This window comes from Gobius niger, assembly GCF_951799975.1.
Source record: "Gobius niger genome assembly, chromosome: 10".
NCBI classification, from domain to species: Eukaryota; Metazoa; Chordata; class Actinopteri; order Gobiiformes; family Gobiidae; genus Gobius; species Gobius niger.
In genome coordinates, this window is record NC_136861.1 from 34,289,092 (window position 1) to 34,361,180 (window position 72,089).

General features: G+C 42.6%; 1 protein-coding gene across 1 annotated transcript; it reads right to left on the bottom strand.

Moving 5' to 3' along the window:
• Nucleotides 1-3,497: 3,497 nt before the first annotated feature.
• LOC306969138 (uncharacterized protein) lies at nt 3,498-37,670 on the bottom strand (the record flags this gene model as incomplete). Its single annotated transcript, XM_079564738.1, has 13 exons — nt 37,585-37,670; nt 34,229-34,540; nt 32,746-33,051; nt 32,620-32,655; nt 27,875-28,177; nt 27,597-27,805; nt 25,998-26,143; nt 25,680-25,922; nt 25,447-25,597; nt 23,535-23,616; nt 6,196-6,366; nt 5,862-5,970; nt 3,498-3,597 (listed from the first exon to the last, which is right to left on the bottom strand). The coding sequence occupies exons 1-13, from the start codon at nt 37,640-37,642 to the stop codon at nt 3,498-3,500; spliced, it is 2,226 nt and encodes a 741-aa protein (XP_079420864.1). The 5' UTR covers nt 37,643-37,670.
• Nucleotides 37,671-72,089: the final 34,419 nt, after the last annotated feature.

Below are 72,089 nucleotides of genomic sequence, written 5' to 3' on the forward strand. Positions count from 1 at the left end.
TGTGCCAAGCTCTTAATTCCTTCCACCTCAAATATACAACATTGGCAATTGTGTTAACATAGTGTAAATGAAAGTCGTGCTGCTTACATTATATTACAACGACAAGAGACAATGTGCAACTTACCTTTAGATCTGACCACTTTTTCTTCACCTCAGACGGCATGTGTTGTGTGGCACTCACTGTATTCACACATGTGGCCACCTGCTCCCACTCCATGTTTTTGGGTTGCGTCAGGACAGGGGAGTGGGTGGGATCATCTTTGGGTTGAGCTCAATAACGAGGAAACTGGTGTGCTGCGGAGGTTTGTATAAATCTGGGTTTTTTGGGCGCACAGACTTTTGCGTTGCGCTCCTATGCACTTTCAAAGTCAGAGTCTCACGCACAGTTTGATAAATAAGGACCCAGGGGTCTCATTTATAAAACTGTCCATGAGCCTCTGCCTATAAGAGTCTGTATGAGCAAAACCCAAACTTCACGTACGGAGAAAAATAATGGGATTTATGAAACCCTCCGTACGCGCACCTGCAGACAATTTCCACTTGACCAATGTACCAATGTGCAGAGGGCACACTGACAGAAGTCCATGGAGAAGCAAGCGAGGAAGAAACCAAACTTCACCTCAGTGGAGATGGACACTCATCGGGGAGGTGGAGGCCCAAAAAAACATCTTGTTTGGGAGCCACAGCATGGGAGTGACCAACAAATGGAACCAGGCCGCGTGGCAGCTTGTTGCCAATAATGTAAACGCTGTAAGCGCCACAGGGCACACGGTGGCTGAGCTGAAAGAGAAGTGGACTGACACAAAGGTTAATATACATAGCCTAACTAGGCTCCTTTAACTAGGCCCATATTTTCTTAAATTAGATCGGAAAATGGTGGGTTTTAGTCAAGGGCGTCATGCGTCGTGCGGACCCCCAGTCCCCCCAACGTAACATTTATGATAAATGTTTTTTTCATTGACTAAACTCACTAAATATGCCAGACTACGGGACTATTTTGTGTGGGTTATTAGCCGGTCACTGAAGGCTGGTCTCAGAGCGAGTCATTCTCCGCAGCTATTACGAGGATCTCAGTCAGGCTCAACGACACAACATCAGCACAGAATCACAACACAACAGGACTAACCCGGAAACACTTTTCCCTGGAAGTAAACACCGATATGCGGTACTCGTGGGCAGGAGTTATTTCACTTTTACGCTGTTTAACCTGAAGCTAGCTAGCTCAACCAGCTCAACTGTTTATGGAAACAGCTGCGGTGGAGTCGCTCACACCTGGGCCCCCCCAACTCAAACTTCTATGTTTGACTTTACTAATCCAGACAAATTTAGAAGTGCTTCTGCCAAGTGGTCTGAGGTGTGCCGGTCAGTGAATTCAAAACAATCCTCTATAAAGTGGCAAGTAGCAGACATGAAAGATCTGGTGGTCCTTGATGTGCAACAGTCTGTAGTTATGGTCTGTAGGCAAACATAGAGGCTTTTTTTTTAACCCTTTTTTGCAATGTTTTTTTTTCTCTTTCATACAGTTCTGTTTAATTTCTCAGAAATAGTCTTCCTAGCTGTAAGAACATTTGATTCAGTGAGTGAGAATAACTTTGTCCTCCACAATTGCAAATGGATGGAAATCTTGTGCAATCATTTTAGCGGATTCTTCATCAATCTTGCTTTGTTTATATGGGGTCATTGGAGTCATAAATGGTGTTCTTTGTCTAGTACCTGATGCTGAATGGGTTGATACACTTGTAGCAGCAGCAGAAGGAACATGTTGAGTAGGAGGAGGCGGGACACTTGAAGAAACAGGCACACCAGACTCCCTCATTTCTTCCCATTGAACAGTCGGATGCCCGGCCCCGGCACCAGCCTATAGGAGCCCGAGGAGCAGCAGCACTGCCACTCCTATCCCCACCCACTTTTACAATAGAAGCATGTCCAGTTTGTCTAATCTCGTCCAGTGAGACTGGAATTGTGATGCTTTGAACAACAGAAAAAAAAAACTCAAAGAAAAACCTCAAAAACCTTGACTTTGTCACTTCTGCCGGAATACTTTAGCTTGAGTTTTCGGGCTGCTCCGAAGCACTTTCAGCAATATTAGGGTAACGCTACTAAAGACAGTTTACTAAATGCTACTACAGTAAGATCTTTTTGTGGGAACAAATTATCCCTCAAACCCTCCGTCACAATTAATTTTTCATAACTCACCTGTTAGTATTTAAAAATGGTGGCCTTTTCCTTTAAATACAGAGATCATGTAAAGGGAAATCATCATGAAATGAAGTGCCTGGGGGATGACCGGGAAAGTGGTCACATGTGAAATCAAAAGCTATTTCAATTTTTAAAAAAATGTGACAGTCCAAGTTATATTTTAACATAGGAGCCCTTCTTTGATAGCAGATTCAAACTTCTTAAATCCATTAAACTTGTGAGTTTTTGGACAGTTTCTGCTTGGATTTCTTTGCAGGATGTCAGAATAGCCTCCCAGAGCTGCTGTTTGGATGAAAACTGCCTCCCACCCCCTCATAGATGTTATGTTTGTTGATGCTCCAAAGGTTCTCAATAGAGTTGAGGTCAGGGGAGGAGGGGGTCCACATCATGAGTTTCTCTCCTTTTATGCCCATAGCAGCCAGTGATGCAGAGGTTTTCTTTACAGCAGGACATGGTGCGTTGTCATGTATGAAGAGGATTTTGTTCGGGAAAGCACGGCTCTTCTTTTTGCACCATAGAAGAAGGAGGCCATTTTCACACCTTCAGGGAGCCTAAAGGGGCCGACCAGCTCTCGCACCATGATTCTGGCCCAAAACATGACTCTGCCCCCTTCTTACTGACGTCACAGCCTTGTTGGGACATTGTGGCCATTCACCAACCATCCACTACTCCATCCATCTGACCATCCAGGGTCACATGGCCTCATCACTGAACAAGACTAGTCAGCTTCAATGAACAGTTTAGGGGAGGCCCGGATAGAAGGTTTATGCACAACTGCAGCCTCTGGAGGGTCCTACACCTTGATGTTCGGGAGACTCCAGTGGCACCAGCAGCTTCAAATACCTGTCAGCTGCTTTGCAGCAGCTGTTCTATTCATCTGATGAATTTGTGTGGCTGAAACCGTCCTTATTGAGCCTGCACTAGCCCGCGTGTGCTCTGAATCAGCCACAAATCTCTTAATAAAATGATTACGCTTCATCTTTCATGAACTATTGAAGGTTTTCATACCAAAACGAAGGTATTCAACTATTTCACACTTTTCATCAGCAGAAAGATCCTTTTTCAGTGATTCAAAGAGCCCTGAGACACAATACCATCCATGACTTTAATTGAAAACACTTTTTTGTTTTTATTTTTTTAGCTTTTTGACACTGAAATACAATTTGCATAATAATGTGGAACGCGGTGTAAAGTTATATCTGCAGCTGGCAAACTAGTTCACCATGTCAATCACAGCACTGCAGCCTGTAAAGCACTAGAGGTCCGACAAGAACAGATGCAGCTCCCCAAACACAAGCTCATCCAGTCCTGCAAAATTCGGTGTTGGACATGTTTGAGAGGCTTCTCCAACAGCGATGGGCAGTGACAGCCATCTTGTCCAACTGCACCGACACAAAGCTGCAGGATGCCAGAATTCTCAAGATCAAGCACGAATACTGGGCAATAATGGCCGATCTTAAACCTGTCCTGGAAACCCTCAAATGCGCAACCACTATCGAGTTTTCTGAGAAGACCGTATCAATCTCCCACAGCTACCCCGTCACCTTACCGTTGACAGGCCTTGGGTAACAGAGTTCAAGGCCACTGTTCGACAATCACTGAGTGAACGCATGGAGGTAGGTTATAATTTTGTCTTTAAGAGTAATCGTTTTTTTAATAATTTATTCATCGTACACTACACATAGTCAGGCTATATAGGCCTATTGGGCGTTATTTGGCTACAATTCGAAACATCTAGTGTTTATGAATGAATGAATATGAATTAATTCCAAGTGGATTCATCTGTATTCTTTCACATGGTTGTCTGTTATCTGTTTTTACGATCATAGATGCACAGTATATTTGTCTAGACTTTGTTTTCTTGCCTGTACAATCGCCAAAATTCAAACTCAGCATTCTGTTGTCAATGGTAAATATGGATGCAGTACACTCTTTGGCCACTAGAATCAAATTTGGGGCGCTGTTTCACTCCTTTTGCAAAGTTAAGGAAACACCTGTGGTGTCTTGGTGTTTATCACAGAGCGTTGTAGCATCAACTTTCCCAGTTTTCCGACCTTTATTGCAAAGGTTGTTGACATGTACACGTTAAAAATGTACTTATAAAATAATTTATGCTGAACTGACATTTTCCAATTGATCTAATATAAAAAAAAATTGAGTTAACAAACAAATGATTTAAAGTCACTGTAGGTACTGTAGATACAGGTGGGTCATACTTTGCATAACACTGACTTTCAGACTGTAAATAACCGCACACACATACCACCTCGCTAACCACGCCCCCGTCATTCTGCGTCTGCCTCAACACGTTTCTTCATTTCTTCAGCCCCGCCCCCCGGTCAATGGCCGGTCATTGTGTATTTCCCATGTCTTGATGTTCTCTGCAGCTTTTGATACTGTAGATCATAGATTGTTGCTACAAAAACTCACTGACTTTGGTATATCTGGGACAGTCCTGAAGTGGTTGACGTCCTATTTGGCCAATAGAACATTCTCCGTATGCATAAATAACATTATGTCTGATGCCACTCCTTTGCTGCATGGTGTTCCTCAGGGATACGTCTTGGGGCCAATTTTCTTTTTGTTGTACATTAGCCCTCTTGGAAAAATCATCAGCCGTTAAAAATGTGTCTCATCATCTCTATGCTGATGATATTCAACTGTACTTTTCCTTTAAGGAGTCAGAGATGCACAGACTGTCAGAGTTAATGGATTGTCTTTCAAGTGTAAAGTCGTGGCTTTGTGAAAACTGCCTTCAGCTGAATTCTAAAAAGACTGAGACCTTGATAATTGCTCCAGAGCAGAAAATCCCCTCGATTGTAAACCACCTTGGTTCTCTGGGCTCCTCGGTTCAGTCGAGCATCAGAAATCTTGGCGTTTGGTTTGACCAGTCTTTGTCTCTTGAAGCCACTCGAGACACCTGGTGAAAAACTGTTTTTTCCATTTGAGAAACATCGCCAAGTTGAGGCCAATTTTATCCAAATCTGATCTAGAATTGGTGATTCATGCTTTTATCTCATCTCGTTAGATTATTGTAACTCCCTTTCTACTTGTTTTAACAAACCAAATGGTTCAAAATGCTGCAGCGCGGCTTTTAACAGGATCTAGCAGACGGTCACACATTACTCCCATTTGATCCCCGTCAAATTTCGAATTGAATTTAAAATTTCAGTTTTGACTTTCAGAGCGCTGCATGGTCAGGCTCCCAGACATGTATCTGACCTGCTGTGCCCTTACTCCTCGGGTCGCACTCTTAGGTCCTCGAGCCAGAACCTCCTCACTGTCCCAAGAACCCACTTTAAAACCAGAGGTGATCTGTCCTTTGAAGCCGTTGCTCCTAAATTGTGGAATGACCTTCCTTTGTCGCTGCGTACAGCTGACTCTGTTGATTCCTTCAAAAAGCAGCTGAAGAGGCTGCTTTTCAGACGAGCTTTCAGTTGACAAGACTGTGATTGTTCCTATGTAAATGATGTTATGTTTTCTGTGATCCTTTGTGAAACACTTTGTGATTTTATCTGTGAGAGGTGCTATATAAATAAAGTTTTTTCTTCTTATGTATGTGCTTTGCCTCAACTTAACCTGATAGTAATTTCGCATTATCTTCTTTTGTAAGGCGCATTGAGTTGCCTTGTGTATGAAATGTGCGGTATAAATAAAGTTACCTTGCCTGACCCGCTGCCATTTCCCGCTGCCACACCCCTCTCCGGCTGTTCCTCCCCGTCCACACTTCCACTTTTTGTCCTCTTGTTTGGCGCACCAAGAGCAGGTGTGCTGAATGTGCATCAGTGGGGTTTGAACAGTCACGTAACAGAGTTTATGGAGGAAACAGGGTTCCATCTGTAACGCCCAGAGTTCTGTCTGACAACCAGTAGGTGGACAAAATTCACAGAGCCAGGTATTGGTTTTTAAAAGATAGTTTTATTATTCCCAAAAGTTAAAATGTTTAAAAGGTCAGATAAAAAAGGGGAATTAGTCCAAAAGTGCAGTGTGCGTAACAGGCAGGGAAGGGGAAAGCTAATGGAGGAGTTGGGTCGGTTTTGGTGGTCCGACTGGCAAGACCGGGCAGCTGGGATGCGAAGCGTTGCTGGGCTGCAGTGAGTCGGACCTTTGGCTTGGACCCACTTGGCTTCTCCAGAGGGCCACGCCCGTAGCTTCCCTTCCGCACACCTGCACAGGTGTAACCAGAGGCACAGAGAGCGTTAGTCACATATACACTCATTTTACGGTAAGTATTCGTCAAGTGGTTAAGGTATGTTGTTTCGAAAGGTAGGGCTGCTGTGAGTTACCTGCACAGGTGTAACCAGAGACACAGAGTGGTGTGTGCCTGCTGCTTAAATAGGGTGTTCCCTGAGCTGATTCCCAACAGCTGTGCTGCCACACCAAGACACGCCCACAGCACACACAAACACAAAGAGGAGGTGGGGAGATACAGCTCTACCAGGTTACACATCCATCCATCCATTTTCTTCCACTTTATCCGGGGCCGGGTCGCGGGGGCAGCAGTCTTAGCAGAGATGCCCAAACTTCCCGATCCACACACACCTCCTCCAGCTGTTCTGGGGGGACCCCGAGGTGACACCAGGCCAGCTCGGAGACATAGTCCCACCAGCGTGTCCTGGGTCTTTCACGAGGCCTTGTCCCACTAGGACATGCCTGGAACACCTCCCGCGGGAGGCGGCCAGGAGGCATCCGGAACAGATGCCCGAGCCACCTCAGCTGCTCCTTTCGACGTGAAGGAGCAGCAAACAGGGTTGTGCTATAAAAAGCAGGCAAACAGACTAAACCCCAAGTTCCACAATTGATGTCGTGTCACATGACCTAGGCGTGTTGCCATGGAGAAACTACTCGCAGCTGTCCACACAATCGATATTAGTGTTTTATAGAAATCTGGGCAGTCACGGTTGCAGCCAAACAGTAATAATATAGAGAATGATCACTGATGACTCGTTTTGTGTACCAAGTTTAATTCATTTTTGTTTCCACATTTCAGAATGAAAGTCATGTATACTTTGTTTTATCAATTTTCAAATTAAAATTCAAAACGACAAAACAAAAAACAAAGCAAGTTTTATCTCGTGTAATTAAACTTACTAAATGATTAAAAATTGAATGTATTCTGATGTTTCCTATATGATGCTTAAATCCAATGATAATAATAACAATAATAATTTAAAAAATCACTCTTTCTTTTGCATGTTTGAGTAGAGTGTTTGTTTGTTGACATGACCACCCCCAGTCACCTGACTATTTGCCAATCCCTTTTGCACGAAACTGGAGACACCTGCTCTATGCCGTGCACTGGAAGAAGAAAAGGGGGGAAAAGAGAAGGAGAAGGCGCTTGGACCGAGCTCAAGTCGGTACTTGGTACACGGACCAGGATGAGCTATCAACAGAAAAAGCTGAGGAAGTAGGATTTGAGGACGTGACAATAAATAGGAAACGAGAAAGCAAAAGCTACGCAGAAGGGGAAGCGTCAAGCAAAAATGACAAACTTTCCAGAAGAGGCGAGATAAATTATTTGCATAACTTACCAGGAGGAGAGGATCTTCAAATACGGGAAACGCAAGACTATCAATAGCCACAGAAATGTCCAGAAGGAGCCCAATCACATTCTGATTTCAAAACTGATGGAACAGACGTCAAGAATGAGGCGCCAGTCAAAGACATGATGGAAAGAGGCCACACTCTGATGTGATGTCACTGATAAATGATTGCAGAATTACCAGCTGGAATGTTGAAGGGGACTTTCTTGGAGCCATTGACCAATATAGTCAACAACTGATGAAAGTTTTCAAAACCAAGCAAGGAACCCCTTTCACTCTCATTCATACACCAGTGTACGCAGACACTGGAGGTAAGGTGGTTGAAGTGTCTTGCCCAAGGACACAACGACAGTGGGCACCTTCAGAAGTCGGAAACCCCCACCTTTCGATCATGAGACGACCTGCTCTACCAGCGACGCCCCATCTAATACATGATAGACTCATTACATGCAAAGTGACATATGTAAAGCCTTTGTCATCATTCTGATTATTATGGCTCAGTTTGTAAAAAACCCAAATTAAACATCTCAGAAAATGTTAATATTTTGAAAATGGACAGTAAGTCATAATCATCAAAATGAAAACAAAGGCTTGACATATCTCACTTTGCATGTAATGAGTCTGTATCATGTATTAGTTTCACATTTTAAGTTGAATTACAGAAATCAATTAACTTTTGAACGATATTCTGATTTTCAGAGTTTCACCTGTGCGTGTGTGTATGTATATAAATATATATGAAAGGTATCTTCATCCATCTCCATCTCTCACTAGGTCTTTCTCCTTTAGCTTTCTCCATCTGTCCCTCACTACAGGCATCACTGTCCCTTTGTGTCTGTTAAGAAAAAAATACACCTCTAAGTCTTAATGACTTTTTTAAGCCAATATGTACTTTTTACTGTTATATATATATATATACTTGTAAAGTTTCTGACAATATTTAGAATGAAGAGAAGAGCGTGTGGCCCTGACAGCACTGTGAGGTCATTACAAGATGAAAGGTGCATCCTCGTCCAGTCTCTTTCAGCCTCTCACATAAACACACACTTTGAACAGTGTCGGACAAATAAGACTATGGCAAAAAATGAACTATGGTGGGCCACCATGAACTACTGTCATGGTTCTGTCTATTTGTGTTCTGTCCCCTGTTTTGGTTTGGTTCTGTGTCTAGTCTTTTATTTTGTTATGTCTGTTCTGTCCTTGTGGTTTTGCTTTGCTTCCCTTGTGTTGATTACCTGCCCCGCCCTAGTTTCACCTGTTCCCTGTTCCTTCTGTATTTAGACCCCTGTGTTTTCCCTTGTCCTTGTCGGTTCATTTGTATTCTCATGGTGCGTTGTGTGTGTGTGTCCTGTTCCGTGTTCCTGCTAAGTGAGTTTTGCATTTTTTGTCTGTTCTTGGCCTTTGCCATTAAATTTCCTTTGAACCTGTTTTGGCTGTTTTTGCTTTTGGGTCGAATCCCCACCACACTCGTGACAACTACTGCGTTGGTGAGATACACTTATCTTTCCACCAAACAAGTTTATATTATATATAAATATACAAATATATATACACATTTATAACCATTTATAACAATATTTCCCTCAATGACTTTCCAAGGGCGTTTTACACTTGGTCTATTCCAAATCAATGCAAACACCTTCAGGTGCATTCAGTCCGTTATCTGGACTAGTATAACAAAGTCTACCATCAAAACTGTTGACACTAAAGAACTATTCATTAGCACAGCTGTGGGCTGTTTGTGGTCTGAGCCACTGCATTCAAGTTTCAGTGTTTAGGCTTAACTGTCAGTGGTCCAGATTTGTCTGTTCTGAAATATGTAAACGATTTTAGAAATTGTAAGGGTTTTAAGTGACTATAGGACAAAGAAACATGTTTTGTTTTTTTTAGATGGTACCCAGAGTCATAAGCAATTTGACTTCACTTTAATTTTTTTGTTGGATCTTTATTGAGGTACTGTTAAGGTTTTATATAGTTATATTAATCACGCGGTAATTGGCGAGGTTTCATTTATGATTTAGAGTAAACGTTACTTTGTAAAGGGTAACGTTTTATTACCATACTAAATCAACTTTTTAGAGCTTTTAACCATGTTGTCATGCTATTTCCTTATCAAAAACACCCCCAGAGTGGTTATTGGCTTCATTCACTCATGTCTCCTCCTGAATCCACCCTCTCCTGGTAAACCACTGACTTGTGCCCATGTAAGAAAAAAAGGAAGTGCCGGACATGTCCGCGCTCCCCCTGTAGAGAAAACAAACACACCCCCTGAACGTCTGAACAAACTCATTTTTGCGCCGAAGTTGTGAAGAACAGGCTTCTTTCTAACCTACTCTGGACACCGCCTTTGTGGAAATATACGTCTTCTTGTTATTGCATTTTGAAAATAATATAACATGTTCTTTAGCTTGAAGTGAAATAATAGTTGTCTTTTACTGATGCTGCAAAGCATCTGCTTTGTTGTAGAGTTAATAAACCAGCCTCTGTGGAATAAGCGGACTGTTCTGTGACTCCGGCGACTGTCATCATCGTCATCTTGTGCTAATAAAGGCTCTAAGAACAACCTAACATCCACACCTTTCCTTTTTTCTTACCTAACGATAATGTGTTGGCGAAAACGCACTTTTGTCTTAAAAAGGTGCAGAACTTTATTCAACCTTCCAAAAGAAGAGTCCATTCGCCAGAAGTTGGACTTTCTCTCCGGGATTCAGTGACTATCAAATATCATGGTTTTTTTGGTTCACATTTTACCTTGTATTTAAAACATATTATGTTTAAAATACAAGGTAAATCATACAATGAATTAAATCATGATTATCATTTAAATATTTTAACAACGTATTCTGAACCAAAACATATGTTTAACCTACCTATGAATTATGAATTCATATTAAATCAAAGAATACTTTTAATCAACTGTTTAAACTTATAATATTTAGTGAAACTAAGAGACTAAACATACAAACCATGCAAAATAAAGCAGAGTAATATCCTTAAACAAAGAGTTGAAACATCAAACAAACATTCAATCTAATATCAATGATGCAGATGAAACATTAAGGCGATATTGTCCATGTTTGTCCATAGTATTTATTTATCATACCAGTGGTGTCTGTGGTCGAAGTGCTGAGCTGAAGGTCTTTGTTTGGAAAGAACAGTGCACAGGTGAGATCACAAGAATGAGCAGGAGAAGCAGCAGGACTTGTTTTGGTCGTGTGGGCAGTGGTAAACTTCAGGCTTTGGAGAACTCTTTTGCAATCTGAGATCCTGCCTATGGACCTTACTGATCTTGGCCAGCTGCAGTGTTCCTTCCAGGAGTCTATATTATGACCTTTGAACTCAGATGTTTTGGCCTGGGAAGTTTGCTAGCTCATCCATTTGGCTATCTTTTAAATTAAAACTTCTGACATGGTGACGGCATGCTTTTAGTTGAGGATAAAGTGGTCAGATTTTTGGCTCCACAACTTCTAGCTATTTGCCAAATAAACGTCACAGCCTCTGTAATAACTGCTAAGAGCTTGAGGTCTTGTAAACATATATGGATTTCCCTCTAACACGTCACATTTATGCTGAACTTTGAAAGTAGATCCATCTACCTGAGCAGTAAAGGAATCTTCCTTCCACGTTTTCTGCGAATCTCCACTTGTTAGAAGTATTCCAGGTTTCTCAGACTCAGAAAAAGCCAGCTTGACATCTTCATTAGAGGACGCTCTTCAGACTTCTCCTCTGCAGAAGAGGAGGAGTCTCTTTTTGTCAACCGCAGATTAAAAAGGATGACTTCACAAGTCATTTTTGCCAAGTCAGCCCAGGAGTTTTTCTTGGCTGATCTTCAAGTTTTCTCTGCAGCTCAGGTCTTTGGAATTCCAGATGCTGGTCCATGATGCGGATGTCGTCAGCTACAGGAAGTACAGTAGTAGCGGAGCATTCCATTTACTTTCTTGCAAGTTACGGAGGGCTTGGGATGACAGACATTCACTCCACTTACTATCACATAATTTCTTGAAAGCAAAGACATTGTTTTGGAGCCTTCATTGTCAGCCAGCATGGTGTTGCATTACATTATACTCTTATGTTTCTTTTTTTTTTCGGTTATGACCTGATTTAAGATCTAATGTTGGTGTCTTTAAGGTGCTCGTCTCTCCGTTTTTCTAGCTGAATTTCAACAGCTTTGTTTACATGCGGAAAATTGGCTGGCACAACGAAATCCATTAAAGTCTTTGAGTTGCCATCTTTTCGGCCTTGAGTCTCACACATCTTTTGTCTAATGTTAGTAGATTTTAATTGTTTACACTGATTTCTGTAGATGCATTGGAATCAGCAAAAAGGCCATTTTTCATCCGTAGTCCCTGGACAGAGAGTCTCCCTAAGACAATATAAACAGTCATGATCGGTGCAGTAAAATACAAGGTAGGACAAAGACACTACACAATACAGATAAATGTACTTCTTCAGATGTTTTTTAAACAGTATGTATGTGGACAGCTCTCTGATGTTTGCCGGGATGGACGTCCAGCCTTTGGCCGCTGTCACAGAAAAGGCGTTCTGACTAAAGGCGCTTGTCCTAAATGGGACTATAGAGTCTCCTCGAGCTGCTCTGGTCACCCGCTGTGAAGATGTGGGGTTTCTGATGCTGACAAACTGAGTAGAGGAGATGATTGGTTGTGGATAATTTTATTTATGAGGCAAAGGTTTGAATACTTAAAGGAATAGGCCACCGTTTTTACATACTGAGATATGTATATGTATATTACCTAACCGTAGCCGAGGTAATATATCCCCGTCTGGTCTTTGTCCGTGCGCTCTGTCACGCAAACGGAGCACATACGCAGCCTCTCCCACATGTCATATAGCTCCAAAAAAGCTCACGATAGAAGCTACCAAGCTCTTCCACGTGTTCCCTATTTAAATAAAGTCACGTGAAGTGTTTTCATGCGAAGTATATTTACACAGAAATGTAGCATGTCGATTTTATAAGCAGATAAAAAGGGGAACTATATTGTGAGGCGTAATGAGATACGAGGAGCAAAACGTCCGCGCAGTAACTCCTAAAGACTTCCCCCGCTCACTTCCGTCAATAACCTTTAGGAGTTACTGCGCGGACGTTTTGCTCCTCGTATCATTACGCCTCACAATATAGTCCCCCTTTTTATCTGCTTATAAAATCGACACGTTACATTTTTGTGTAAATATACTTCGCATGAAAACACTTCACGTAACTTTATTTAAATAGGGAACACGTGGAAGAGCTTGGTAGCTTCTATCGTGAGCTTTTTTGGAGCTATATGACATGTGGGAGAGGCTGCGTATGTGCTCCGTTTGCCTGGCAGAGCGCACGGACAAAGACCAGACGGGGATATATTAACTCGACTAAAGTGAGGTAAGAACAAATCTCAGTATGTAAAAACAGTGGCCTATTCCTTTAATGAGATTTTCCCAGCTTAAAAGTTTATGCTTTTGTAGGATGTTGCAGTGATGATACCTGATGGTTTTTGTCCAGACATTTTATTGTCCGTTTGTAAAGGGTTTTAGTGTTGTTTTGTTTGCCTGAGACCAAGTTGTTAAACAGTAGGTTATGTGCGATAGGACCATGGAATGCATGAACATTTTTGAGTTTTTGAGAGTTGATGAACTGGATATTTAATTTGACTTATTATACGGCACTTCACAACGCAAGTAGAACGCTCCGTTGATTTGAATGGGATTTCCCAACGTTCTACCGGTCATTATTTTCTGATAGAGGACCTCTGAAAAAAATAATGACCGCTGCCAATGGCAACGTAGTTGGTGCTTTCATATCACTCCGCGCGTACGTAGCAGCGACACTATCTTTGTCCCCGTCACTGCGAGAGAAGTTGGGGGAATCGCTCGTGAAGTTAGCGTGAGTCCGACTTTCAACTTACCCAGAGATTTACCACCATTCCTCCAACTGCACCTTCAACTAAGTAGCCAGGCTAGCTACTAACCGTGCTGCTTCTAGCCTAGCCAAACGTTGCCAAGCAACGTGCAAACTTTTGGGAACTATTTGCCGTGGAAGTCATTAAATAAATCTTTCAGCCTTCATAAAAGTGTATTAAGTTTATGTTGTGTGTGTTCAGTTGGCAAATGGCCGTAAAATAAGCGGGATAATGTATAGAACGCTGGTTCTATACATTCAGGGCGAACCGGACCCCGACGCAAAGCGGAGGGGTCTTGTCGGTACTTATTTTCCCAATAATGACCAGCGTTCTATACATTATCCCTTACTTCATTGCAGACTTTGTTAACTTGAGTTTTGAATGTTAGGCTTGGGTCTATTGTAATACTAAGGTATTTGTATTCTAATACCACTTGCAACTTTTCACCTGCCATATAGATTTCTGCTGTTGTATATTTGATATTGGACCTTGTGAAGAACATTGAGACCGTTTTAGTGATATTGAGTTTTAAACAGGACTAATTCTGTAACCATTCTGTAACTTGGGCCAAAGACTGGGTGAGATTATCTGCCATTTGTGATGGATTTTGCCATGTGTGTAAATGACTATGTCGTCAGCGCACATTTGAATGGAGACATTGGAACAAACTGAGGGAAGGTCATTTCTATAGATAGAGAAGAGCAGTGGACCCAGGTTGGAACCCTGTGGCACTCCTGTCTTTAAAAGGAAGGGCAGAGAGATGAAGTCATTGATTTTGACAGACTGGGACCAATTTGTTCGATATGACTCAATCCATTTTGTAGCTTCTGGTGAGAAATTGAATTTGTTGAGTATTTTATATTCGTTGAGTATTTTATGATTTATTGTGTCAAAGGCTTTCTTTAAATCCAAACACAACCACACCACCTTTGTCCAATTGTTGCTTGATATTTTCAATGAAAACACATCTGGCGATTCCAAATTGCATCGGGTGAAGTGTGAAAGGGTAGTATAAAAAATGTGTAATTATTTGTTGCGCAACAAGTTTCTCTGCCACCTTTGACACGAAGGGAATTATACTGATGGCTAATGCATCACCATGTTTGAAGAGTGGAATTACACTGACTTCCATACCTGAGGATACACTATTTCTGAGATGGACTGGTTACGGATTTTGCTTATTGGAGCTAATAATAAGAATTGTGCTTGAATTGTTTGAGCAACCTGAGGTTCAGTGACACTGCCTCTGAAAGCTGGCTCTGAAGTTTGCTGGGAGCAATTCTTAATGTCATTGGGTGGAAATGACTGGGCAATAGTGGACACTGACTCAATAAAAATAAGGTGTTCAAGGCATTTGCAACAGTTTTGAATTGTTAGTTTGTAACTGTATTCATGCTGGGTTTTAGTGTGACCATTTTTACCCCGCTGCTGTCGGTTGAAATTAAAGAGCACAAATTACAAACTACTGGAATCACTTTTCATCCCCGGGGAGAAGAGGAAGCAGCTGGACCTCTTATCTCTCCTATGCAGTGAACATATCCCCTTTAAGGTTTCAAGGATAAGGACTCGGGTCTCTGGCTACATTTGCTTGACATTAATTTCAAGGACTATGCAGATAGCTACACAAACACCTGTGGATGCGATACTTAACAGTAATGCTTTTCTAAGATTTAATTTAAAGTGGAGCATCTTTTGAAAGAAGGCATATTGCATATGAACAGTCAGGGGAAAGAGTCGCTGTCCAATGCTCAAAAAAGTAACTGGAGAGTATGGCTAATGTGATCTGGAGTTATAAAGCCTGCCCAAGTGGCAAAGAAAGAGCTCACGCTGCTTAAGAACCTGTAACCATCCATCCTCGTCTCAGTGAAACTATGTCACCTTGCAAGAAAGCATGTTCTTGGAAGTGGAGTTTGGTGTATAAAATGGGGTCCCTCGAAGTTGTCCAAAGCAGGGTGTCTCGAGATGTCTGTAAATGCTGGTTTAAAAAACAAAACAAAGCCACAACAGTCCTAGCAGTCCACACCCACAATGCAGTGTCAAAAAGGCAAAACGCTAGACTACCTACCAGACTTTCCCGAAGGACAAGATGCTACCAGCTCGGAAAATGTAAGAACCCGAATTATCCAAGAAGTTGATGGAAGAAGAAGACAATGGAGCCCTTCATATTGCATCCCAGGTAATAAAACAAAACAATCTGCTGGCTGAACATAAAAAAAAACATTCGAGTGTATTTCATCTGTTAATGGATTTGTGCCGAATTCCATTGCATTACAAATGTCAACTTGCGGAACCATTTTTATTGCCGAACTGGACAGACACATCCCTCAGCTGCTGAACCTGTTCAGACAGAAGGCTGCTCGATCTGGCAAGGCTGCCGACAAACTGTGCGACATGATAAAGAATTTCGATCAGCAAGTGAGTTTTAGTGAATGAGTGTGCAATTATTCATTTGAAGAACTTTTTTTATGGGACAGACCCAGCAGCGAGAGCCACGGTTCCAACTGGGGGTGCTGTCGCTCCCCACCTTACAGAAATAGCCCTTTTTAAAAGCACACAGTACTTTAAGCTCACATACGGACAAAAGGAGGCCAGAATCTTCCATGCTCTTCTGTGCCAAAGCTGACGGTGCTCCAGACAAAGGAGATACACTTTCTGCTGCTAAAGTGTTTAACAGTACAGTGTACCTCACACAAACATCTATCCAGGTCTTTTATCAGGATTTGACAAAATAGCACCTGACACACTGAGCTTTTGATAAACTTTCTGAGGCCATTCTATGAATCGTGTGTGTCTCTGGAGTGAGAAACTGAAACGCCACTGTTAGCCAGATGCCCTTGACTCCCCTCAGCTGTCGTGAGTAAACGGCATGAAGACTGGCTCACACGTAAAGTGGTAATACAGGACCTCCACAAGATCGGCAAAATTTAACCACATAAGAATGCTGTCAGCAGAAGAGTGCGGCGTCAGCAGTGATGCGGTCGCTGTATCGGTCTGTCGTGGTGAAGAGGGAGCTGAGTCGGGAGGCAAAGCTCTCGATTTACCGATCGATCTACGTTCCCACCCTCACCTATGGTCATGAGATTTGGGTAGTGACCGAAAGGACAAGATCGCGAATACAAGCGGCCGAAATGAGTTTACTTCGCAGGGTGGCTGGGCGCACCCTCCGAGATCGGGTGAGGAGCTCAGTTACCCGGGAGGAGCTCGGAGTAGAGTCGCTGCTCCTCCACGTCGAAAGGAGCCAGCTGAGGTGGCTCGGGCATCTGTTCCGGATGCCTCCTGGTCGCCTCCCGCGGGAGGTGTTCCAGGCATGTCCTAGTGGGACAAGGCCTCGTGGAAGGCCCAGGACACGGTGGTGGGACTATGTCTCCGAGCTGGCCTGGTGTCGCCTCGGGGTCCCCCCAGAACAGCTGGAGGAGGTGTGTGTGGATCGGGAAGTTTGGGCATCTCTGCTGAGACTGCTGCCCCCGCGACCCCGCCCCGGATAAAGCGGAAGAAAATGGATGGATGGAGAATGCTGTCACCCTCAGACAGGACTGCTTTACATGCTCATGTCCACACTCTTCTGCATGCCATGGCTGAAGATAGGCCTACAGATGTGGAGCTCCCTGAGGTCGAAGTGGAACCCCCTCCTCCAGCAAAAGCATTTTGCTGAATGGGACAGTGTACAGCAAGCTGACTGGGAAGATGACGAGGTCAATCGTTACACTGAAACAGCTGTCATGGGAAATTATATGGATGTTCTTGACTGGTGGAAGATCAACAAAGCATCCTACCCAAAAGTGGCAAAGCTAGCTCGATCAGTACTATGCACCCCGGCCAGTAGCAGCAGCAGTGAAAGGGTGTTCAGTGCTGCGGGACGTACCATCAGTCAACACAGACCCGCACTGAAGCCATCTACAGTGGATTCAATCATTTTCCTCCACAAAAACATGCAGCCTTGGTGAGTAAAGGTTTTTGCATTTAAGTATAACTTAAATGCAAAATGTAGAGACAAAGTTCGTAGGCTAATGTTGCTGCTGTTCACCGTTGCATTGAGGCGACTCATTCTCGACAAAAGGAGGAAGAGCTGTGTGCCTGTGACCACATTAAGGCCGGGCTGCCAACGAGTATGGGCTTTAACAAAGCTGTCAATCAAAATGTAATTGTCGGGCTTGGGTGTTAAGTGGCTCCTCGCTAGGATCATTTTCCCCACTGACGCTGGAAGACTTAATATTTTAACACACAAATCACAATTACATTATTTTGTAAATAAATATTCACACTGGGTCTGGATGTCAGTGTCCCCTTCTTTCTCTGGCACAATGTGGCTGAAGCCCTTCCTCACCGATGATGACGTTCATCTCCATCTCGGACAGGCTTGAGGTGGGTGGTCCTACACCGGTCTGTTCAGCTGTTTATTACGTTTATTAACCTTTATTTCACATCCAACTAAAGAGGGAAAGACCCAGATATTCAAAGAGGCTTACACATGTTCCGTGGCATTTTCTGATCTACGTTTAAGTAAATATAGTTTATTGAGCAGTAAAATTTAGGCCTTACCTTTGTGCTGTACCTTTCGGGCCTCCACCTCCCTGATAAACGTGTCCATCTCCATTCAGGTGTCGTTCGGTTTCTTCCTTGCTTACTTTTCCATAGTGGCCTGAGTTGATTTGCATTGCCAAATATGGGTGAAATGGGCAGAGTCGGGGCGGGGAACAGTGTGGAATCTCCTCTGCACATTGGTACAGGCAAGTGGTATTTATGAAGTGGAAATTGTCTGCAGTTGCACGTACGGAGGGGTTTATAAATCCATTTTTTTTCTCCATGCGTGAAGTTTGGGTTTTGCTCGTACGTTACAAATGTTACATAATGTTAACAGGAAAATACTATCGTGAAACATTTGTCCATAGATTAATAATAATGAGCTGTGATTTTAAAGTAGTGCTGATTTATAAACACGAATATTCTTCCATAAATGTTTTATTTATTTCAGTCAATCCCTACAGGTGAAACTCGGAAAATTTTAATATCGGTCAAAATAAATTTCCGTAATACAACGTAAAATGTGAAACTAAAATTTAATTTTTATTTGCCGGTTTTACAAGCTGAGCCATAGTAATCAAAATGATAACAAATAGAGGCTATACATATCTCACTTTGCATGTAATGAGTCATATCATAGTCTAGTCTTCCGAGTTTCACCTGTACTGCAAAATCAGATCAATATTTTGTCGAATGGGATAAAATCGTTTTTTGTGTGGGCAGAGTACAATTCTCAAAGGAGGGAGGGGGCTTTGGTCTTCTATGTCTTCAGGATTATTACAGAGCACAACGGCGCACATTAGTGGGATGATGCAAATGTAGTGATGAGTCAAAATGGAATGTGATAGAACGTGGTTTAGTGGGTAAACTTTCTATCAGCACTTACTGGTGATTCGTCAAGGGAAAAGGTGGTGAAGGACGTTAATAATCCCTTGATGAAAAGTTCTAGCACGATATGGAGAGATTTACTAATAAGATTCAAACTGAGTGATAAGGCAGAAATGTTTGAATGGTTTGCTTATGATTCAGATTTTGCACCAGGTAAAATTAAGAGATTTAAAATTATTTGCTTCCAGGACCGTAAAGACAAATTTGGATTGATCATTACAGGTATTTACAATGGGCTATATGCACAGTGACCCCACGTGATTTCCGCCTGGACAGTCAGCCAGAGGCTGTCCTTCCTGTCTGTCATCTCTTCCCATTAAAAATTAGCAGGTCCCACAGAAATGAAGCAATAGCTTAAGATTTGGTAAAGGACAGCGAGTAAAAGTTCGGATGTGGCTGGAGCAGGTTAAAAAATATTACGTGAGACGTAACGACTTCACTGGAGGAAACCTCCGTGTTTATAACGGTGGATGTTTTTGTCTTGAAGCTAACGCGGCTAACAAAATAAAAAATAAAACTAGCGCAAAGTTTTGAACGAGCCAGCGCAAAAAAGAATCGTCCTGTTAGTAGTTTAAATAATATTTACTTGTTTACATGTTATATTATCATTTTTCAACACTAGCCTTTAGCTCTAAGATAAAAGCTCCGCCCCTCACGACAGCTGGCGTTTCCTTTGGGGCAGGATTCACAGTGAACATGATGTTTGTAATACGTTGCTGTGACTCCATCAGTAACTCGTTGTCCTTAACCAGATCCTGAGCTATCGCTATTTTTGTGTGGGAACCTGCTAATTGTGAACGTAAACGACCAGCGACAGGAAGTGCTGCGTCTGGCTGACTGTCCAGGAAGACGCCACGTGGGGAAACTGTGCATATAGCCCATATAGACATTTTCTGGCCAAAAAATTTAAAGGTCCTATATCATGCAAAATCGTATTTTTTTTAGAGCTTTTAGCCATGTTGTTATGCTATTTCCTTATCAAAAACAGAGTGGTTTGCGGCTTCATTCACGCAGCTCTCAGTAATCCTCCTGAATCCTGCTCTCTGAGCAGCTGCTCCTCCCTCTGCTGGTGAACGACTGAGTGTTCAGTTGTGTCGTAACAGCGGAACGGAAGTGCTTGGCGTCTGTAAAGCAATGTCTTACAGCGTGATTTTAATTTGTAAAACAGCTTTTTCATTATTTCTGTCGTAAGAGCGATGAAAGAGGAAAAAAAATGAATAAAAAAAGGATGTGCCCGAGGTGCTTCCAGGTCAGCTGGGGCAAAAACAAACACATCCCTGAGCGTCTGAACAGATCAGTCATGTTTGCGCTGCAGCTGAAGATGGAGCTCGTTATAACTGGACACACCTGTTCTTTATTCTTAACTAACGATAATGTCACGGAGAAAAAGAAGCGCGTTTGGCTACCAGGACGAGGAGTTTATTCAACCTTTTTCAAGGAGAGGCCACTCTCTCAGAAGCTGTTTTTTTCTCTGGGATTCAGCGACTTTCACCAAAATGGTGTTTTTCTGTGACTGTCTCTGATGGATGTTTGGTGAACCTTCACCAGAATCAAAGTGGATTAACTTTTATAACCAACGCAAGTCCCATAATGTAAACAGCGATGGACCAGAGCGGTGAGTCAGTCCAAACGCGGGTTAGCTTGTGTGTTAGCATATTAGCTTGTATGTTAGCATATTAGCTTGTGTGTTAGCCATTTATGAAGCTGTGTTGCAGATGTCAACTTCATATAACTGCATCACTGCGTGAAGCAATTTCACTTATTGTTGTTTATTTATATTACGGTAAAGTTGTATGTGCGGAGAGAGGGGGCGGAGTTAACTGAATCGAAGCGTTTTGTCTTCCGGGTTTGAAAAATACCTCCAGAAAACACTTATATTTATTACAAAAATGAGTGCTCCATAATGGTAGAGGTACAATATATCATATACATGCCTATACTTAACTTTAGAATGGCTAAATTAGCATGATATAGATCCTTTGAACAGAAACCAAATTTTTGCAAAGGGGAAATTCCTGAAAACTTCTATAGTGCATATAAAGATGTTCCATATATATGGAAGACAGAGGGCAACCTGTCTTTAAAGGGACTATACAGAGTTTAAAAATGTTAAAATTAAGTATTTTCCTCCCCCTACATGTTCCAACAATGTCCTAATGTGTAGAATGAGCTCAGACCTGTTCACCACAACTGCCTCTATAATCCTGCACTGTCACTCAGAAAGGTGTTAATTCGGGTCCGAAGTGCCGTCATGCACGAGCTTAATATAGAACCTGCAGTTACACGTATGACCTGAGGGGGCAGTAGTGAGCATAAAATGACCAACGTACATCTAGTCTCTTTAACCACAGAGGATTGGGATTGACATTTCAGCTGAAGCCAGAGTGTGCCACTGCTGGCTCTCTGCAAGGCCATTATTTGCTGTCCTCCAGTTAATAAGGGTAAGTACTAGAGATGCGCGGGTCGACCCGAAACCCGCGGTCAACCCGCGGGGCCTGCGGATTCGGTCGGGTCCCTCAAAATTACGGCAAAGCTTTGGGTGCGGGTGGGTCGGGTTACAAAGCGCACCTTTTTTTTTCTTAGATTGTTGGCTTACTACATACAGTGCATGCTTATCCATAAATGCCACAAAAGTCGACTGTGTTTTGTTGAATGTTTAGTTTTATTGGGTAAACGTATCATTAGCATGTTATGTTTAGATGTCACCAGACCTATCGCTTCTGTATGACTTTGATCACCGCTACAAAAGCGTCACAATAGCCGTGCCCGAGCACATGATGACACGCACATGTGATGAAAGTAATGCATCAACAAGAAGCAAAGTAAAACTAATATAAAAGACACAGCCTCTTACAAACCTGAGGAGGGCAACCTCTTAGCGTCAGGTAAAGCTGCTCCACTCTCGCCCAAACTCCGTTTAGTTTGACAGAAAGACTCGTCCATGACGTGGTTGAAGTAAAGCCCCATGATAGTTTCTGCTCCTTGTTTCCTGATAAAACCATTCGCGATTTCAACGGTTCCTCAGCAGTGCAATAAGTAGCAAAACAAAGCATCAAGTGATATCCAGCTGCAGCGTGACTCATGCAGCAGTTTTTTAATGTGGGTCGCGGGTCGGGTCGGCAAACTGAGAGGCTTTTCTCCGGGTCGAGTGGGTTGGGTTTAAATTACAGCGGGTCGGGTTGGTGTGGGTCAGAAAAAAAGCCGACCTGCGCATTTAGGGGAGGTTGTCTGTTCATCGTGGGTTCTAGTTTGATTTGGGGCTGTTGTCCGTTCTATTGAAATCCACCTGCCCTCTTTTCAATTAGTTGGTGTGGTCTTTCCTTTATCTTCATCCCCGCTCCCTCTTTGACGTCTATCTCTTGTCTCCGTGATCCGTGCTCTACCCTGCCAGGTAATCATTGGATTATCTCCTTTCATAAGATCCCTTAGAGGGGGCATTTCAATAACGCTTCTAATTTGATTTAGGAAGATTGTATTATGGCATTAGCTGTCTTATCGGACCTGGTAATTATTAAATAGGCCACCGTTTTTCCATATTGAGACATGTTCTTACCTTACCTTAGACAAGTTCATTTGTACCTGTGTGGTCTTCACACGTGCCCTCAGTCATGTAAACACAGCACAGACAGCGTTAGCATTTAGCCTCTCCTCCTCTCCTATAGCTCCAAACCAGGTGAAGATAGAAGCAACTAAGCTCTACCACGTTTACCTATTTAAATATGGTTACGTGAAGTGTTGCACTATAAAGTATAATTACACAAAATTAAACCATTTTCAAAGTGGATTTAAAGGTGAATTATATTGTAAGTTGTAATAATACCAGGAGCTGTCGGTCAAAATCGTTTTTTGGTGGGTGTTACAACATTACCCCTGAGTTGAAGTGCAGTTTCACAACAATCAAGAGCCAATCAGAGGCTGCTTTCAAAAAAAGAGAGCTTCAATGGAAATACCCATCGAGCTTCAGCAGCTCTGACGGCCAATAAGACGACAGAAGCCCACATTAAAACACCGGACCAGAAGGGGGACAGAAAACCCCTTGCAGATTAGTCATGTGCTGAGAAAGACATTTGGGGAACGTTTACAATGAAGCCAATGAAGGTTATTTTATTTATTTTTTATTTGATCGTATTTGATCGTGTGGACCAACTCATACCACAGATAACATAGATTAAAAATGCATCTTTATTATAATTAAAAGGAAATCACTGATACAATTTCTAATAAAACGATGGAGTAAATGTCGAAAGTTGAATTGATTATAAAATACAGTTTGATAATATTAAATTGTCATTGCAATGTTAGCATTTTGTTGTTGAAGCATTAGTCCAGCACCAAAAGCCCAACACCCAAAAATAAGAGGCAAACTGGAGACTTTAATATATATAGACTATCACTTATTCCCTGAAAAAAGAGGACATTTGCATTATACCACGCATGAATCACATAATAAAATGCTTGTATTATTCATTAGATTTGTTAACGCACTCACAGTAAATTGGTCCAGCAGTGACAGTGTCCAGCTTAAGTGTAGACGTCTCGTGCTGTGACCGCTTGCGCCTCCCTGAACAGTTCTACAAAGACACACAGCAGTATTTAGTGAAGCTTCCTGGTTATTATTGGGAGTTTTTCATATTCTGGTTTTTCGCCTTTGGTCATAAAAACGCAGTTTACAGGTGATGAGAAACCCAGATTCTCCAACTATTTCAGGGGAGAAGACTGAGATTTTTATTTTAAACATGAAGGAACCAAAAGTAGAGTCGCTTTAGATGGAAAGAAGCATTGCACTGTTGCTTTCATGATGGAAAACCTTGAAAAAAAAACAAGAGGCTCTCGGTGAACTCCATCAGCTCCGCTCTCTCCCTCCAGTCCTGACTTTAACCTTCCCTCAGAGCTCCCTGGTCCACATCGGAGCAAAGACAGACCCAGGACGAGTAAAGGAATACCACACCACTCCGCCGTTGTTTTCTGCCATCACTCAGGATGTAGTGGATTTGCCCCGCAATACCCCACAGTGGTCGCATATTCATGCTTTTAAAATTTTCATAGTTTTGTGCTCAAAAATATAATCTAAACTCACCTGCGCAGATGTCGCCTCAATACGAGAACGAAGAACCAAAGAACCAGGAGGTCACTAAAGAACCCAGAACGACTCATCCAGACGGTCACTAAAGAACCCAGAACAACTCATCCAAGAGCTCACCAAAGAACCCAGAACAACTCATCCAAGAGCTCACCAAAGAACCCAGAACGGCTCATCCAAGAGCTCACCAAAGAACCCAGAACGACTCATGCAGGAGGTCACCAAAGAACCCAGAACAACTCATCCAGGAGGTCACCAAAGAACCCAAAACAACTCATCCAGACGGTCACCAAAGAACCAAGAACGACTCATCCAGACGGTCACCAAAGAACCCAGAACGGCTCATCCAAGAGCTCACCAAAGAACCCAGAACGACTCATCCAGGAGGTCACCAAAGAACCCAGAACGACTCTTCCAGGAGGTCACCAAAGAACCCAGAACGACTCTTCCAGGAGGTCACCAAAGAACCAAGAACGACTCATCCAGACGGTCACCAAAGAACCAAGAACGACTCATCCAGACGGTCACCAAAGAACCAAGAACGACTCATCCAGGAGGTCACCAAAGAACCCAGAACGACTCATCCAGGAGGTCACCAAAGAACCCAGAACGACTCATCCAGACGGTCACCAAAGAACCAAGAACGACTCATCCAGGAGGTCACCAAAGAACCAAGAACGACTCATCCAGACGGTCACCAAAGAACCAAGAACGACTCATCCAGACGGTCACCAAAGAACCAAGAACGACTCATCCAGGAGGTCACCAAAGAACCCAGAACGACTCATCCAGGAGGTCACCAAAGAAGCCAGAATGACTCTTCCAGGAGGTCACCAAAGAACCCCGGCAAGGTGGCAGTGCTATGGTCAGCTTCACGACCTGGACAACCTGCTGTCACTGATGGAATAATTAATTCTACAGTCTAACAGGAACTCTTGGAGGACAACGTACGGCCATCAGTTCAAGCCCTCAAGAGCTCTTGGGTTATGCAGCAGGACAAGGATCACTAACAAGCAAATCTTTAGCGATGCGAGAAACTCATCACCAGTCATCGCAAATGCTTGACCTCAGTTATTGACGCAAAGGACAGCACAACCATTTATTAAGTTCAGGGGGCATTAACTTTTTCACACAGGGCCAAAGAGGTTTGGATTTTTGTGATAATGATTTGGAAACAGCTTTTTGTATCCACTGGGAATGTCTGTGTGTGATATGAACATTGGCTTGATGATCAGAAACATTTAAGTGAGGTAAATATAAACAAATATAAGAAACCAAGAAGGAGCAAATACTTTTTAACGCTACAGTATCTCATACATACAGGCACGCAGTCGTCGAGTCTGTCACAGAGGCTCAATCTGCAGTGAAGATACACAAACACACTCTCTCCTGGGAAGAGCAGAGCCGAGAAGCGAGCTCTCAGGGATCGGCCACTCTCAATCACCCACACATGGCGACGGTCCACCGGGCACCTGGGAGTCAACGTCTCACATCAGATAAGTAGATCATTTACATCACCACAGTCCCATGCGATCAACTACATGCAAAGTCTACCTGGAGTTGATGAGATAGTAGTGTGAGGGAGAGTCAGGGTTGGAAGAGTGGGAGGTGTAACAGCTGTCCAAAACCAGTCTGAAGCCGGGGTCTGTCCCATTCACGGACACCCCCACGTGAAGAGCAGAGCCCACCGTTAAGCTGACCGGCCCCTGAGAGTATTTCTGAGAGAAGTTTGAGTCTCGGTACAGGTTCACGTAGGCAGTCGGTTCAGCGCCCACTCCGGAAAGTCCACCATTATTCCTACACAGGAGACAACAGTGCTCTGGTATAAACAACTCTTTACAGGATGATTGTCAAAGGCAGGGAGGCACTCACAGGAAAAGTCTTGCCTGACTTTTGAGAATGATGTTGGTCTTAATGGGGTACGAGCAGGAGAACGGAATAATCTCTGGCAGAGCAAAGGAATCCATGCTTTGAGGATACAGGAACAGAGCATTGTGATAGACTGCATGGGTGTCATTGGTATGAAAGAAAGGACACAAGTTTTAGTTAAGTTTAAAATCCAATTCTATAAGGTACAGAGTGTTAAACAACATTATGGACCTTTGCTATATAAGGGAAAACCTTGATATACCCAGCGGCTGTATGAGTGGGGTATGATACTCCAGGATTTACAGTATTTTAGGGTTTGCAGAAGTGTTTTTGGATAGAATATGTGCGTTACCACCATCAGCAGAGAAAACCTCCCCTGGGAATCACAATTTTCCCCTCTCTCTAGCGTTGTCTGGTGGACTATAAACATATTTATCACACACAAATAAAGTCAAGCCAGAATCGGGCTTCTCTGATAGTTTCCTACTGGACAAGTGTGGCAACAGAAGTAAATACTCTCATGTAGAAGTGCTACTGAGCATAAAATGCATGCGTTCTTTATAATTAGCATGAACAATGTTGGGAAAGTTCATTTTCTACATGAACTAGTTCAAAGTTCAGTTCACAAATTTCAAAATGAACTAGTTCGTTCATAGTTCATAATTGTTTATAGTTAATAGTTTATAGTTCCAAAAATGGACTAGTTCATAGTTTTGTTTTGTTTTTGCTGCGAGCTATTATTCAGGCATGAAAACGGATCAGGGGTGAAAAAGGTGAGAAGTATATTTCCCCTCTCATAAAGCAACAATCTGATGTATTTTGAGATGCATTTTTGCCTACCTTGGGAGAGCTGGCCTCCAACAGTGTTATGCAAACCATTTCATGTCAGCCTGTCACTGTTTTATGTGTGGATTTTGGATATCTTTGCTAATCATTTTATTTTTTTTAAAGTTTTTAATTGGTAAATTTGTAGTGGAAAGTGAAGCTACAAATATTAAATTGCATTTGTGTTAATTTGGAAAATTAATCATGTGAATAAGATTGTTTTAGGAGCTAGTTTGTAGTTAAAAAACTCCACATTGTGGCTTTATGTAAATGAGTGGCACCGCGGAGCAGACAGGAGTTTGGAGCGACAGACCCGCTGGTTACTAGTGTGCCATGGCATGTGCCAAAACCATAAACAGCAGAGTTCACCGCTACAGAACTGAACACAGTCGGACCGTTGGCGCGGGGGCGGAGCCGAGCTAGCGCGAGCTACACCGTGGACCCGCCAGAGTTTGAAAACTGCTGGTAAACTCTGATGTTTTATAATTATATTCACTGATCCGCGGTCTTAAATCACAGATAAGAAATCTGGCACCCTAGTATTGAACAAACGTAAATAGAGCGAGAATGCCGTTCACAGACAGCAGAATGAACGCGTACATGGTTTCGTTCATCAGGCAGTAACACTGTGCGTTCAGTTCACGTTCGCCCAAAATATGAACGCGCTCATGAACTTTCGTTCAATGAACGCGTTCAGGTACATCACTGAGCATTGTGCAGTGTGCATTGATATAAAACCCTTGCGCCCTCATGAATGGCCAAAAAACGACAACTTACCTTCAGGACATTTCCACAGAGACCAGACTGGCGTGGGGCTTGGTACCACACAAACTGACCGCTCACTCTGTGGCTAGAGCATAGAGGCGTAGACAGATGACCGGTTTGTGCATTCAGACCGGCCGACTGCAGCCTGTTCAAACGCACACCCACCTCCATCTGATCTCGTGAGCAAACGAGAGTGGTGGACGACAGAAGCACATAATCAGCTGAAATGAGACTGGCCGTTAGCGGCAGCTTCACAGAAAACGCAGCAAGAACATATGAACAAACAGCACCTTCACAGACGACCCCAGCGTCCTCATGGTGTCTGCAGTTATGGGCCCCAAACCCATCTTGTGAGCATTCAGCCAGTTGTGATTCATTTCCCGAGCAGTGGACATCATTCACCCAGATCTGACCGCTTTCCTCAGCAGAATGTGCATGAGGTGTGGCGGACACAGCTCTGCCACATCCGACTTGTCCACAGACCACATGAGCGTCGTTCACGTCCCAGTGGTCAGAACACACGGTCCTCCACTGGCCGCTGTAGAAGACCTCCACTCTCCCGGAACAGGTGCTGTTACCATCAACTAATCTCACTGTGAAGAAGGATTTTTTTTTAATGGAACAGTTGTAGTAAATCGATAACATAAAAATCACAGAACTGTCTTTAGCTATCTGAGCCTTTTCTGTTCACTGACGGTTTACCAGACACGTTTAAACAGAATTTTCTATCCCTGCACAAATGAATAGGGAAGCCATGTTTTGTGCTTCTCATGGCATTTATATAATTTCTGTGGTTTCTTTATCATCAATATCTCATAAGATGATGTTTAGTGGCCACTGGATGTGAATCCGACCCACAAAAAGCAGAAATTTAACTGCATTTGAGTTAGCACTTAGCTCAGAGAACACTTTTAGACGCTGGTTTGTATCTAAAGTAAAAGCTCTGTACATCATTCATGATTTCTAATGAGGCTTTGACCTAATTGTGGTCAATGGTTGACAACAGCTGAAAACGTCGTTCATAATTTGCGATGTTTGATGGCTAATGCTAATGGCTATAGGAAAAATACATTGTACAGGCTAACGGACGCTCAAAAGTCTGTTAGCAAGAATTTGTTAACTGTCTGCAAAAATTGGAATGTTGACAATAATAATATTTAAAAATATTTTACCGCGGTGGATTACGGCGCCCGCGGTTTAGGCAAAGTGAGCCTCATGAGCCGCCGTCTCATCTGCTGAAGTTGCCGCAGGCGCCTCTGTAGCTACAACCAAAACAAAACTTTCTCGAATCATGTCCGAGACGACAGCGCGCAGAATCTATCAGCCTCAGAGACCGAGCCTGAAGTCTGGACATGTTTTGGGTATTTTAAGAAAGCTGAAGGACAGTTGATAGAGACAGTTTTCCTGTTTGTGGAACGTGCAGGAAAAAGTGTCTCTAAAGAGGAAGCAATACTTTGAACCTCTGACTCTCCTGCGTGACCGTCTCCCACAGCTCTATAGCAGTAAGCTAACGTTAGCATGACCGTCTCCCACAGCTCTACAGCAGGAAGCTAACGTTAGCGTTTTAGCTGAAATGCTTATGTGGGACTTTGGGTTGAGGGAGAGTGTAACGAGTCGCCCCATAGTGCGGCTGCAGCGCCAGCGTAAGCCGTGTCCGGATACCTCCGCACGATGGCACAATGCGTTACGGGGCTCCCAGTGTAGATTGCAATAGATTCACTTTCGCCGCAGTTTTATGAATTTAACAATGATCACTGTCTGATTGCATTTTCCCAAAGCTGCAAAGCAAAAGACGTTTATCTTGTTCAAAAATATTCTTCTTTGTTTCTGGCGCTATAAATAGTACATGTAATACCCTCGAAACATCAACAACACATCGTTATAGTTCCTTTACTTTGATGTGAAAAGTTGCACTTTTGAAAAGGCTTTGTCTGTATTTTTTTTTTATGTAACAAGCACTTTTTTTGAAACTATTTCAGTTTGTGTAGGACTATCAATACTTTCTGAACATATTAACACACATTAAATAAAATACCGCGATAATACCAAAAACCATGATAATTTTGGTCACAATAACCGTGAGGTAAAATTTTCATACTGTGACAGCCCTAATAAATACAGACAGCATCTCTGGAATCACTCCTATTTATGGTCATGTTTGTAGCTGCCAGAAGGGGAAAACAAAGAGGGAAAAGAACAACAACTCTTCAACCCATTACTGCAAAACTACTTTTGGAAATGCTAAATTAAATTATGGCTGTATTTTTTTTATACCAAACGAAGACACAGAGACATGGAGAGGAGTGGTTCAAATGCTCATAAACACTAACCTGGCTAATGCCATGCTGCTGTGTGCGCTCGAATTATTTCGAACTGCACAACAGCCTGGGGACCATGGCCGAAATTTTCGCATGGATTTGGGAACCAATCACAGAACGAGGAGGGACGGCAAGACGATGACGCGCTATTTGATATACGGAAGCTTGTAGTTTATTTACGGATTAAAAAAAAAAAAGTTTATTTACGGATCAAACGTGACAGCAGCAGACGCGATGGTATTTTTCGATGAAGCTTTAGACCTTGTTCTAAATAGTTTAGCTCGAAAGTTTACAGCGGGTACGTCATACGTCATCTCTACGAGAAAATGAATTGGTGGTCCCCAGAATAAATATCATTTGTGATTTTAGTCTGGCGTTAGCCAGGCTACATGAACACAGAAATAATGGAGAATGTTCATCCTAACGTTAGCTTCATACTCCATGCTAGTGCTAGCTTCGAGTGCCAGTTTTTCACTTGTGGAAAATTTGCTGCGTCAAAACGTCCATGTGTATCTAATTTTGGTTTGACTTTATTTTGTGTGCTTAATTTGCCTAAAAGTCGCTAGAAAATGGCAAAATTGACATTCCCAAAACAAGCCCCCCTCCCACCCCTTGGCTACGCCACACCTCATTGTTTGAAGCGTTGCTACCTGTATCTATATTGTAATGATAATTTCATTCTATTGCTGTTGTTGGGGACAAAATAATGGCTTTTCACTGTCACTTAAACTGGTACTTAAGGGAGGGTATTATGCAAAATCGACTTTTTCAAACTTTGCATCATGTTATTATGTCACTCCCTCATTAAAAACATGCCTGAAGTGTTGCCTTGGCACATTCATGTATTTTTGAGTAATCTGTAAAAACTCTGATGGCGGCCATTTTAGGGATAGGTTTGCCTGAGTCCTCCTAGGAACGCCCCCACCTCCTGGATACGCCTCCGAGCTTTCGTCACCAGCCGAGTAACCAACCACTGCTCCTCAGCAGAACCCCCTCCCCACTGATGCCACAGACAGCGTGTGGAGGGGGCGTGTCGGAAAGGGTCAGAGGTTCTTACAGAGACAGAGGCCTATTTCAAGACATTCACTACAGTCATTTTGAGAGAGACATTTTATACAAGGCAGTTATTCTAATTTACTGCATTTACAGACCAACAGAAGGTTTGGTCATCATTGTAGTGTGATATAGACTGGTGCTATGTGATTGACAAAAGCATAATACCCCCTCTTTAACCTCTTAACTGAGCACATTTTCCAGGCCAGAGAGGCAGCCAAAACTAAGGTATGAAATAAATTGTTGATGTGTATATAATGTATTTATTTGTCTATAGATGGTATGTTTTGTTAGAGGATAACATTACATCGCTATTTATCATACTGGGTGAAGCTGTACAGTCGTAATATCTCTGTCATGGCCTTCACTGTGGGGCTCAGACTCTCAGCTAGGGATGTCACGGTAACCGGTGTAGCGGTAAACCCCGGTAAAAATTTTGACGGTGAAAATGACCGTCTTGTTTTGTGTTTTTATTATTATCTCGGTGAATAACCGCGCGCGTGGTGTAGGCACGGTGAGCCTCACCAGCCACCGTCTCATCTGCTGCAGTTTCCGCGCATGCGCACTTTGTTGTTTGCAACCCAAACAAAACTTTCTCGAAGCTGGAATCATGTCCGACCCGACAGCGCGCAGGATCTATCAGCCTCAGAGTTCAGTTTGCGGAGCGTGCAGGAAAAAGTGTCTCCAAATGCAGCTATACTTCGAACCTCTGACTCTCCTGCGTGACCGTCTCCCACAGCTCTATAGCAGTAAGCTAACGTTAGCGTTTTAGCTGAAATGCTGATGTGGGACTTTGGGTTGAGGGAGAATGTAACGAGTCGCCCCATAGTGCGGCTGCAGCGCCAGCATAAGCCGTGTCCGGATACCTCCGCACAATGGCACAATGCGTTACGGGGCTCCCGGTGGCAGATTGCAATAGATTCACTCTCGCCGCAGTTTTATGAATGTAATAATGATGGCATTTTCCCAAATCTGCAAAGTGAAAACTCACTGGAAGGACAACAACAGTTTTCCTGATATAGACGGTTTATCTTTGTTTCTGACGCTATAAATAGTACATGTAATACGCTCGAAACGATCAACAACACATCGTTATAGTTCCTTTACTTTGATGTGAAAAGGCTTTGTCTGTATATTTTTTTGTAATAAGCACTGTTAAACTTTTTTGAAACGATTTCAGTTTGTGTAGGACTATCAATGCTTTCTGAACATATTAACACACATTTAAAAAAAATACCGCGATAATACCGAAAACCGTGATAATTTTGGTCACAATAACCGTGAGGTAAAATTTTCATACCGTGACAGCCCTACTCTCAGCCACTGAATGTTTGCTTGCGTATCAGTCTGACGCTCTGAGAGGGGATTTATCCCTTTTCTGTGGAAGCATAAGACTTGAATGGTAAGACTAGCGCAATGTCTCGAGTTCATGTCTCCGGGTCCCGCACCAATGGTAAATAAAGATCTCCTGTATAAGACATCCAGACTGTTGCCTATTTTCATCTATCCTCTCGAACACCATTGTTAATTCTCTAACATGTTTCTGCTGTATGTGTTCTCACATCCAATGGTAGTGTTGCACTTTAAACAATGCACTTGGTTGGCAGGTCATGGCCATATCAACAAAAAAATGTCATTAGTAAATCAAAATGGAAACATCTTACCTGGATTAGTTGGAGCCTCTGGTTGGGGGTCTGCGCCTACACAGAATGTTCAACAGAGCATTTGCATTTTAAATCTGACAATAAGCTCTTTTGTAAGATACTGTATCTCTGAATACAAGAACATACCTTCACAAACAACTCCAGTGTCTTCCGAGTGTCCACAGTTGTGTGTTCCAAACCCATTATGTGCGCAAGCAGCTAAATATGTCTCATTTCCGAAACATTTTACATTATCCATCCAGATCTGGCCGTTTCCATGTTCAAACGTTGACATAGAAGTTGCGCTGCCACATCCAACTTGTCGACAAACGACATGAGCATCATTTATGTCCCGTTCGTCATCACAGACTGTCCCCCACTGACCGCTGTGGAAGACCTCTACTCTCCCGGAGCAGCTGTTGTTAGAGCCAGCCAGTCGCACAAAGAAGTTTTCTGTAATGTAAATGCAATCAAGAAAAAAGGTTGAGTCTTCTAAAACAAAAAAGCGTAAGCCAAGTGCAATATAAAGCTGAATGAAATTGATTAAAGATCCTACTGTTTTTAACCGTAAAGCAGTTTTGAAATGCATGTAATCATAGTTAAAGTTTCCAATACCGATCGGTTAATGTTTATGGTTTTGAGTTATTCAGTTATGAAGTACTACAACATGTGACAATATCTCTACTCAGGATGAAAATGAAAGACAACTGATCGACAGTGGCATTTTTATGTACTTGTAATCATTACTCAAGAAGAAAACAGTAAAATCAGAGACGCACGTTTATGTAAAGAAAACAGCAAATGTGGCTCAGATGTAGCAGCTCTGTCTGTCGAGCTACAGCAGGATTTACTAAAGATCTGCTTCACTCTGAAGACTTTACGAACACATCAAAGAGGAAATAGAAAACCTTTCTCTATGATTTTTACAGTTTGTCATGTCAACAGAGTTTCAGTCTGAGTCAGTGTTTAAACTGCTCAAGGCGCTAGCATGGTACTGGTTAGCAACTGTCAATGGCTTCAACACGATAAACACATGTGTGGCTCACATGAGGAAATACTACAGTAAGAGCTCAGCTCTGACCTCTGTCACATGTTGTATATAAGGCCAGATGTTTGGAGTCTGGCTCAGGGCTTTCTCTTGGAGAGGGCAGAGCTGAGATGTTGAAGCTAAGTGCTAACCGGTAGCTTGCTAAAGTCTTGAGCAGCTTAAACACTGACTCACCGGTTCTTTCACATAAACGTGCGTCTCTGGGGCCGTGTTTTTACTCTTATCTTCTTGAGCAGTGATTACGAGTACATAAAAATGCCACCGTCGATCAGTTGTCTTCCATTTTCCAACATCCTGAGTAGAGACATTGTTACATTTGTAGTACTGCACAGTTCAACGTCGGTTTTCAAAATGTCCGCCAAAACAGCAAAAGTCACATGACTGAAAAGCATGTATTGGTGAGTTTACACGCTGTTTGTGTCGTGCAGCGGTTTGTACGTCTGCGTGAGAGATTTCAACAGCAGACCGTAGCTTCTAAAATTCTTATGGTTAACCTACTGCTCCTTTAATAATCGTGGTAATCATAAAAACAGTTAATCTTGACATCCCTATGTGCCGCCCGACAGTAGATAGTATTAATACCTTCACAGACAACTCCAGCATCTTCAGTGTGTCCACAGTTGTTTCCCGCTTCAATATGTGCACAGTCGATTAAATATCTCTCATTTCCTATGCATTTAACATCATCCATAAAGATCGGATCAGTGCCCTGTCCAAATTTAGCTGACACTGTAGCTGACACAGCACGACCACAGCCAAGTTGTCGACAAACCACTTGAGCATCGTAGATGTCCCAGTCATCATCACACACTGTCCCCCACTGACCACTCATAAAGACCTCCACTCTCCCAGAGCAGCTGCTGTTAGAGCCGACCAGTCTCAGTGAGGCACCATCTGGGGATTAGAAATATTATAGACAAAAATAATATATGTATATCTGTAAATTACATATATAGCTACAGAATCTTCATGCAGTCTGTAGTGCTGCCGATGGTTTCGTGCAGTGGTTCCCAACATTGGAATGGGGCCGGCGGACTGTCTCTGGTCAGCGGGTAAGGTCATAAATAATATCATTTGAGCAAATTATAGTCAAGTCCTTAAATACTGGGACATCGACATAGTTCTTGGCTCTATAAACATCACAATGGATTTCAAATTAAACAATCAAGATGTGTTGAAACTGCAGACTGTCAGCTTTAATTTGAGGCTGTTTACATCCAAATCAGATGAATGGTTTAGGAATTACAAGCGTTGTTATTTGTGACTTCCACTTTTTAAGGGAAAAATCCACGTTGGTAGCATTTTCGCCCTGGGGTGAGTGCTGCTATGATCCCCATTACATGGAAGGTCCCCCTGCCATCGATATTAAGGATACTGTGCTCAACCCTGTCCCCGGCAAAGAGAAGTGCCATGTCCAGCAAACCATTGTCATCCACTCACAAATCTGGCGCAACTGAATTCCCTGCGTTCTTTTCAAAACACAAGACTTTTTTATAGGAAGGGTTTCCACTAGGACCTTTGACTGGCCAACTTGTAAGGGAGCTACAACGGCACGTGGTCATTGTACCATGCCCGGACAATTGCATGTCCTTTCGTCTTGTCCCACAATAAGACCATTCAACAATGTCTGTGTAACCCCCATCCTGTGACCCTGTACCCCCATCATGTGACACGGACTGTTCTGCCCCTGCCCCTATTTGCTCCCACCGACAATTTGGGAATGATAAAAGTCATGGGGTACGCAGGTAACGTCCTGCTCCTCCTTCACTCCTCCCCCCCGCTCCCACTGCGTGCTGCGGCTGCAACTTGGCGTCTGGTCTGGGATCTCAAGAGGCTTCTAGCTTGATTTAACGCCTCTAAAATCAGCTTTGATAAGATCCATCTCAGCGGTGAGTTTCGCTAACGTGTTTGTTATATTGTGCATGATTCCTGCGGCGTAAGAACTTTGTTTACTCACTGTTTGATACAAAGTTTCGAGCGGCGACCGCTTCCGCCTATTTCCATGCATAGCTCCGCTATGATAGTGGCTAGTTTTGTTTGTTTGTTTTGTTTAAAGCCTTATAGGTTCAAGCCATGAATCGTATCGCTTGCATGATAAATATGACATGTTTCCTTATGTTCGGCAGCTGTATTATGCTGCTGTATATTTGTTTGTTTTCGCTATGGCCATGGTTGTGATACACATTGGCCGATTGTTTTGATAGTAAGTAGCCTAGCGCTCGTAGCGTTGACGGCATGTTGTGCTATGAATATCCTAATGAGTTTTTGAATGTACGTACGTAAAGGATTTGATTATTGATTATTGAATGACTGCGGAATTTAGCGCCTAAATTACTGCAATTATGATAATGACTGAACTATGATTTGTTACCGGTAACTGTGAACTGATTATTTTTCCCTGTTTTTGACCTTATTTCCAGGTCAGGTTTTTTTGTACACCCTGAAACTCCCATGAACTGAACTGATGGCGAGCTGGTAGGAACCACCTTTTGTTTTGTTTCACCTCGTAGGTCCTTGGATTATGGGAATGTTTTTTTTTTCCAACTACTCGGATTACTATATGGATTACGAGCTGAACTTTTGCTAACAAACCTTAACGAAGGATTACAATACAAACTGAACTTTTTGCTACAAAACCTTAATGAAGGATTATGAACTGAACTTTTGCTAACAAACCTTAACGAAGGATTACGAACCGAACATTTGCTAAAAAACCTTAAAGGATTACAAACTGAACATTTGAACAATTTTCTATATTTTTTTGTCGCTCTTAGCTGGCGGACACTATCATTTGAACTGAACTTTATTTGTGGTTTATAATCCACCTGATTAATATTTTCTTTATTTAAGCCTTTATTGGTCTGTCGTTTTTTCATACCCCCTAAACTCCATAAACAACCGGTTCTCCTGAGTACAGTCACATTGCTACATTGCCATAACCATCTAGTCCTAAAACATATAGTGTTACATCTGCAGAGTGTCAGGAACCAACGAAAGAGCAGAATCAAGCTTAAGCCTAAGCTTGATTCTTGAGCAACTTTGCACTTGGATACTGATTTGCAAGGCACGGCACATTGGCTTTGATATCACTTTTAATTAATCGCGCTGCTGTTTCAATTATTGCCAGTTTCTGTGATTCTTGGTCCTTTGCTCTGGTATTGAAATAAGATCTCAGTATCTGTGATGTATTTTCCCTCATTGTCACTATGTCATGGTGGCCTTCCCCTAAAGGCAAAAGGAACATAGTCCCCATAACGTTTTTTTCTTATTTGCCCTTGAGGCACTGATTTCCAAATGGTATGGAATCTGTGTTGGTCAGAAATTCCTTCATTTTATCTTGTTAATGTGAAACTGTCAAATGTTCATGAATGCCTGCTCCTGATCTTCGTTTTTGGGCCGGCCAGACTTTCTGCACTTTGCTTCTGGGACATTCTGGAAACACAATGGTGTATGAAGCCCAGACCGGAAATTACCGCTGCATGAATCATAGCTAACACTGTCTGCAGCATGTAGATCACAGCCAAAATATTCAATCCTGCCTTTCACAGTGAAGGCCAAGTCATCTGAACGACTGTCACAACACTCAAGAATGGTCTCCACGAACATATCTGTCTTTACAGAACTAAAATCTGCACTTCCTGGTGTTACCGTAGTCCCACAGAATAGGCAATCCGTTGGGCTGTTGAAAGAGCCGGATGATACTCTGGTACTTGTCTTTGCTGGCCCACTTCTCTTTCCTTGTTGGCTTTGAATGTCTTTTGGATTGATGTGCTGCTTTCGACAATCTGAGTGTACTCTTTCACCAGCTGAAACGACTACGTCATCCCCTCTTTGCACACTCGCACTGTTGATTCCATCTGCTCCCTTCTGTTTGTTTTTACAAGGAGTTAGGGAGAGGAAGGGGGAGGGGAAACGTGTGTGAATTTGAAACTCCTTACCTGTCAGACCAGTCTGCAGCGTCAGCAGGAGTAACAGGAAACAAGGACCACTCTTCATTTTGACTTCAGTCTGAATCAATCAAATCTGGCAGAAAAAAAAAAGGCAAAACAAACAAAAAGAGTGATTTGGGTGTGGTGTTTTGGTGTTCATGACAAGATCAGGTTTTAAGGTTGAGATCCATCCAGCAAAGCTGACACCTTCACAGCTCCAGAGTTATCATGGGGCACTTGGTTGCATTTCTTACCAGTGCTCTCCTTGTTCGGTCTGTTAGTTTAGGTGGACGGTCGTGTCTTGGTAAGTTCGCAGTGGTGCTATACTCTTTCCATTTGATGCCTAGCATCACTGAACTCTTCAAATATAAGGACTGCATGAATAAAAATAAAAAAACTCTCCAGAAATCAACAACACTCTGATGATACCAGGAGTAGTTCAGAATCCGCACAGTAAAGTGAAGAAATTACTGCGCGGATTTCGAACTAGAGTCGAGTAACTACTCCCTGTTATCCGCTTAGAAAATCCACATTGTTTAATTTTGTGTAATTAAACTTTGTAGTGTAACACTTCACGTAACCATATTTAAATAGGGAAAACTAGGAAGAGCTTGGTAGCTTCTATCTTGACCTCGTTTGGAGCTATAGTGGAGAGGGGGGGAGGCTAAATGCTAACACCGTCTGTGATGCAGTGGGTCAGGCCATCCATGTCTTTTCCATGAGTGCTGCAGATCTTGCTACGATCTGTGGCCTGGAAGAAGTCCCTTAGTCTCTCATTGACCTCGTCAGACCACGCTTTCACCTCTTCTCAACTCTTCTATGCTGGCTCCCTTCACAGGTGTGTATTCCGGGTGCAGATGGACGAGATTGTGATCCAAGCGTCCAAAGGAGGACGAGGGAGAATGAAAGGGGGCCGAAGTTTCAAAAGAGTGTGGGGAGAGGAAGAAATGTACCTAGAGGAGCAACATATTTGATATATTTGGCAAATAATCATGTATTTTATGTTGTTGATGAAGAAAAGCTCAGGAAAGTATATCCATGGGACATGCTGAGTTTAGTTACAAGAGTCAACAAAGGCTTCATCCCCAGCACCTGAGAGACCTGCGATCAACTTCACCCACTCACATGCAACTCCTCCAGCTGCATCCACCAGTCAAACATCCACAGCTGCTTCTCAGTCCACCAGAGGAAGAGGCAGGAGGGACCGAGGGAGAGGAGCATGTACAGCAGGTCCCAGTCCTGCTCCTCAACCACAAAGATGGAATTAAGTTTTATTGGTTTGTACTAAAATAAAAGCAATCAAACGAATTTGAGCATTTTGTATCATTTATATGCTACATATGGATTTCGCATTACATAGAAATTCATGGTTACGCTGCAAAAATATGTACGTTTGAACATGTGATAAATTATGCTGAAAGGGATGATTTTAGCCACAACAATATTAAAATATGCATTTTAGTTTTGGATTGATATATGTACACTGCGTTCCAAATTATTATGCAAATGACATTTTTCTAAGATTTTCTAAATTGTCAACTCAAATGAGAGTCAGCATAATTTTTAAGTCTTTAACTGGTAGAGGATCATTTAAATGTGGTGGAAAAAAGTTCCTAGTGATAACAGTATTTTTTTCAAAAATAAATATAGTAAAAACCTCAAAATCCACTGTTCCAAGTTATTATGCAACTCATCGTTTCAATGCATTTTAAAGCTTGTAATTAACTGAAAATGGTCATTTGTTGTATTTGTAGCATTAGGAGGTCATACTTACTGAAATCAAAAGCTATTTCAATCAAAAAAATATTAACAGGTCAAGTTATATTTTAACATAGGAGCCCTTGTGTGACAGCAGCTTCAAAATTCTTAAATCCCTTAAAATTGTAAGTTTTTGGATAGTTTCTGCTTGGATGTCTTTGCAGGATGTTAGAATAACCTCCCAGAGCTGCTGTTTGGATGAAAACTGCCTCCCACCCTCATAGAAGTTTTTTTTGTTGAGGCTCCAAATGTTCTCAACAGGGTTGAGGTCAGGGTAGGAGGGGGTCCACATCATGAGTTTCTCTCCTTTTATGCCCATAGCAGCCAGTGAAGCAGAGGTATTCTTTGCAGTATGACATGGTGCGTTGTCATGCATGAAGAGGATTTTGTTCGGGAAAGCACGGCTCTTCTTTTTGTAGCATAGAAGACAGTGGTCCGTCAGAAACTCCACATATTTTTCAAAGGTCATTTTCACACCTTCAGGGAGCCTAAAAGGGCCTAATGGGGCCAAGCAGCTCTCTCACCATGATTCTGGCCCAAAACATGACTCCGCCACCTCCTTTCTGACGCCACAGCCTTGTTGGGACATTGTGGTCATTCACCAACTATCTACTACTCCATTGAGTTGACCATCCAGGGCTACACGGTGCTCATCAGTGAACAAGACTGTTTGAAAATGAGTCTTCATGTATTTCTGAGCCACTGCAGCCGTTTCTGTTCATCAGCATTGAATTAACAGTTTAGGGGAGGCCCGGATAGAAGGTTTATGCACAACTGCAGCCTCTGGAGGGCTCTTGATGTTTGGGGGACTCCAGAGGCACCAGCAGCTTCAAATACCTGTCTGCTGCTTTGTGGCATCTGCTCTCCTAATCTGATGTGTTTGTCTCGCAGAAACCGTCCATATTGTGCCTTTATCTGCACAAAGCCGAGTGTGCTCTGAATCATCCACAAATCTCTTATTAGTACGATGATTACACTTAATCTTTCATGAAATATCGAAGGTTTTCATACCTAGACCAAGGCATTCAACTATTTCACGCTTTTCATCAGCAGAAAGTCCCTTTTTCTTTCCCATATTGCTTGAAAATGATGATCTGCATAATAAAGTGGAACACCCTTTTCAGCAGTTTTTCCCTTAACTGGGCTTAACCCGACAACTAATCATCCCAGGTCTCTGAGATTAATGTCAGTGATTCATAGAGCCCCAAGACACGATACCATCCATGAGTTTCATTATTATTATTATTTTTTTTACCTTTTTGACACAAAAATCCAATTTGCATAATAATTTGGAACGCAGTGTATGTAACACAGTTTGGCACTTTTGGCACAGAAAAGGACCTTGAATTCCCTTACCACGTAGAAAATAGTTCACAATATCAAAATAGTACGTCTACAGACAGGAGACAGGAGACAGGAGTTGTTGACCACGCCAGAGACAGTTACTCTAATAAATTACACATGCATGCCATGTAGCATATGTTGGAAAAATCTCTTTGAACAATTTGGAGCTATGTTTGAACACATGAGACACACATCCACAGAAACTAGAAGGTCTTGGCTTTCATTAAACTCTGATCAATACTGTGAGCTTTGGCATTTGAGTATGTGTTGTTTTTGTCAAACAGCTCAAATGAGGCATAAGTATGTAATATGTAGAGCTAACCAGTGTCTGCAGCAAAAACCATTGTCAAGGAACAAAAGTGGAATGAAAGTGGGGAAGGTAATTGCACACGGCGCATATGATGCCTGCTTGTTTATTTATTTTTACACAAATACCTCGAAGAAGCAAAATGAACTGAAAAATATGCTTCAGTGAACCAGCAGGAGCCCAGACCCGAACCCGACTGCAGCGACGCTTCCCATGTAACCTGACAAAGGATCTGCAAAGAAAAGCAGCTCAACAAAGTGCTGAATAAAGGGAATACTTGTGAACATGTGAGATTGCACTTCCCGAGCGCTCCCGTGGGAGACTCTCCTCCCCAGACCGCCCGAGGGATTCCCACGGGTCCCGACGAGTCCCGACGAGCTCATCCCAAACCGTGCTGCGTTTTAAACACGTGGTTGATCCATTTAAAAACATGTAGCTCAGTGTTGTCAGAGAGAGAGAAGACGAGGCTCTTACAGTTAATACTGTGCTTAAAGTGAAACTAAAAAATCCTGAGCCTGAACCAAAATGTAAAGTGCCTCATTTCATAGTTATCCAGAGTGTTGTTGATTTCTGGAGATTTATTTAATTTTACTCATGCAGTCCTTATATTTGAAGACTTCAGTGGTGCTAGGCTAGTGCTAGGCTAGCGCATGTCTATGGTAACTAGTAGCCTGCATTAAAAACCTCTTCAAAATCTGATTTGTAGAAAGCTCCTTTGTGAATTCCACGTGTAGTAATGCGGCCGCAGGTAAACAAACTAATGCAGATCCGGTAACCTCGCAGATCACTCCGCCGCTGTGTAGCTACAACCAGGAAGCTGATGCTGCTCAAATATAAGTTATTTTAAATGCAAAATGGTTGTATTAAAAAATTGTTCAGTCATCACAGACATGTATATCGGTAGTCTGGTGTTATAAGTGATTTGAATCAGGTGCACTGTGCTTGGGTCAGACTCTTTTTAATGCAGGCTACTAGTTACCATAGACATGCACTAGCCTAGCATTACTACACTCTTCAAATAAAAGAACTGCATGAATAAAAAAATAGGGAGGAAGGAAATGACGCCCTATGTCAAAAAATCCTGAAATATCCCTTTAAAGCAGTACTAAGTGACGTGTTTACCTTAATAAATCCTCTCCGTAGTCCCTGTGGGGGTGATACAAGTGTTTATGGGATGATTGGAGGGTCTTTCATCTCCCCCTGGTGTCTCTGGCCAGAAAACCATGTTTGCAACTTGACTGCCACCGGTCCGGAGAAAGCAATACACACTAATGCAATCACGAAGAAGAAGCTAACATGCTAACGGGCAAAGCTAACTGCGGGCTAACGTCACTTTAAAGAGTATTTACAGCCAAGTTTGAGTGAAAAAAAATATTTCCATTGTATAATTGGTTGCACAGTAACCCTCTCTCCCTTCACCTTTCCTGTCAGCGTAGTATTTACTCTCAAAGACAATTAATAAGTTAAAAAATCGTAACTTGCTACGACACCTGCAGTTGCGCTTATGGCCTCTAGGGGGAAGAGTTACTTAGTACTGCTTAAACAGTATTAAACTCTCCTGCACCACAAAATGTGAAAAAAGTGAAGGGATTGAATACTTTCCGGAGCAACTGTTGTCTTGTCATTCTGCTTCCCCCTAAACAACACCAGCCCTGCACTAGATACAGGTCCAACTCACAGCTGAGCACTCTGGGACTTTAGGCATTATTCATAAAGCTTGTTGAGATTTCCGTTGTGCATGTTCAGACATTTGGCACAGGGCGGGCACTGTTATGCCAGGATGTGACCAGGCTCTTTAGACCTCGAACAGCATTTTCACTGATAGTTGAACCCTTTCAAATATGAAGACTGAAAAACCTGAATATCGGTTTGTGCCTTTTCAATAAAGTGCAATTAAAACAAAACAACACATTAAGAGACCCATTCATCATCGATCAGACATACCTATAGTTATCAATAGCTAACTACTAGGGTGATTCACAAAATTAACTTTGCCTTTAATTCAGAGGTCACTGAGCGGCAGACCTCGGCCCGGATCCGGATCCATGCATCAGCCCATCCGGACCCAAACCTTGGATCTGAACTTTGAATCCCCTCAGACGAGCGGCTCTCTCACCCTCTCCCTCTGACTGTCCCAGAGCAGTAAACCACAGCCCAGATGAACAGAAAGAGGAAGTACATTTCTTCTCCATGACACTTTTTACATTTTTAGAAATGGTTTCGGAATGACTGAAATATGGCTTGCCAAAAAAAAGGAGAAAAAAAGGACAACGCCCTAATAAAAATATCCATGCATGGTGGTATTGCGCAAATAGGCTGTTTCTCAATCGGCAGCGAGCAGGTCTGAACCCGGACTAAACCAGGACTAAGCAGGGCTCAGTGTGTTGAACTGAGCAAAGAAACACATCACTGTCAGATATTATGTGCACGTTGTGTAAAACAGAGGCGAGATGCATTCTGCTGTAGGAGCCAAAACTTATTTTTAGAGCAAAATAACAATAACAGGATTCAATTGATTTGATTGAAGATTTGATAAAGGCTTAAAAATCCCCATAAAACCGTGAACTAACCCCATATGTTCTGGATCTTTTCATGTGGGACCTTGGTGAAATTGAATTTGTGACCCCCTGTTCTAGTCGGTGTTCTCCGCATCTGTCAGTGCTGCACATTTAGGGGTGACACTTTTTCTCAATTTTGACTTTGTTAACGAAAGGCCTGTTGTGATAATTACTATATGAACATATCACTCCATAAGTAAAATAAAGGACGACAGTTTTAGACTCAATAAATGTACATCACACTGCTTCAATACACAGGTCAGAGAGACAGAGGCTTTGCCCTCATTAAATCCTTTAAAGGGATATTTCAGGATTTTTTGACATAGGGCCTCATTTCCTAGTTATCCAGAGTGTTGTTGATTTCTAGAGATATTTTTTTTGTAATTCATGCAGTTCTTATATTTGAAGAGTTACGTGGCGCTAGGCTAATGCAAGGCTAGTGCATTTCTACGTGAGGCAAATTATAACACCAGACTAACCATATAAATGTCTGTGTCAATAGAGTAATTTTAACCATTTTGCATTTAAAATAACTTATATTTGAGCAGCATCAGCTTCGTGGTTATATAAGCTACATGGCGGCGGAGTGATCTGCTAGAAAATAGTCCCTCAAAATGCGATCATTCATGTGATGCAAGGTCAGTTATATTCCAAAAATTATTCTATGGACACAGACATTTATATGGTTAGTCTGGTGTTATAAGTGATTTGCCTCAGGTGCTCTGTGGAGCGGGTCACACTGTTTTTAATGCAGGCTAGCTGATACCATAGAAATGCGCTAGCCTTGCATTAGCCTAGCGCCACGAAACTCTTCAAATAAAAGAACTGCATGAATTACAAAAAAAAAAAAAAATCTCTAGAAATCAGCAACACTCTGGATAACTAGGAAATGAGGCCCTGTGTCAAAAATCCTGAAACATCCCTTTAACAGTTTCTGCAAGTTGCCGACAGAGATAAAGTATCAAAGAGAACGAAGTCGTCATAAATACAGTGTTCTCATAACTGTTCTAAAGTTCTTTCTCACACATGCAAATGAGTGCGCATCACGCCAGAGCAGAGAAACAGAAAGAGTTTTGAGCCGAAACTGGGCGCGGCCACACGGAGGACAAAGCTCCTCTTTTTTGAGGAGGAGCTTAGATGCCAGAAATCGGGCTGGGGACCGTTCATTTAAAAAAAATTATACATCAAGTGACACACCGATCAGGCCAAATTCCCACACAACCCTTTTCTCACGGCAGGATGACAAAAAATGAAAAAGCTTTAGGGTTTTAGAGCAAAATGTAGAGGATCTAATTCTATTTGGAGGGTTTAGGAAATGATGCAAATTATTTTTCATGAGCCATATCATCTTCTGTTAAAAACAAAAATCACATGTTTACGTATTTGCTTCTAATAGATGCCAGAGTAACATCTATCACACGTGCTGAACATCATTTACTGTCTCCGTATCAGTCTACACCGCACACACTTAACCCCTTAACTCCCGCCTGAACCGAGCACCTTTTCTCCAGTTTGGCTTTACCCCAATCCAAAAGCTTCTGGAAAAAGCTGTGAAAATAGCAACAAAACTGAGACGAAAACAATGATGGAAATGTGACCAAAAAGTGAGAAAATATTGGCAAAAAAGTGACGAAACATTGATGAAAAAGTGGCAAAAATGTCACAAGAAATTGACAAAAAATTACAAAAAAAATGAAAAAAATATGACAAAAATGTGATAAAAATGTGACAAAAAAATGACAAAAATGTCACAAAAAATGACAAACATTTGATGGAAAATGGACGAAAAAATGTGACCAAAAATAACTAAAAATGGACAAAAAATGACAAAAATGTGATAAAAAAATGGACGAAAAAATGACAAATAAAGTTACAATAATGAGTTGAACACCCAACAAAAAATGATGGAACAAAAATCTGATGTGAGGAAAAAGATCCTCTCGGTTCAGGCGGGAGTTAAGAGGTTAAAGGCAACACTGAGCGAGGAGGCCACAAGATTAAAATATGAGTCGCAATCCAAACTCTTTCCTCACTTTACAAACACATTTATAGCATTCAAGTTCTTCACAGGGACAAGTTTAAAGACACATTTCAACTCACAGAGTCACTTTTCAGAGACAATGTTAGAAAACGAACCTGTACATTCATGAAATTGATACAAATTAAATGTTTTTTTCCACAAATGTCTGACTTTACAATACACCAAAACACATTTCGTTCCATTACTAGAAAAACAAAGAATCAAGTGTTTGACAGTAGTTCTCCATTAAAGGCACTAGTTTATTGCAGTACAGCTGAGCGTTAAACATGGAGACGATATGAATTCAATCTAATGTTTCATATGAAGGAAACAGTAACGTGACTTACCCACCAGCTCGCACCACAGACACATGAGTTCAGCAGTGTGATGTACACTTTCGATTTCACACCAATATGAAATACAGTCGGTCATTGTTTTGAGGCTTCACTTCCCTTTATTCCAGAGTGCAGACTTGTCTCTGCTTGCTCCTTTATTCACTCTCTGATGTGCCTGCTTTTTTCACCACGTCTTGGATATACTTTTAAATAACCAAAAACATTTTAATCCTTTTTTAGAGGATTGAGAGCGAGTACAATCTTCTACACAGAGCCACAGACAAACAAAGCTGACATAGAGTATCAACAACAAATAGTGTTGTCACGATACTAACATTTCAAGCTTGATTTTGCATTATTTCCATCGCAGAGCACTCAACTACGATCATTTATTTGGCTTTTCCATATTCTTGAGAAATCTTAAAGGGGGCCTATTATGCAAAATCGACTTTTTCAAGCTTTACATCATGTTATTAAGTCATTCCCTCATTAAAACCATGCCTGAAGTGTTGCCTTAGCACATTCACGTATTTTCGAGTAATCTGTAAAAACTCTGATGGCGGCCATTTTAGGGATAAAACGCCTGATTCCTTCAGGAAACGCCTCCGACCTCCAGGATACGCCTCCGACCTTTCGTCACCAGCCGAGTAACCAACCACTGCTCCTCAGCAGAACCCCCTCCCCGCAGTGTCCAGCCCTAAGATGTAAACAGAGTCATCATGGAGGATTAGCTTCATGTGTTGTGAACCGGAGCCACAGCAGACTTTTACAAAGACACACATCAGTGTTTCTGTTACCGAAACACCCAGGATTAAAACCGGTGACAAGAACACTTATTTCAGTGTCTGGTTCTGCGCTGGGCCTTGATGATGGACAGAGCCTCCGGAGAAAGCTAATGCTAAGCTAAACCTCGAGTCATCACGTGAAAATGAGAAATATGCACACATAAAGTCAATAAAACCACCACACACATGAAGAACCGTTTAACAATGATCACACACGGAGCCAGGCTTGTTGATTTGGAAGTTTATTGCTCACATTTCATCTACAATGGGTCATAGCCGAGTGGCTTTCTCCCGGAGCTAACAAGCTAGCCGCGACAAGCTAACGGGAAAATTCACTGAATACAAGCAGCATATTATGCATTGAAAACGTCACTAAAACAGGCACCTGCTTGAAGCAGCCTTTATGATGATGACACACGGAGCCTGGCTTGTTGATTGTGTAGTTTATTGCTCACATTTCATCTACAGTGAGTCGTAGCCGAGTGGTTTCTCCCGGAGCTAAGGCACTATTAGCCGCGACAAGCTAACAACCTTCACCTTCACAACATTCATTGAAAACAGGCAGCATATTATGCACAAATAACGTCAATAAAGCAGCAACTACTCGAAGCAGCCTTTACGATGATCACACAATGAGCCTGGCTTTACACATTTGTGGTTTATTGCAGACTTTTCATCAACAATGAGCTGTAGTCGATTATAACAAGCTAACGGGTAACCTCGAAAAAACACTGTCCACCTGCACAGATAATGTCCGTCTTTTGAATCGTATGGGCTCCTGCAGGTCCTGGTGTCGTCCATGGGGGTATAGTTAGAGATCCATAGGGCATGGCAGATGCAAAGAGAAGCCTCCAAACAGCAGTTATTTTTCAGGCAAGAGCCCCTTCCAAGCGTCCGGTGTGGAAGGTTCGTCTCCAAATAATATCCTGTGTGGCCATTGTTCACAAAGTGATAAACAGTAGGTCCTTTCCAACAATAAAAAGTAAAATGCACCGATCGTAGTTTCAATACAGTTGAGACAACGAGCGTAGTGTTTGTTGTGATGCCACAGACAGCGTGTGGAGGGGGCGTGTCGGAAAGGCTCAGAGGTTCTTAAAGAGACAGGGGCCTATTTCAAGTCATTCGCTACCACCATTTTGAAAGAGCAATTTTATACAAGGCAGTTATTCTAATTCACTGCATTTACAGACCAACAGACGGTCTCGTCATCATTGTAGTGTGATATAGACTGGTGCTATGTGGCTGAAAAAAGCATAATACCCCCTCTTTAATAAAAGGACTAAATGCACTCAGTCTTACAGTACGTGTGATTGTTGTTTATGTCTTCTTCTCAGGGAAGCCGCCATGTTTCTGTTGATGCATGCAAACCAATGAGCGACTCGGATTGAGTTCAGGTCCCAGACTGTGCTGCGTTGTCAGTGTTCAGTCACAGCCATGAGCGGAGCAGGGCCGTCCTTCATCACCAAACGGGACAGAAATGATGGTCAGTGAAGGAGTCGCCGAGGACAGAAAAGCCCTAGCAGACTGGTCACGTTCTGAGAAGGACATTTGGGGAACTTTGACATTAAATAGATGCACTTTTTAACTGCATTTTAGATATCAACTTCTGGATGGCAAAAAAAAACTTTCTCTAGCTTAACCAGGACAAAACTGAAATGTTAATCATCGGCCCTGAGAGAGAGACTTTTACCCAAAAGAGGATTTCAGGTTTACAACTTTTACAAACTTCAGCAGCTCGTGTCCTGACGAAGACCAGGAGGCGGGACCACATTACACCGGTTTGAGAATCGCTGCATTGGCCCCGTGTGTTTCAGGATCGATTTTAAAGTTCTTTTAATGGTTTTTAAATGTCTTAATGGTCTTGGTCCTTCTTATCTTTCAGAACTGCTTTTACCTTATGAACCTTCACGGCCCCTTCGCTCCTCCTCAGGGGTCTCCTAGTTATTCCTAAAGTCAACAAAAAGACTCATGGTGAGGCGTCTCTCCAATATTACGCCCTCGCCTATAGAACCACCTGAGGAGGAGCTCAGGGCTGCAGAGAACGAAAATGTTTTTAAGAGCAGCTCAAGAACCACCTTTTTAGCTTAGCCTTTAACTGACTAATCTATTTATTTAATCCTATGGTATAAAATGTATATATGGGAGGTTGTGCCAGGCGTATTGTTTTAAATGCTGTAATCTGTAAAGCACTTTGTGATACCTTTCGGTATGAAAAGCACTTTATAAATAAAGTTTGATTGATTGATTAAAGCCACAAAGTCATTTTACTTCTTATTTATTTGATCATGATCACAGCATAGATTCAAGCTGCATCTTTACTATATGATGCTAAATTAATTTAAAGGAAATCACTGATGCCATTTCTGTTAAAAGAGTAAATGTCTAAACTTGGATTGATTATAAATTACAGTTTGATAATATTAAATAGTCATTGCAAACTTAGCATTTTGTGTTGAAGCGTTAGTCCAGCACCAAAAGCCCACACCCAAAAATAAAAGGCAAACTGTAGACTTTAAAGGGGCTAGATGCAAGTGTGCCATTTTATACTCACGACTGCCATCTCAGGTCATACATGTAACTGCACCTTCTATATTAAGCTCGTGCATGACGGCACTTCGGACCCGAAAGGGATATTTGACCAGAGCTTTCGATATTTCTGCGATGAGGGCTGTAGCTGTGGAAGGTAAATCTGAGGGCGGTTTCACACATGCTCTTGTTAGGCCGACCTAAAGTGGTTCTCAACCCGACAGGCGGCACTTTTGGGTCAGTGTGAATCAGACGTTCCACTAGACTTGTTTTTTGTCGGCCATTCACAAGAATTACCGGCCATTAAAAAATCTATACATAATGAATGTGGCTTATTATCGATAACAATCTTCATTTAGACAGAGCGTTACACGAGTGCTTTAGTGAGATCAAAAACACGGCTATTCCTAATGAAAGAATGACATGGGAAAAATGTTCAAATCCAAACATTAAGTTGTGCGTGTGGAGACAATGGAGCACGGTCTGCACTTTAACTTAGGCAGAAGACATCTACGGCCCAACACTGTCCAGATCTGACCGCATCAGCTGCACAGCCAAGGTTGGGCTGTAGGATGCCCTTCAGCGCTTTAACGTGGCTTCAGGTGTAAAATAATGTTTAAGTATCTCACTGCTGGAATATTACGGAGGGATAATCGACAGCACTATAGCCATCAAAAGTCAGTCTTGAGCGATTCAACACGGGCCCAGCTCTAGAGCGGCTCCAACACCGGAAACGAAGACGAGCGTCTGCGCAGACTGACCGAGGGAAGCGCCTCTAAACCCGGACAATATGTAATATTTAGGGCTGTCTCAAAATGTTGTGTTTGATATATTTTTCTATATTCTTTCTACTGTCGGTCGATTTGGCCGATGGAAATTATTTGCAGCTCCGAGTGCAGCTGAAACAGGCGGTCTCGGAGCCGGTGTCATGTGAATGTGGCCGACCTCAGGCCGAACTACTCTCGCTGTTTACTCTCTGCATGAGGACATTTGGATTACTGCTTTGACGAGGCAAAATGGATCAACTTTAAAACATCAAGGCACGCCTCTCTTTCCCTTCCTGCTGCAGTAAAACCTTCCTCTTTATGAGCTGATAAAGTGTATTTCTCCTCGCTTCACATGTACAGTATCTGCCTCACTGTATTTAACCACGAGAGAGAGGAGAGACCACATCCACTTCCCCGTAACATCATGCATGGATTTCGCCGCATTGACAGGTTGATGCCCGTTGTCATGGGAATAAGTTCTGCGAACTTCTTTGAATTCTGGAGAAGCATCCATTTCAGTAGCTACCCTGCGTGCAATGTCCAGGGACTTCTCAAAGCCCTCCTCTCTACATTTCAGCATAAACTCTTTCAGAGACTCTATCAGTCTAATGGCTGTGTCCATTGACACTTCTGCTGCTTGTAGTGCCTTGCTTGCAAAGTTGATCTCTGACAATAAGTTGTACCAAACCAAGAGGCACATAAGGAACTCCATACTAACAATCTCGTCAGACAGTGACCTTGCTTCGGATTCTATTTTGCTATCTCCTGACACTTCCTCAAGCTTTTCCAGCGCTTCCCATCTGGTGTCACTCAGAGGCTTCAGAGTGATGTCAACAAATTCTGCAAGAATATCCCACCTCTTCACAGAAGACGAAAATATGGTGTACAATCTTTGAAGAGTGCGAAAGAAGGTTAGACACTCTCTGTCTGATGAGGCTGCATCATATAACAAAAGGTTCAGGCTGTGGCTACAGCAGGGAATGAAATGAGCCTCTGGACATCTCTGCTGTATTAAAGCCTGGACACCCTTGTTTATTCCCCTCATATTAGCTCCATTGTCATAACTTTGCCCTCTACAATTAGCCAGCCCAAAACCCAGACTATCCAGCACCCCGGTCAGTGAATCTGTGAGGCCTTTCCCAGTTGTGTCCTTCACAGCAGTAAATCCCACAAATGACTCAGTTATAGTCACATTCCTCTACTCATCTGTATGTACATACCTTGTACGGAAATGTGGTTTTCCACATGTCAGACCTTTCGTGAGTGCAAACCAAACCAGAATAAATAATAACAGTTAAAAAAACAAAAAGAGTGTCTGGAGACAACGGTCACCACTTATATTTTTTGGCGCTTGCCAGTCGCCTTGCTGCATTTTATTGGTGTTCTTCATTACAGTGCGCAGCACCCAGTCACTAAAAAACAATGTGAATAGGCTTAGAGGAGACCAGCCCTCGGTGCCATCGATTCTTGGGCCTGGAGGATGTTCGGGCTCAAAGGGTGGGCTTTCCGGCACAACATCCGGGCCTTCTTTGGTGCACCCACGCCTCCTCTGCATCTTCAGCTGCCCTAACACGCCTTCTAGTTAGCCCTGCACAGCCTTGGGCATGGCCTCTTCCACGCCCCCCTCCTGTTATCCCAGGTTCAGGGGATGCAGGACTGGAGGAAGACGAAGATGTGGATGGTACCCTCTTCCACTTAGGGGGGACATAGTCCTCATCATCTCCAACATCATCACTCTAAAAAGAATAATCACCATAAAAATAAATAAATTACAGCAACTTCTGATTGCAGACAATATATGAGTATTAGATGAGCTCGGCAACATAAATCAGCACACTAGCCTCAGAAAGAGAGGAGACTCTGCCCTGCAGTGGGTAGATGTCTGAAACCAGACACATATTTGGGTATTAAGACCACTGTACGGTGTTTCACCATTGCTTGACATGAACCCTAGGAGGAATAATAATAATAATATAAGGAATAATTCCCTCATCTGGTTCAAAATCAGAATCATTAGAATCGGAATTTAGCTCAAGATAGTCTTCACTATCCACATCCTCCTCTGTTTCACTGTCATGATCAATGATGAGTTCTGACACCTCCTGAACTGTCATCCTTTGCTTCGGCTGCTCATTTTGCAACAGTCTGCCTGACAGAGTAATGTTGGTAGGACTGACATGCACAGAATCTTTTATGATGTTTCGCCCCTCCCCTATTGAGTGTCCCCTGAATGTGGGTGGAGTTTAAATGGTTCCCCTCAAAAGTCCTAACATCTGCACCTGTGTGAGCACCATCCACATGAAATCTGGGCCCTAACAACCATCACGAGTTTTCTTTAGAAGAAAGTAAGAGTCATATTTCCCATTTCCATACCTGACAGAAATGTAAGTACTCCAGATTCTATAACTGATTGATTTTGATTTAGCTATAAAAGGCAGTATTTACATAACCATCTTGTCATGAAGTTAGCTGCGATATATGTCAGACATGATTCTGGATTGCATGTCTCATTTGTTTTAATCTCTTGCAGGGAGAACCGTAGCTTCCATTCTGATGATGACCCCTGTCATCAGAAACTGTAGGTCAAGGTACTGCATGTCGACAAACTCGGTGAACAGGTGAGCCCCCCAGATTTGGTAGCAGTTCAGGAACACCTGAGTAATGTACCTGTAGTTATTAGACCTCAGAACTTTGTGTGCTGCAGCTACGATAACGCCCTATGGAGTGGTTTGGTGGAGGAGGTCTCAGAAGAGTTCGGCGACCACAATATATAGTTTATGCATCATAAAGGACCTGCAAAATCCTTCTACTGGCCATCAAGAGATGATCGTTGTTGGATTCCTGAATCGGATGTACGTTGTGTGATAAGCACTCCACTCTTGAAATCTTCTTCGACTAGAAACTGCAGTTTTTCTCATAATGACCTCCCCAGAATTTCTAACCACTGTTTGAACTGGCCTGTTGAAAAGGAGTAGAACTCAGAAAAAGTGAGACACCTGTGAAAGTTTATTTACTTTTTGTTTATGATTGACATTATATCTTGGATTAAATCAATCTGAGGCACTTTGCATATAAATGTATGGAATTGTAGAGAATGGACAGAGAATGGATGTCTGGAGGAGTGGGTATGTCAACGTCTACCTGGTATTGCATGAAAACGAAAAAGAAAACCCCTTAATTTTTTTTACATGTTGTAGTTGACACACACGGCTATATTTTTCCTAATGGTGTCAGAGGCGTGTCCCACAGTGTCAATTTCAAGGTCCAAATATAGGTACAAAGGTCATCCACCTAAAAAGTACCAGTGGTTGCTATGTTACAGCAATGTGAAATTAGGCGTCCACGCCCTTTTTCGCAAAAAAGTGATAAAAAAGACAAAAGAAACTGCGATATTTCGAAAACGGTTAATTCGATCAATTTGAATTTGGAAATTCTGGCTTTTCTGGCCATGAATTACCTTAACACCAGATTTAATTAAAATTGAAGGAGGTGAGGTTTAAGCATGTCTACCAGTGGAATTCTTTTATTTTTACAATTAGGCCTACGTTTATGGATACAAAGCATACAAGCATTTTTTTCCTCCTTCAAATTATTTCGTTCATCTGTATTATTTGGCTTCTTAACTCGATTCACTTTGTTATGCATTTGCTCAAGTATCACATCTTGGAAAATATACACTCAAATTGATTTGGTCTAAATATCTTAAAAACAGTAACGTTTCTTACCTCAGTTGAAGTCATGCCTGCAAATCTGTAAACTGCCTGTTATTTCTGATACAGCCTGTGCGCCTCATGCACGTGCCTATCATTGACGCTGCAGTTACGCGGTTGGCCTGAGGGGGCAATTGTGAGTACAAAACTGACAAACTCAACGTACCCCCTTTAAAGGGAGCGTATGTTGAACTCTGAACATATTGGACAACTGAAGTTTTCTAAGCTTTTGGACAGTTAGAAGACATTTTTTGTTATTGCTTTGCAAACATAATTGCTCACTTCATCCATTGATTCTTTATTTGGTATTTAAAGGGCACATATGGTGTAATTTTTAAAGTGACAAAACTCAACTCAAAGGTTAAAAACAATATAAAAAGGGTTTTGAAAAAAGGCTACTCTGAACTGAAGTGCCAGTATTGTTTATTGTCTATATGTTTAAGTAAGTAAATTTCCGACTTTTACATGCAAAGTTTTTGACTTTGGCTCTCATTTTGAATTACACACCACTCTTTTTCGAGCTCCTTGGTTGTTTTCAGGAGTTTGTAATGTTCCGGTTTTGTCTATGATCATAAAACACAGTTTCCGAGTGATGAAAAACCTCACACAATTTACAGGCAAATGAGCATGTGGGGCAACGCTGTAATTTGTGTTTATCATTTCCTCTCAAAGGCAGTCCTCATGAAGGCCACAAGAGGGAACCAAATACTGACCTAAAGTGTTATGGACATGTTTTGGGGCACACATTCTATGAGCAAACATACATGTGCTCTCACTGAGAATACTTTTTTACAGAAAGGAATCTCTTATTTGTTAAGCAAAAACAAAAATATGTTTTATTTTCTGTTAAAAGTAAAACTGTGTCAGCGATGATTTCAATGATTGTGTTCATTGAATCAATCTGCTCTCTCCATTAGAGTTACATAACTCCTCTGATACAGGCCGGGGCTCTTATTAGAAACCAACCTTTTCAAATGTCTAATTGAATAAAAAAAAAACATGGCTACGGTGGCCTGATCATGTCATTCAGCTCTTGACTCTCACACGTGAGACTTCAGTGACAGCGGCGTGTCAGTCACCGGTTGGCTGACCTCATTTAAGATCCAAACAGCCTAATAATCCCCGCGTATGGTTAAGTGTTTGCAACAGTGGCGGCTGGTGATATGAAAACCAGGGGGGCTGTTGCCTCTACCTACCTTCAATAATATTTTAGAAGATACTAATAAACATTGTTTTTAACTTAAAAAAGAAAGTTATCTTAGAGGTATTTAATATTATTATTTTATGTAGAATATATTCAAAACTTATTGTTTAGTTTTATTCAACAACAACAAAAAATTCTGACTAAAGTGTAACGATAGTCAGTAGTCACTATACATATTTGTGTGTTTGAGTGTGTACCAACAGAACCAGAACAAAGGCGGTGTCTCCTCTTTGATTTCATGTACAGTTTTAGTCCCAGACCTGCTGTAATTTCATTATGAGCCTCAGAGCCACAGGTTTAAACCCGTATAAACCGTCAGACAAATGATCCGCTCAGAAATAATATGCAGCTCACGTATAGACAGTCCTCCGAGGCACCTGGAGCTCCACCTCCGTTTCCCCCAGTGAATGAATGACGTTCCCCTCTCCTGTCGTAGCTCCTCCTCACGGTCCTGAATCTTCTCTCCATCAAATGTCCACGTCCTGGGACATAACTCTCTGTCCAAGTCAGCGAATGTTGTCCTAAAGTGTGAAATAAACAAGCAGCAGCTAAAGCAGATGAGCTAGTTAGCATCGTAATGCTACCTCCAGGAAAGTCCGTTTAGACGTGACTTCTGACTGAAGAAAGTTTTCCCAAGTCCATTAGTTTGACTAAATCCTTTCACCTCCTCTCAGGAAACAACACGAAGCTTCTCCGTCTCACAAATGAGAAGTTTTTCCTCCGATCGTCCGTGAGCTCAGAGCTGCTCCAACAACGAGCTCCTCGCGTTTGTTTACAGTAGAGCTTCCTCGTCTTTCACCTGTTAAATCTCCGATGGGCGCTGAGGCCAAGCGCCCATCGGGGATTTATTATTGCGCGTCTCTGATTGGTTGAATTAATGATATACAGTGACGTTTTTATACCATAGTAGAGCGCCATTGGTTAGATGCTTGGGGCGCTGTTCCTGCCGCCCCGAGCACAAAACTACACATTTATGACGCTGTTACAGCGGTTACAGCACAAGATGAACCAGGCAGACAAAATGACACCTCCTTCACCTCCGCTCCCCCTCCCTCAGTGTATAAAACACCTGTACATAAGAGAGTTATGATTTTGCTAAACTTAAAACTTTTTATTTTGTTTGCAAAATTGATGGGAGGGGCGGCGCCCACCGCCCATAATGGACCAGCCGCCACTGGTTTGCAATGTTAATTAGCCTGGGCTGGTCCTCGATGCACTTGAGTAAATAAAAGCCCAGGATATTCGAGAATTTACGGTATGCGAGTAGTATTTTGAAACCTCTTTAAAATAACATTGTAACTAACTCTTCTCTTGCAGATTTACTTCACACACGTCCAAACAAGTTGGAAAGAGAGCACGTTGAGCATGTTTTGGGAGGGGCTTCTCTGTTGCTGGTGGTTTTCCTACAAAGATCTGGAAAGAGTGGCTTGGCTTTATTTGAGACAAGGCCATGGAAGGTGCCCCAACGCCATTTCTGGATTCACCAGATAGTTCGAAGGCGTTCAGAGTTTGGAGAGTTTCACCAATTGCTCCAAGAGCTGTGCTGGGACGAGAGTCGCTTTCAGCGCTGCTTCGTCTCTCCCGGGCCCAGTTTGATGACCTGCTGACCCACATCTCCTACCAGGACACCAGGATTGGGTCTCTATTCCAGGAGAAGAGCGCCTGTCCATCTGTCTCCAGTTAGTGGATTTCTTTTTCATTATTCTGAAGTCTTATATACTAACAATGTGTGCTATTTTCCAACCGATTCACAATTAAATAGCTCAGAAAAACACACAAGCTTAGCAAACAATATGGTGTCTATGGTTCCTGTCTATGATGACTTACATGCTCTGCAAACAGGATACTAGTTAAAACATGTGTAATCCTGCACAGGTGTTTCTTACAATAAGGCTATGTTTTTATTAAATTAATGGTAAAATCAAGATTATTTTAAATGTAGATTTCCTGCCACTGGGGACTCCTACAGAACCATAGCAGGCAGCTTCAGAGTGGGCATTTCCACTGCACCATCATCCCAGATGTGGTGAGAGCCATCTGGGACTGGCTCATGGAGGAGTTCATGGCTGTGCCTGGAGCAGAGGAGTGGAACTTCCCTCTGTGCTATTGATGGGAAGCATGTGGCTCTGAGGCCGCCTTGTTCTTTTATTACAAGGGGCATCATTCCTTGGTTCTCCTTGCTGTGGTGGATGCCATGTACAGGTTCAGGGTCATCGATGTGGGAGGGTACGGCAGATCCAGTGATGGAGGCATCATGGCCAACTCCGTCTTTGGTCAGGCTCTGCGCGAGGGCACACTCGACCTGCCTCCTGACCAGCACATACCTGGAGCTGACCACAGAGGACCACATCCCCATGTCTTTGTGGCAGATCGGGCCTTTCCCTGACCCCAGAGCATCTTCGACTACCGCGTCTCCCGGGCCTGGCTTGTGGTGGAGGATGCATTTGGTCTGCGCAATGGAGAATGTTTCGCCATCACCTGGAAATCTTCCCAGAGGTTGCAGAGTGTGAAGGCAACTTCTGTCCTTCACAATTTTATGAAGATGGCTGGAGTTGGGCAGGTACCTGCAGGGAGGGGAGCTGCAGCTCATGGAGAAGAACAGGCAGTGGACACGAGAAGTGTTCACGGTCCACTTCTATGAGGAGGGAGCACTAGTCCCTCCTCATGTTGCACAAGCAATCAGGGTTGCCAAGTATGGGCAGCCAAACCCGCCCAAAAATATCTGAAAACCGCGGAAAACCCGCGGACATACGGCGTGGCTAGAATTTTCAATATTGTTTACTAGTTAACAGAGCCCATGTGCTCCTACGATGATGAGAAACCGCCTCTACTCCCCTCCCTTATTGAAAAAGCAGCTTACAGAGCCTTGGATTTGCCTTCAACATAGTGATTTTGATCAATTCAACATTGATTACAGCAAAGCAAAAAACCGCGGACAGTTTTTTTCACCCGCGGAATGGCTTTAAAAAGTGGACCTGGCAACCCTGCAAGCAATAGTCATGTCCTCCACAGGACTAGTGTATTAATATTAGGCACCAGCCCACTATTCTTAAGGTTAGCGCAGAGGTCCAGGACCTCGGTCCAGATACGGACCCATGCGCGAGCCTATCCGGACTAAGCCTTGGATCCGAACTTAAGACCCAACCCTGAATCCCCTCATACGAGCGGCTGTGTGTGCTCTCTCTCTCCCTCTCTGCAGGAACTGTTGTGGATTTTCTTGCTTAATAAAGCTTAAGAGATGTTTGTCTAGTCAAGATGTGAAGTTTATTACACAATGCATTGCGGAGAGGGTTACACATAACGCGGGTTCATGGTAAGCTCTGCTCTAGTTAGATTTGGCATCACCTTTTATAGGTGAGCGCACCAAAGACACACAACAAGGGAAGCACAGATACACATAGAAATGGTAATGCAGTTGGAGATGTCAATGCAGGCCACCAAAGGCGCTTTGCCTGGTAATGCATCAAGGTGGCGTTTGGGGACAGAAGGAGATCTTTGTCATGTTGAGGAGACGGGCCATTTGGGCCCTATTGTCTAAAAGGTGCGAGGGCCTCGTCTGGAGTACAGGAAGAAGCCGGTCTCTCTACCTGGTTTAGTCAAAGGCCCAGCAGGGCGCCAGCAACAGGACGCCAGTGTGGTTAACAACTTAACTGACTAAACTTGTCACAACAGAGCCCAGATAATCAGAAAGAGAAAGTCCTACATCTGAGCTCCATGATACTTTTTAGATTTTTAAAAACGGTTTCGGAACGACTGAAAATATGCTACCCAAACTTTGGGAAAATGTAGCAAATATCAAAAATGATTTTTAAAATGTCTTCTATTTTTTTTCTGCACATATAAATTAGTGTAATAGCAGCAGGAAGTGCGCTAGGACTTTTTCACAGCGCCGCTCAGTGGATGAAAGTTTGGGAGAGCAGAACGCTCGAATTCGGAAGCGTCTTGTCATGGCGGACGCTGACGCACATCCGGTTTGGCGTAAGAGCTCTTAACAATCTGCTCGTTTCAGACTCAGCAAGGGGTCGAAATATACAAGGAACAGGGAACAGGTGAAACACATTAGGGCGGGGCAGGTCATCAACACAAGGGAAGCAAAGCAAAACCACAAGGACAGAACAGACATGTCAAAATAAAACACTAAGGACAAGAACAGAGACGAGAACACGAAACAAAAATCAAGGTGGAACTGAACAGGGTCAAATGGGCCGGCCCTACGTTGCCACCACAGATGTCTTTCCCTCTGCCCCCTCTTGGCCTTTTATCAAACAGAGTGTGGGGAAAAAAGTCTGATAGACTCTATCAGGGGTCTATCAGACTTTTGCTACCTCTGCATCTGTTTCCCCGACAATCGCCAACTAGCAGCTCACACCCGAGCCCCTAACCCCTCACTCATGGGCTGTATGCACTATTTCAGGTTTGCACTTGATAAACAGTGGATTTTAAAAGATAAATCACCCATAAGCACTTATATTTAGAAAGACACACCAATAAACAAGTAGGTTAATACAGCAATTGCTAAAAGTTTAGACATAGCTAGTAGCAGAGCTAAAGTTAGCATTTGACCTGTTGTACAAAAATAACATACCTTTAAAAAGTTCCACGTTAACCCCAATATATGGGGCAAAGGGGGCAAAAAATGTAAAATGTAGCCTGGCATCCAGAATGATACGCCTCTGTATATTTTATACATGGGGATATCAATCTAGCAGTAAATGACCAAAAACACATCAGCAGTAAGTGAGTTTTGTTATTCATAATTCTGTTTGAATATTAAAGCAGTACTAAGTAACTCTTGCCCCTAGAGGCCATAAGCGCAACTGCAGGTGTCATAGCAAGTTACAATTTTTTAACTTATTAATTGTCTTGGAGAGTAAATACTACACTGACAGGAAAGGCAAAGGGAGAGCGGGATATTGTACATCCAATTATACAATGGAAATATTTTTTTTCACTCAAACTTGGCTGTAAATACTGTTTACAGTGACGCTAGCCCGCAGCTAGCTTTGCCCGTTAGCATGTTAGCTTCTTCGTGATTCTATTCGTGTGTATTGGTGACTCCGACCCGGTGGCAGTCAAGTTGCAAACATGGTTTTCTGGCCGGAGACACCAGGGGGAGATGAAAGACCCTCCAATCAGCCCATAAACACTTGTATTACCCCCACAGGGACTACGGGAAGGATTTATTAAGGTAAACAAGTTACTTAGTACTGCTTTAACGCAAAACCGCTAATAACGCCACTGACAGTGCTGATTGGTTTACTCCACTTCCTGTTTTCCTGCATATGTTACGCTGTAGAAATCAAGTTCATGCGGAGTCTTACCAGATTTTTCCAGGCTACCAAAAATGTCCATGAACATCCCAAGGCTTTAAAGGAACAGGCCACCGTTTTTCCATACTGAGATATGTTGAGCTTAGATGAGTTGATTTGTAACTGTCTGGTGTTTGTGCATCCGCTCAGACACGCAAATATACGAAAGACGTTGTTAGCATTTAGCCTCTCCCAGCATATTCATAACTTGTAATAGAATTGTAAATATGTAAATAACTGTAATAAAATTATAAGCATGTGAATGATGCATAAGCCAAGTGTTTGAAATTATCTGCAAGATTAGCATGTGTCTCACAGTGTTCCAGTAGTATCTAAAAGAAGCTGCCTGGTATCAGAAGTAGCTAAGAGAGCGGCCTGGTATCAGAAGTAGCTAAGAGAGCGGCCTGGTATCAGACGTAGCTAAGAGAGCAGCCTGGTATCAGAAGTAGCTAAGGTTTGTGAGATAACGAAGTGAATGGGAGGACGTTGAGTGACGTGTGCAGATCAAACTGCTATTCTCAATTGCAAACCAACCAAAGAATTGATCTCTGTGTCGTGTCTTCTAAGGAAGTGTTCTCCAAAATTGGAAAAACCTAGGTATTAACCCTCATTTTCTAAGAAAACTCCAAACTGGGGTGAAGTTAGATGCAACAAGTACTATTTAAATACACTTCTGTGAAAAGTTGCACGATCCAAGTATAGTTACACACAATTAAACATGTCGATTTCCTGAGCTGTTAAAAGGGGCACTATGTTGTAAGGCGCAATAATACAGGTGCACTTCGACGTCCGCACAGTAAAGTTGTGCTCCTATGGTATTATTACGCCTTACAATACAGTACCACTTTTTTTATCCGCTCAGAAAGTCTACATGTTTTATTGTGTGTAACTATACTTGGAAGAGGGAAAACATTGAAGAGCTTGGTCGCTTCTAACTTCACCCCAGTTTGGCCCCATAGAGGAGAGGAGGAGAGGCTAAATGCTAGCAACATCTTTGGTCTTGTTGCGTGACTGAGGGCACGCACAAAGAGCAAACAGTTACGCATCAACTCATCTAAGCTCAGGTAAGAACATATCTCAGAATGGATTTTGGATTCTTTCTCTTCACCATTATCCAAAATCTTATTATAAGAATTCAAAACCTGAGGCTCGAGAGACAGAAAAGATGGGGGAGAAGAATGAGGACAATGGCCTTTGATTTGGCAAATGTAAGTGGACACTAATTATATCAATCCGACCACAGCATCTGCAGGGCAAAGATTATTATACCTGAAGTCTGGTTAAGTTTCTGTGCTGTATAGTATTATTGTTTAGGTCAATGTAAAATGATGCTTATAATACTCAATATTTCACAGTTACAAAAAGAAAAAGGTTCTTTCCTCTGCCCAGATGTTTGCTCAGCCCATTTTTAGTGTAAAAGTCAAATGTTAAGGCTGTAGGTCAATATATCATGTCCAGGGAATAAAAATTAAGATTGTTTTGATTTTAAATTTGTTTAATCACTTCTTGTAAACATAAGAAATGAACCGTGAAACTATATACATAACTTAACAATATACAATCATATACACACAAACACAAATTCACCAAGCTGTATTATTATTATTTGTCTTCAGGGATCACCACCTCCTCTTTACTGCCTCTTAAACAAATCTGAACTATCAGAGCTGCACAGACCCAGAGCCGCGTTCAGTTATGGATTACGCCTTATCTGTTACATCATAAACTCCAGAGCAACACGGCATCTCCCCCCCCCGGTCTCCGAGCGCACTCCAGTCTATTATTCTGCTCTAAAGCAGACGGGGCATTCAGGTGCAGCCCGTGAAGGGGAGATTTACATTTCAAAGCCGTCTGTGCGGTGTTCACAGACAGAATGTGCCGGAGGATTCCCACCGGAGGAGAGCGGCTACTGCGCAGGCTCCGGCGAGGATTTACTGGAGATTAAACACAGTTGTACGCTCAGGTCAATGACAATTGAGTTTTCTGGTTCTTATTTTACCACAGGTATGGGTAAGGTGGGGGTAAATAAACTGCATTTGGATTGGAAGATCCTGGAGTGTGGATCACAACCTGACTCTTAACGTAGGTAAACCCAAAGAGATGGTCTTTGACCCCAAAAGATTATTATGACGTCACATGACCCAACCCCTTTTGGTGGCAGCGAAATAGAACAAGTTGTGTCCTTCAAATATCTTGGTGTTTACGTTGACAAACCTACTCCAGTGGAATGTGCCTATAGACTTTTCTTTAAATTGTCTCGGAGGCTTCATTTATTAAGAAGACAAAAATAATGTCTTGGTTTTATAACGCTGTTCTGGAAAGCCTAATCAGATAGAGCATGGTTGCCTGGTTTGGCTCTTACTGTCCTGTGCAAAACCAAAATTGAGAAATTGTTCTGAAATGCCATGAAGATTATTGGCAGGAAAGAGTTTCCTTCTTTACAAACTCTGAGGGCCAGATCTTGTGGTTCACAGCGCAGGCTGTAGAGCAGACGACTGCGCAGACGGTGGCGCTCCTTGCAATCTTCAGTGTCAGACCTGGCGCAAAAAGTGGGCCGGACAGGAGGGGGGACAGACTCGCATTGCGATGTTGTGGTGCCGCCCCTCCCCATGCTTTCCCCAGACCTGCAGAAGGCGGTGGTTTGCAGGGAGGGGTTCTCTTGTAAACGCGTAACATGCGTGATGCAGCGCGCTGGACACCGTTTGAATGCGTAAAATTACGAAATGTACAGGATTTAATTGATCAGAAACTGTTCGGCTGCAGAGGAGTTGCAGAGTTATGCAGTAGTTGCAAGAAAACTGTAGTATTGGAACATTTACGCTACAGCTGCAGGATTCTTGGAGCGGCTGAAAAAAAAAGTTGCAATGCGCGTCTTCCTTTTGGACTGAGCTGTGGCTCCACACGGAGCATCATCAGGAGGTAAAGACTGAAACACGATGGAAATGTCTCCTTAAAACTCAGATCAGACCTGGTGTTGTGGCACTTGAGGCGTGTGTGGTTTATTTATGGAAAACTGTTGTTGTTTTGGTGTTAGGTGTGTGTGTGTGTGTTGATCTACTGTATCACAGACAGCCCGTGCGTAACCGACGCTCAAACAGACTTTTCAAATTTCGCTTTTGTTTTCAATTTGACGTCGATGATAAGGAAGAAGACGAGGCAGCGCGATGTAAAGAGGAACATAATGTGAAGGCTGCCATAGAAGAGCAGCGCGAGTGCTGCTTGTCATGAACCACGCCTCAGTCGGCCTCTATTTCTTAAAAAAACGCCCTCTCCCTAGTGGCGCAGCAAAACCTGCGGCACATGTAAGATCGCGCGTGGACTATGTTGCGTTCAGAGTTGCGCACGGACTGCGCCAGTCACAAGATCTGGCCCTGAGAATGTTTTTTGCCTGTGGCAGGGCCGAGGACTCAAGGAGAACCTTCTCATGTGCTCTTTATGAATATGAGCTTCTATCATCGGGGAAACGATTCAGGCTTTAAGAGCCACAAGACACTGATACAAACTACTACAAACTTGTGTATGTGTACTCACCCGCTGTACTGTGTTGAGTCTGGTTCCCAGGCCCGTGGATCATCACTTCCTGTCTTGTGTTAAGCTTTTGGATTTCAGCTGGTCTTTATCAAAACTATTGATATTGAAATATCCCGTGGACAGCGCCTTTCCTGTAAGATTCATGTAAATAGGTGGTGATCCCTAAAAAAAATACACTCTGGTGAATTTGTGTGTGTAAATCATTGTATAAAGTTAAGTTTTTTAAGTTACTTGGCTTTTTGATCAGTCATTTGGAAAAATAACATAAAACAATGCATGACTCGAGATTCCCGATTTTTGGCCATATACCGGCAGTTTTCGGGATGAGCCATGGACGGTGTTTATATGTCACTGAGAAATCGGGAAATTCAAATCCCCTGTTTACATGATCAAATACGGAATGCCAACTTTTCGGATTCAAGATATATTCATTATATTTTTGAGCACAATACCGTGAAAATATTAAAAGCAGCTTATTATAGGGGGGTTCTTTTGAATGCCACTATGGGTAAAATGCTCTTGCTCCTCCACTACATCCTGAGCTACGCTACTGCAGATTGTGGATAATTCCTCACCTTTGCCGGTCCTGGGGCTGTCTTTGCCACCGGGACCAGGGAGCTCTGGGGGGAGGTTCGAGGTAGGAGAAGGTAGGAGAGTGGTGCGGATGAGAAGTTTGTGTTGTGGACGACTTAAATCCGCATCACAGCACTTCTTTCCATCTCAGATATTCACCTCTTCTAGTTCTTTCAGGTAAAAAAAAAAAAAAGAATAAACAGTCTCCTCCTGACTCCAGAAACAGGAGATCTTCGAACTCACTGCCGCCGCCATGTTTGTTCACCAGCAGCACGTTTCGTTCCTCCAGCTGTGGCCATCTAGCCTTTAGCCCGCGATTAGCTTCTTTTGTTTTCTTCATTGCAGTAAGAGTTACCTCCGCCTTTTGCCAGCCCCTTCTCAAGTTTCTCGCTCACTCCAAGCTTTCTTTCTGCTACTCGTTTTATCGATATAGAATCGCAATCGAGGTTTTGATCATACAGTTAAAGCAGAATTAAAATACTTTATTGTATTAGAGTTTATTGATTAAAATATAAAAAGTGTAGTACTAGCTGCAACTTTACCTGACGACTCAATCAGGTAGCAGAAAATGTTAGGGAAGGCTACCTCGGGTCACTCAGTTGGGTCATTCTTCAGGTCTTTCATCAAAAACGGGCAACAATCCACTCCAACACTGCTAAGTTTTTTTATATACCTGTCTCTCTCATGTAGAGGTAATACGCCATCAAGTAAGATCTCCAGATAGAGTACAAACCGAGCAAAAAGGGTTAATACTTTGATTTGGTTGATGTTTTGCCCCCTGTATGACGCGTTGCCATCTTTATCTAACCCATCCATGGAGCATCAGGGTGGATCTCGAATCCACAAAGGAAGTTTCTTATGCTTTTTATTTGGCAGTATTCCCAAATGGCATCTGCTTCCATCTCCAGCCCTCTTTTCATGGCTGCAGTCGGATGGTTCCCTTTAAGAATGCGGTCGGCCAGACCTCGCTCACCGCCCCCACTGACATGACACCCCTCCCGAAAGCGTGAGGCAAGTGATCCTCCGCCTCCTAAGCTGATGCCAATCTGCACAGGAGCCTTGTTGTCTGGGAGCACATTCGTATTGGTGTGCCATCTCCCAGGTGAGCTCCAGTCGTCTGAGATGGTACAGTTCGTGCTCAGCGCGAACAAAGCGGCAGGATGAAGCGTGTAGCTCTCGAGAGGAAGTCATGGGGCAACAACTCTCAACTCCCTACTTAACCTCTTAACTCCCGCCTGAACCGAGAGGATCTTTTTCCTCACGTCATCAGATTTTTTTTCCATCCTTTTTTTGTTGGGTGTTCAACTCATTTTTGTAACTGTTTTTGGTCATTTTTCGTAATTTTTTGTCACATTTTTGTCATTTTTTTGTCAAATTTTTATCAATTTTTTGTCATTTTTTGGTCAAATTTTAATCACATTTTTATCACATTTTTGTCATTTTTTGGTCAAATTTTAATCACATTTTTATCACATTTTTGTCATTTTTTTGTCAAATTGTAATCACATTTTTATCACATTTTAATCACATTTTTGTCATATTTTTTGTCATTTTTTGGTCAAATTTTAATCAAATTTTTATCACATTTTTTTCATATTTTTGTCATTTTTTGGTCAAATTTTAATCACATTTTTATCACATTTTTGTCATATTTTTGTCATTTTTTGGTCAAATTTTAATCACATTTTTATCAAATTTTAATCACATTTTTGTCATATTTTTATCATATTTTTTGTCATTTTTTGTCAAATTTTAATCACATTTTTATCACATTTTAGTCATTTTTTGGTCATTTTTTTGTCAAATTTTAATCAAATTTTTATCACATTTTAGTCATATTTTTGTCATATTTTTTGTCATTTTTTGTCAAATTTTAATCACATTTTTATCACATTTTTGTCATTTTTTTGTCATTTTTTTGTCAAATTTTAATCAAATTTTTATCACATTTTAATCACATTTTAGTCATATTTTTTGTCATTTTTTGGTGACATTTTTGCCACTTTTTCATCCATTTTTCGTCACTTTTTTGTCAATGTTTTCTCACTTTTTTGTCACATTTCCATCATTGTTTCCGTCTCAGCTTTGTTGCTATTTTCCACACCTTTTTTCCCAGAAGCTTTTGGACTGGGGTAAAGCCAAACTGGAGAAAATGTGCTCGGTTCAGGTGGGAGTTAAGGGGTTAATTTTGCTGGTTGCTGGTAGGACAGCGGGGCTTCCTGCCTGAACTTCAACAAGGAACTTGGGTGCCGGTTCCCATAGAGCAGATGATTGGGGTCTGAGCTGCAGAAAACCTTTGGCAGACATCTGCTATCCTTAATGTGGACATATCTGGGAGTTCACCAGCCACAGCTTTGTAGAGGGGACTCCTGTGAAGCATGAGGAGATGGAAATACATAAGCCCAATGCAAATCTCCCGGACAAAGATAATCTCTTGCTTCACACCCTCTGAGGTGCTCCTTTGTTTCGGCTTGGCAGACACAACAGCCATCTTCTGTACGGGCCCTGATAGACATGTCTTTAAAAATGCATCTAGAAATCACTTACCAATGTTCTAGGCTTGTGCCACTGTTGCTCCCCTACAGTACAGCTCAGTAGTGGAGGCACTGCAGATATCTTCATCTGAGACTGAACTGAAACAGTAGGGCTACACAGTGATTGCACAGGACTGTCCCAGCAACACATGAGCCGGTGTACTTGACCAGCTCCACAGGACTCCCATCCTTCAGAACCACCAGCGCGGAAAAATATTCAATTAAAAATATGAATTCAGGCTCCGGCAGAACCGGAAGTTGCGAAGACTATTGTTGCCCATAATGCACCGCAAAATTCAGTCGCTCCCCCGCCCATCGGATCGTTTTCGTCATTTTTTTTATCATGTTTTTGTCGCTCTTTTGTTGCATTTTCATCCAAGTTTTTGTCCGTTTTTTTGCTGCTAAAATATGCTCGGTTCAGGCGGGGGTTAAGAAGTTAAACAAGATCCAAAACCCCCTCGATGTCTCTGTAACTCATGTGAACCAAATGAACTCATATATTGAATTCTAGCCAATCCATCATTCAGATTTAGTTACCAGAAATATTGTCCATTTTGAGAGAAAACTTGCAATGCATTTTTGTCATATTTATGTCAGTGTTCTACAGCATAAGTTTCCTATTGATAGCTCTACATTTAAAAAGTGTTCCTCTTCACCTGCTGCGCCTTAGCCTGATAAACCAGACCCACCTTCTTTCTGCACGAAAGAAAGTGGGTCTGGCCACGCACGGTAGACAAGTTGTTGATTGTCGGCTAAGGCCGAGCCGAACCAATCACGACCGAGAAATGAGAAGGTTACGTCACTCGCTGCACCTCTATGTTTTTAGTTCAATTAACGTTAACATCAGCCAAAACTAATCATGGATGAAGTAGTGAAGGATTTTGCCTCGCGTTCTCCGCGTGAGTTTATATTCACTTCATATTTTTTTAATTGGACACAGCTGTCGTCACGTCCGCTAATCGCTAATTGGTTTATTTCACTGACAATCTGTGCGCGTTAGGCCCGCCCCTTCAAACTGCTCCAATTGCTGCGTGACCAGACTGGAGGTGCGTACACACCAAAAGCGTCCACGCCTCCAACTTCCATGTTAACCCTATGTAGAGGCGCTTCAACGCGCTTCGAAATGCAAGCAAAGCTGTCCGCGCGTATTAAGCGTAGCAAACGCGAGCGGATGAGGAAAGACGTGTGTCAAAGCCAGGGAGAACAGCGCGGTGAGCGAACAGGGAGGCCACGCCCACTGCTTCATGCACTCAAGTAATCCTATCTACACGTGCGTTCATTTATGCCTTGTTAACCAATCAGGGATACTGACTGGGCTCAGGCGTCACCTGTTACCTGCAACAAACCATGCCCGAGTCGGACTCGGTTCCGGACTTTGGCCGCTTGGAGGAGGGGGGCGGAGCGCGGCTCGGTTGCTCGTGTTTGCGCACACGCACGCATACAAGCGGCTGTTGTATGGGCGGGTGCATTTGTCACGTAAAACAGTGAGAAAAGGCTGTATTTATTAAACAGAGCAGAGGCTGCCTCGCTCTCGTCTCCCCGGCCCCCGAGCGCTTCGCTCGCGGGCGGCTCCCCGGACCCCCGGCCACAAACCGCTCGTCTCCCCGACCGCTCACTCCCGACGCCCTGGACGCTTCACGCACGTCTCGGGCTGACTTTACGGGAGCGGCTGCGCTTCTCCCGCCCTCTCTGTTACTGTACCCGGTTTGTCCGCAGGCTTTACTGGGACAGATAAAACCTGCAGGTGCTTTTATCGCTTGTGATTTTGGTGCCTTCGTGTTAAGTGCTTTGTTGTAACGTAAAGACTTCCAGGAGTTCACCAACATAAAGCTATTTAACCAGTGGCCGAAGCAGCGATGAATGACATAAACTGAGCTCATATCTTCATTTCTCGTAGCCTTTTTTGAAGGCTGTATATGACTCCAAAGAAAGGCTCAGAGCGGCAGGTGCTGCTCCCCCCCCCCCCCCCCCCGCCTCAGCTGAGCGGGACAGAGGGACGCGCACTTCTATATTTCTCTGCTTTTTAAAATCGACTATTATATTCACCATAGCCCTTTTTGTTATAATGTAGTAAAATGCAAAGAAAAGTGGAGTGAAGAGATTTGACAGGGCTCATAGTAGACATTATTTCACGCAGCTGTTTGGGTTTTTTTTTTCTTCCGCATTATGTTGCTGCTGCTGCTGCTCACATGCACTTGTAAACAACTCCTCGTGCTCGGCCACGGCCGTTCGGGGCATCCAGGCCTTTCCTCAAACGAGCTAGAGAGTGGCAGGTTCGGATGTCAAATGTGAGTGCGCCCTCAACAACCGGTGGCCAGACACGCCTCATGTATGACGCTTGCAAAACTTCACGCGCCAGCAAACAGGCGTTTGTCGCGTGTGTGAAGCGGCGTTGTTTGGCGTCCAACGAGAGGCAGATGGGGCGTGGACGCACGTTTGGTGTGTACGCACCTTAACTCCCTGCATGGAATGGACAGGGAAGAGTATGGCGAGGCCAGGCAAGCTGCACCTCGCCTTAATGCCCTGTGAGTGGCGCTGTTGCTCTTGTCATGAGGCTTTAAACAGCAGCCTCTTTACCACAGAATCACTCGTGTGGTTTGAATGACACAGGTGGGATCGACTGAAGGTGATGGAAGCATCTACATCTTCCTTTTGGCCAGGGATGACGTATTACAAGAGTAACAGGTTACAAAAATAAATTATTTCAGTAACTAAGGAATATAACGTATGACTTGCACAAAATACAGGAATATATTAGTCATTACCAGTGTTGGGAATGTTACTTTATAAAAGTAATTAGTCATAGTTACTCACTACTTGTTGAGTAAGTAAAGTAACTGAGTTAATAACTGAATTACTCTATAAAAAAAAGTCGTTAACAAGGAAAGTAACTATTTGTGTTACTGTAAAAAAAAATAAAAAAAATATTGCTATATGTCAAACAGTGTTAATTTTGACAACATATTTTAGTTTTAGTCTTAGTCTTTTGACCAACACTAAAACTAAACTAAAATAATAAATAAAATGTACTCTTTGTAATTTAATTTTAGTCAAGATTTAGTAAACATTTTTTTTTTCAATTTAAGTCTAGTTTTAGTCGACTAAAATTAAAACTAATTTAGTCGACTTATATTGATAATATTCATTATAATCATATTTAATGTTGTTCCTCTGCTTCATGGAGCTGCTCCACATGAACAAAGCTCAGAGCTGATCCTTTGACAGAGAATTTACATGATCTGAGGCTCTTTCAGACGGTCAATACAGGTTTGGATGATTTTAGTCTCTCCTTTTCATTTTTATTTAGTCTTTTTTTAGTGGACTAAAATATCTGGACATTTTAGTCATAGTTTTGTCTCATGAGAAACTTTTAATTTAGTTTTAGTCCAATTTTAGTCGTCAAAAACATCACTTTGACTAAAATTAAGACTAAATATTTTAGTCGATGAAATTAACACTGATGTCAAAGAATTTAGATTTTGTTGTTGTTGCGGTTTTCACAAGTCACTTGAAATGAGTAGAACAGACAGATGTTCAAAGATGTTCATAGTGACTGAGTGAACTGAATGGGGGGTAGAGCGGGTGGGGGGGGGGGCTGTAAAAGAATGGTATTGACCAGTATTTACGCCACTGTTTTATTATTGTAGGTTTTATTATTGTAAATTTTTTCAGCAACTTGTAGCTCACTGTAGATCAATGGCCTTTATAAAAAGTCATTTGTCATTCAAACGTCATCATTGTTGTTCATTGTCACACTAGCTGCTAACCTGCAGGTGTCGCCATTTCCTCTGCAAGGCTTCCGACCTCCCTCTCAGTTACACTGCTGCAACTTTGACATCACCCCGTCAGGTTTGGTGTGTTGTTGGAGCACCAGGGACTCGCGTGGTGGAGCTATGTGGTGATCATGGGTACAAAGTCAGCTGCTCCAGACTTCATCCTCCTCGGACTTGGTGGCGTTCCTGTAAAAGCGACGTCTTCTCATTGTCAGACTCCAGCACACGCCTCAGGGGGAAATGTCTTTGCCCAGTGTGGAAGAGTCTGCTGTCTGGGAAAGGATGACGAGAAATTGTAACTTGAACTGGTTTGTTTAAAGGTAAAGGTGCTTTATTTGTCATTATACAACAACTGTACAACAAAATGTGTCCTCTGCATTTGACCCATCCCCAAAAGACTAGGATGATCAGTGGGGGGCAGCGGCAGTGCTACACCCAGCTGGTGGTCAGAAACACCTGGTTGGAGGATTCACCTATTGCACATGTTTTAGTGGTATGGGCAGGGACGGCTACGCCACTGGGTAGGGGAAACCGGAGTCCCTGGAGGAAACCTACGCAGACTAACTCCACACAGAAAGGCCTGGTCCAGGTGGGAATCGAACCCGTGACTTTCTAGCTGTGCAGCACGAGGGCTAACCTCTGCAGATACTAAATAATTCCTCTGAAAAAAAAATACTCTAAAGGTTAATACAGGACAGAGCCTGTAAAGTGTGGAGTCTATATGAGCTGCTAAAGTGGAGATGTTGTTAAAGGAACAGGCCACTGTTTGTCCACACTGAGATATGTTCTTACCTGAGCTTAGACGAGTTGATGCGAACCTGTCTGGTCTTTGTGCGTGCGCTCAGTCACGCAAATGTTGTTAGAATTTAGCCTCTCCCAGCAAAGACATAGCTCCGCGCAGTAATATCGTCGAAGTACTCCAGGTGTTATTACGCCTCATCATATAGTGCCCCTTTTTATCCGCTTAGAAAATCACCATGTTTAGTTTTGTGTAACTATAGTTGGATCGTGTAACTTTTCACATATTTAAATAGGGAAAACGTGGAACAGCTTGGTAGCTTCTAACTTCACCTAATTGACTAAAAAGAGGCACAAACCTAAGGCAGCGAAGGCTTCACTGATGTATCCGTGGCAAATTAGCCACATGCTAACCAAAGGCAGGACACATGCCTCCGGACGACAACATTGGAACAGCACTTCAGACCAAGGCAAGGTAAGGTCCCAGGCTTTGGTAAACAGCCCATGTGACCCTATTGACGTGACATGTTAGTATTAAGGTGATCTGGTGGCACTTTTGAATTCTAATGCACGTGGTCGAAAAGCATTGGCCTTCTGTGGCATCCCTGCTGTAATTAAGATTTTTATTAAAGTCAGAGTGCCTCGTATCGCCTCTTTCCTCAAAACTCTTAAGGCGAGACACTGCAGGTGAATAGGGAAAAAAAATAAATGTAGAGATATCAATTTGAAACTTTTGCTGAAC